The sequence below is a fragment of the Hyperoodon ampullatus genome (assembly GCF_949752795.1).
Source record: "Hyperoodon ampullatus genome assembly, chromosome: 5".
NCBI lineage: Eukaryota > Metazoa > Chordata > Mammalia > Artiodactyla > Ziphiidae > Hyperoodon > Hyperoodon ampullatus.
In genome coordinates, this window is record NC_136918.1 from 144,393,970 (window position 1) to 144,464,281 (window position 70,312).

Genomic DNA, 70,312 nt, shown 5'->3' on the forward strand with positions numbered 1-70,312 from the left:
GTTCTTTCTTGGATTAAAAGAGATGCATAACATCTATTATTAGCATGCTTTGATTTGTTTCTATGGCATCCCTGTAATTTCTGCTTTATGAAAAGTAAAGCTGCACTATTTGGTACATAGATATTAAACTTATATCTTCCTTGAGAATTTCAGTTTCTAGAATTATAAATAGTCCTGTGTTGTCTCACTAATTTCACGTGCCTGATATTTTATTCTCTGATATCAAGATTTTGAACCCTATTTTTTGGGCATTTCCCAGTATATATTTATTCATTATTTTCGACCCTGATGAATTGTTTTGGTTGAGGTATTCTCTTACACCTAGCAGAGCTGAATTTTTTTTCACAAGCCAGTATGAAAATATATCCCTTTTTGTAGCTGACCTTAGCCCATTTGTATTGACTGATATGATCCATGTGTTTGGATTAGTGCTGTCCCTATTTTGTGTATTTCAAGGGTAAATACAGATAGAATGGTGCCCATACATAAACACACTCACCGATTCTGTATGTGGTGTCTGTTCGTAGCCTTTCTGGTGTTTTGTTTTGTGTTTGGTGGTGCTGACCCGATAGATGGGAAAATGTGTTTGGCCTTAGTGGTCACCTAACACGAGTAGCTTTATGTCAGATCCTGGGTCCCCTCCTTCTGGATAATGTCTATTGTTTCTCTACTAGGAGTGACAGTAAGATGCCCTGAGACCTCCCCTCCCCGCGGCGTTCCCCTGCCTGGCACCTGCTCCCGACGCCCCTGCACGCGGGCTCCCCGTCGGTGTACCTGCTTCTGCCCGCCTGCCCTGCTTGGTTGCCATCCTGTCGGGTCAGCCGTCTCCACCTGGTCTTCTCTCTCCCCTGGAACACGCCAGAGCTCCTTCCGGTGGCCAGGCGGTGTCCTCCAGCCGTGTGGTGGGCACCGGTTCAGAACCACTTGTCCCCGTGTGCCAGCCCCCTTCATGGCTTAGGGCCTCCCTGCTTCAAGTCTGCTTCTCCATCTTACTGTGCCACGCCAGCGTTCTTCCCATGGGTGTTTGTCTGCGTGTCTTTCCTTTGCCTTCAGTGTCTGTCTTTCTGTGACATCGCATCTTAGCTTGTCTCCTGTACGTCTAGCAGACAGCTGGAATTTTAGACTGCTCTTTTTTTTTTTTTTTTTTTTTGCGGTACGCGGCCCTCTCACTGTTGTGGCCTCTCCCACTGCGGAGCACAGGCTCCGGACGCGCAGGCTCAGCGGCCATGGCTCACGGGCCCAGCCACTCCGAGGCATGTGGGATCTTCCCGGACCGGGGCACGAACCCATGTCCCCTGCATCGGCAGGCGGACTCTCAACCACTGCGCCACCAGGGAAGCCCACGGCCTGCCTTTTTATCCTGTTCTTTCTCTATCCCAGACGCCCATACAGTTCTGATTGCAGCAGCCCAGCGGGTGCTGAAGTCCACAACCAGCTGTGACCACCACATTCACCCTCGCCTGCACCCCCAAGCGTGGGGACCCTTCCCAGGGCAGCTTCCCCCACCGGCTCATTCTTCTGTGGGCGTGTGTGTGTCCCCCTGTGGGAGGGTGGGGCTCAGGGCTGCCCGTCCCATCCTGGCTCTGTGATGCCAGGAACTTGGCTTTATCAGGGCTTTATCACGGACTTCAGAGCAGCTCCGCTGTTTGGCGGCCACCGACAGCTTGTTTTCAGTTGATGGTTGTGCTTCTGTTAATCAGTAACCAGCCCCTGGCTCTTGGTTCTCTGAGGAGTCTCCAGGGGTCATGCTTGTGACCCCTGATCTCTGGAGTCTGGGGATGGACCGGTGGGTGTCTGGGGAGGTGGGCGTGTGGTGGAGAACATTCCAGGAGCGCAGGGGGACGTCGCGGGAGACCAGCAGTAGGTCCGAGTGTCAGGATAGTCCTTTATGATTTCTCTGTATCTTGATGCTGTTTTTGTGAAGGTTTAACAAACACTTGATAGATTGTTGAGAGGATGCAGGCTTCTTTATTTGGGGTAAATGCTGTCTAGTGAAAACGATTTCCTCTTTAGTAAAAGAAAATCCTCACACCCCGGATCTGGGTGTGGGGAGCGAAAACTTGAGGAAGGAGGGAGTTTTGGTGGCTGGTGCCAGCAGAATGTGGGGGACATGGGACATCCATTTGGGTGTTTTTTCTCTGCTCTAGGTACCTCGTGTTGGACGTGCTAGAAAAATATCTCAACCAGCGAGCAACACGTGTTGTCTTTCTCAGAAGCCATGCTGCTCACAAAGGACCTGCCGTTTAATGCTTTGCAGTAAAGACAGACTCTGATCTGGGGTTTCCGGGGCGGCTGGGAGGGTCTGTTGCTCTTTGGGTTTGGCGGCCTTGGTGTCCACTGTGGTTTGTCAGTGAGGATAGGACCCGGTCACCATGACTGTGCACCTGCCCAGGCCCCTAGGCGGGCCGCCCCTGCAGGAGGTCAGGTGCCCAGGTGGGGGAGGGAGGCGCAGCGCCAAGCCTGCGGCGCGTCCGTCACAGATCGCGTCCAGCGATCGCTAACCGTAGTGGAGGCCACGTGCCACGTGCCGCTTGCCGCTTGGGGTCGGGGTGGGCGAACGCCTGCAGGCCTCGCTGCCTGTGGAGGCCCCGGGCCCCGGGGAGGCAGCACGGATCGACATGAGATGCGCGCGAAGCCCCACCTTCGGGCCATCCGTTCTTCGTCGATTTATAGGGCCCTTCTCGGTTCCCAGAGCGACGTTCCAGTGGGCGGTGGCGCCGAGGTGGTGCAGACAGACAGACAGACACCAAAATGCTGGGTGACAGGTGCTGCAAGGAACCTAGCTGGGGGTGTGTCAGAGTGACGGTGGGGTGGACGCTGCGGGGGAACAGACAGCCCCTCCTGGGGGGAGGGGCAGGAGGTAAAGGGCCCCAGCAGGAGCGCGCTGGAGCGGGGACAGACGGGCTGAGGGACGGCAGGACGGACACAGCACAGCGGGTGGGGAGCAGTGGAGTACGGACAGCGGGCCCAGCAGCCAGGCTGGGGGGTTGCTCTCGGTTCAGTGGGGCCCCCGGCAGAGGCCCGGCACCGTCATGGTCTCACCGGACAGCGGGGGCCCCGGCTCGCTGCAGACGGCGAGGGGCACGCGTGAAGGTCGGGAGAGGGGCCGGAGGGCAGCCCGGCTTGCGGGGTGGGGTGCGTGCGTGGTGCACACCTGGGCGGGAGGGGTGTCTTGGCCGAGGGCGGGGCGGGGAGCAGGTGTGTGGAGCGTCGGCCCCCACCCCACGTGCGGTGTGGCCACGCCTGGGCGGAGCCAAGTGCCGCCGCGAGACGCTGCTTCTGCCGGTGCTCCGCGCTGGGCCCGCCTGGCAGGACGTCTGTCCAGTGTCTTCCGCCACTTCGCAGGGTAGCCGTTTTCCAGGAGCTGTGAGTATCCTTGACCTTTGGCCTGAATTTGGTGGAAAGCGGTTGGCCTTTCCCCGTTTCTCTGTGCCCCCTTCTCACTGCTGTCCATGCCTTGGCGGCTCTAGGCTGCTGACCTGTACTTGTTCTTTCAGTGTGGGGGGCTGGTCAGGCCCCAGCTTTCAGTCTCCGAAAAGAAGAAGGAGGAGACGACAGCCACGGTCTCTTCCCGGATGGCCCCCCGCCTCCTCGGGGGCGGGTCCAGCTGGCCGTGGGCAGCAGCTCCCTCTGTCCTGGGCCCTGCAGCGGCTGCCCCAGGCCGCGCTCCTGGCCGCTCCTACCTTCCTGGCTCGTAGGGCACAGAGTTTGGGTCACTGGTGAAAAGCGCCCCTCCCTGGACCCAGGCAGGAAGCAGGATCCTCCCTCCCAGCCTCCTTGCAGCTCCTTCCTGGCCAACTGGGCGGGGCTGAGGGCAGGATAAAAGCCACCTCGTGGGACTCCGGTGCATACCCTGCTCCCGAGGCACCGAGGCACGGCCCTGCAGGCTGGCGCCCAGAGCCCACAGGTAAGGGCGGGGCTGGTGAGCTGCTCCCCAGCAGAGCCTTCCTCCTTCCCTCTGGTGGGGAGAGAGGATGGGAGCTCAGGGCCGTGCATCTCAGGCCCGCGGTCTCCAAGTCTGCACTCTCTGTGGGCTCCCCTCTTCCTAAGCTCTGGCTGCAGAAGAGTGGGGTTGGGTTAGTTGTTTATCCAGGGACCCCTCCCCACCTTGGCTGGCCTCGAAATTTGAAAATTTGCTCCTTTTCAACGCATGGAAGGTACCGCAGTTTGTCTGTCCTAAGCCTGAGCTTCAGGAGACGGGCAAGGACCGGGGACATTAGAGTTCTTGTTCTGATACGTCGTGTGCCCGACCCCAGTGCTTCACACTCGATGCTGGAATCCGTCAGGCTGTCACAGCAGATTGATTTCTGGGTCTGTAGTGTCTCCCTGGTCAGGGTGGTCAAGAGCTTTCTTCTGCCACAAATGTCATGTGAGTAACAGGAGCGACAGAGCCCGACGGTCCAATGTGGGACCCTGCGGCCCACACGCAGGTGCTGAGCCCTCGAAAGCCGAGGGGCCGTGAGAATTAAAAACATACATGGACTTCAAAGACCCAGACCAAGGGGTGATATACAACATCTCATTATTGCCTTTTTAATATTGACTGCATGTTAAAATGATGATATCTTGGCTATATTGGGTTAAATAAAAATACATCATTAAAGTGAATTTCACCTTTCACTTTTTTTTTTTTTTTTTTTTTTTTTTTTTTGCGGTACGCGGGCCTCTCACTGTTGTGGCCTCTCCCGTTGCGGAGCACAGGCTCCGGACGCGCAGGCTCAGCGGCCATGGCTCACGGGCCCAGCCGCTCCGCGGCATGTGGGATCTTCCCGGACCGGGGCACGAACCCGTGTCCCCTGCATCGGCAGGCGGATTCTCAACCACTGCGCCACCAGGGACGCCCTCACCTTTCACTTTTTAAACGTGGAACTAGAACATTTAAACTACACGTGGGGCTCACGGTGCCTCCCTTGGCCAGCCCGCTTTGCCTGCGCCGGACGCTGAGTCTGCTGAGAGAGGAGGGGGGCCGATCGGCTGGCACTCCTGCTTCCGCCGGCCGAATGGCCGTTTCTTCGGCCATTAATGCATCCACACGATGAAATACTCTGCAGCTGACTTTACGAGAATGAAATCGGTGATGCTGATGCTAACACTACTGGGCCCTGGACCGGTCCCTCATCCAGGTACTTTGCACCATTCGCTCATTTCACCTTGTCTTCCCCACTGTACAGATGAGGAAATGGAGGCTCAGAGAGGTGCGTAACTTCCTCAGGGTCACACAGCTCGTTGGTGGCGAGGCCAGGGTTCGAACCCAGGCAGTGCTCTCCGTGGTCTCCACTACTTTGGCAGAAGAGGAGAGGTTTGTACTGACCCGAAAGACTCCTGCTATAGTGCTTAGTCCACTCAGGCCGCTATCACAGACTCCCATAGACTGGGGGCTGATGAGAACAGACCTTTACTTCTCACAGTTCTAGATGCTGGAAGGTCAAGGTCAAGGTGCTGGGACTTCCCTGGTGGCGCAGTGGTTAAGAATCCACCTGCTCGTGCAGGGGGACACAGTTTCGATCCCTGGTCCGGAAAGATCCCACATGCCACAGCTACTGAGCGTGCGCTCTAGAGCCCGTAAGCCACAACCACCGAGCTCACGAGCCACAACTACTGAAGCCCGCGCGCCTAGAGCCCATGCTTCGCAACAAGAGAAACCACTGCAGTGAGAAGCCCGCACCCCGCAACGAAGAGTAGCCTCCGCTCGCCGCAACTAGAGAAAGCCAGCGTGCAGCAATGAAGACCCAATGCAGCCATAAATAAATAAATAAATAAAAGACATAATTAAAAAAAAAAAGATCAAGGTGCTGGCAGATTCAGTGTCTGGTGAGAACCCACTTCCTAGTTCACAGCCAGCCATCTTGGCACTGGGTCCTCCCATGGTAGAAGGGGCAGGGAGCTCTCTGGGGTCCCTTTTATAAGGGGCTCCACCCTCATGACCTAATCACCTCCCAAAGACCCCACCTCAAATGCCGCCCACTGGATATGACTGGGATTTCAACGATGAATCTGGGGGGAGACGAAACCATTCAGTCCATAGCACAGAGCATGGAGGGAAAAAGGCAAGTTACAGAGTCTACAGTATCACAAAGTGTGATCATCTGAAATCACCACATTTGAAAACTACAAGCGTCAGAAGAAGAGACACGAGACTCCACAGCTGTCGGCCTGGGGGTGGGACGGGGCCGCGGCAGACACTTCCCTTCTTACTGTGCACTTCTGCATGGTTTCACATTTTTACAGCCCCAAATTTATTACTCCCTGCTCATTTACAGAATCTTGTTAATTTGCAAAATCTTTTAAAAAACGGAGTTCAGAAGTTGGGGTGTTGTCTACTGGAAACATTTCGCTGGAGCTGGAGAGCTGGGCGGGCCGTTCTCCCCCAGGCTGAGAGGTGCAGCCTTGCGTGTCCCGCTGAGTGGAGGGTCCAAGGAGTTCCCCCCGCCCCTCAGTGAAACAAAGCTACTTCTCTAATCTTCCACCCCGCCGTCTTCTCTGCTCCCCGCAGAGACTAGCAGGTTTCTTTGCAGCTGTGAGGCTCAAATGTTCTCAGATCCAGGGGAAATCTGCCTTTCAGTGGATGTGGGGAAAATAGGCATTTCCCGAACGTTTTGGTTGGTTTTTGCTCCTTGCTGTTTAAGACGCGATTCCCACTTCTGGTTTTGCAGTTAGCTGGCCTGGCTCCGACTCCTGACTCTGCTGCGTGTTCGCTGTGTGACTCTGGGCAAGTTGCCTAACCTTTCTGAACCTCAGTTCCCTCATCTGTAAATGAAGCTCCTAGGAGTGCCCGCCTCCCGAGAGAGCTGTGAAGCGTGAGGCTGCAGACTCACAGAGCCGCCAGGACACCCAGGGACGGTGACCTGCGTGCAGGGCGCTACTTACAGACAGCGGTCACCATCACCAGGCAGGACCGTGAACTCCAGCTGGTGTTAGGGGTGTGGCCTGAAATTCTACAACTCAGGTTCTCTCTCCAGTGAGCTGGGAGGGTGGAGGGGCCCACGCTGGCCTGCTGCTTGCGGCAGGGGCGGGCGGGTCTGCCAGTGTATCCAGCTGCCGTCCACTGGCTGGGCCGCTGAGCCACCTGTGGATGCAGCGGGCTCACGTGATAGCCACCCAGCCAGTGGGGGCAGCTGCCCCCGAGGGAGGAATGAAGCCTGTCTGCAGGTGAGGGGGCGCTTCGTGGTTCCATCCTTTCAACTCAGCAGCCTCGAAGGTCCTTCTCTTTGCCACTTCCTGGAGCTCAGAGCAAGTTGGTGGCTGTGCGTCCCATTTCTGGGAGCAGTGCGGGGACGGGGACGGGCACAGGGGAGGGGAGTCCCTCCCCACTGTTGGGGATGTGGGAGGTTGGGGTCCAGCCCAGCTCCCTCCTCCTCTTCCTGCGAGAGGCTGCCCAGCCCCCCACCCAGGGCGGGCATTCTGCCACTAAGAGCAGTACACTGTGCGGTGCTGTCGTGTGCTCGCTCTTATTCTCCCTGAATACATCCAGGGTTGGACAAACCCTCCCCAGGCTGCTTCAGGGCTTCTGTCTACACGTCATTTGAATGGATGCAAAGTATTAAGTCACTTGGGCACATCCTTGTTATAGACACCTGGCTCGTTTCTGTACCCTGACATCTGTAAGCATTGCGGGAAGAGCCTTGATGCTTGCAGCATTATGACATTGACGGCTTCCCGTGTTTGTTTTCTTGCACCGGGATAGCTTTCACCAGGAGGTTGTAAGGACCAGAGTGAGGGTTATGTACACTCCTGCCTGGGAACGGGGACCCACAGGCTGCAGTGGCCGTATGCCAGTCACTTAGCTGGAGGTTAGATAGAAATGTTAATAGTGATTTTTAGTTGCAATGGTTAGGAACAAAGCAAGCTGATTCATATGAATTTTAAGAATCATGATAATTGTTCAAAGAGATTTCATGACTGAAACTACGTTTTGTTTAAAAATTGCTTTCCCTGTAGGAGTTTTCTTTCTGGGATGAGTTTCAAACGGGTGATACTAGTTCCTGGAAACTGTGAGTTTCACTAAGAAGGGTGTACACGTGTGTGTAAACTCCATGCAGAATGCTGGGCTGTTCAACGTTATCTCACAATGAACTGAAATTGTCCGCATGCCAGTTCGCTTGCTTACTGTGCTGTCATTTTGCTTCTTTAAGGGCCACCAGGTAGTTCCTGCAGGTGCGTCCATGCTCCGTGCACGTCTTCCTCACCATCACCTACCACTGAACTGTAAGTGCCTTTGGAAGGCCTACCAACCAGTCCTGACAAAAATAAGTGTGTCCCCATTATCTGAACGCCCGAGGTGGCCGAGGGCCAGGGAGCCTGGTCCTTAGAAGGCTTTGCAGGCGGACCCCCTGACTCAGGGGGAATTGCTCATCTAGCCCCGCTCCCCACGGAGCAGAGTTTTCCCAGGACACCTACTGTGGTTGCCCCCTCTGCCTTAGTTCACCCGACCGGCCCGCACAGATGCTGCAGGGTCGCTGCCGCTGCGCGGACGGCGCTGGGGGAGTTCTGAGCTGCTCCGCCGCACTGGAGACCTGGCCTGGCTTTCCTGGGCTCACACCTCAGGCTGTTTACTCGTGTTTGGTTTGCATAGTAACCTGTGTTCTCCAGGGTCCCAGTTTGGTTTGGAAGGGTGTTGTATCAATGGGTCCCTGAGAGCCCCGGCGGCCTCCTTCCTGGGGCCTCTGCCACCACCGGCTTGTTTACCCCAGAGCTTTTCACGCGTGGGGTTTATCTTTGTTATTTACGTATTTATTCATGTATTTAAAGCTGTGGGAGGGCAGATGGGGTTAAGTGAAATATAAAACCTCCAGGTGAGAGGGCAGGTGCCACCGTGTGTGTGTGTGTGTGTGTGTGTGTGTGTGTGTGTGTGTGTGTGTGTGTGTGTGTGTGTGTCCCAGGCCGGGTCCCGGGTCCCAGCAGAATGCATGGACGGGCCCTCCTCTAGGACGTGTGGACGGGCGTGGGTCGGAGCATCTTCTCTGGGAAGTGCTTGGGTTGCAGACGCCGCAGCTGCCTGCTTCCTCCGGGACCAGTGGAGAAAAACCGAGAAACTCACGCCCTTTCCAGTTTCGAGCTGCCTGCAGACACCAGGAGCTCAGTGTCCAAGTGGTCAGCGGGAGGGATACCCTGGGCATGGGAACGAGGTGCGGGGGGGCGCTGGAGGGGCCGGGGGGAGGGTGGTGTCCTTGGTGGGAGGGAGCCCAGGGAGGCTGTCGGGGGCCCGGAAGTCATGAGTGAGTGCTTCTGGCAACGTGTCCCCTGGTTGATCGTGAGGGTTCTCCCCCAGCTCTGGTGCCCAGCTAACTGGATAAACAAGCGCTGAGCCGGCCCTCCCAGCCGGCTGGTGGCATCTCGGCAGGAGACTCCGGGAGCGAGAGGCCCGCCGCCTGGGACAGAGCAGAGGAGAATCCGAGCCCTTTCCTCCCCAAACCCAAGCCTTGTCGCTGCCCGTCTGCGTGTGCGCGGCCCCATCGTCCTGAGCCAGGTGCCGGGACTGACACGGTGTCTTTAGGGAAACTGGGCCAGAGGGTGACTGACTGCCGTTTAACAAGCGTCTGAGGCGTGGAGACGTGGGGACCAACTCCAGGACACCCCGGCCCCTGGGGACTGCAGGAGACAGGATAAGCCCAGCTCGCTCGTTCCTGGGGCGTCTTGGGTTGGACCGGCCGGCAGGGGGCAGCGATGTGCTCACAGGCCACCTTGACCGAACTGGTTTCAAATCCTGGTGACCTTGGGCAGAATTCTATGTATGGGCAGCAGGACGTTGATCGTTCAGTGAGTAATCCTTGTACAGTACCCGTCAGTGAGCGTGACCTTGGCGTGGCCCCCGTGGCCTCCCACCCACGTGTCTCGGCATATGGTCTACTTTCCGCTTAACTCCTGGCTCCTTGTTTCTGGGTCAGGAGCTCGTGGCCTGCAGATACCAGGGAAGGGGTTTGCCTCTCGTTAGGGCTCCACCTCGCCTCCTGCCTTGCGGGCCCTGCCGGCCGGCCTGTGGTCCTTGGTGTCCGCCACTGTGGGCAGGCAGTGTGGGGTACCCTGCTGGATGAGGGGGGTCAGCGGGGATGACAGAGAAGACTGCTGTTTGAAGCTACACAATAATAACTGCATATTCTTCATGTGTGCCCGTGTGTGATGGGCGTAATGATTACTAATAGTTACGCAGGAATAATTAGTTACACCTTGAGTTCTGCTGAGCTGCGTAAGAAAGGGAACGTGGAAATGTCATGAGAAGAGTCACCTAGTCAAAAGAAAGGTTTCACCAAGTTTTTAAAGCATTCCTTTTGTGTTGCTGCTGTGCAGAAACCGCCAGGAAATTCTAGCAACATTCTCCCTGGTCTTTTAATACTTTGTATAAATCAATAATTTTCAGGTCCAGGGAAATAGAGCCATTATATTCCTGTGTCATTTTCTTGTGTAGTATTTGTTCTCCTTAACTTGAAAGAAGAGACGTGGAGAACAAACCCGAGTAGTTATAGCGAGTGACGCTGGCCTGTGGGCCGCTCTCAGCAGAGGATGGAGAGGACCCTTCCCTCCGTGGGTCCCAGCCACGCACAGCCATGCAAGCACAGACGGGTCCCCCACGGGGAGCCTCCGTTCAGCAGAAACACTGCTTATAGGAGGAGGGTTTTGGCAAAATTCCTATGCCAACCTTTAATTCAAAATAAATAAAACCAAGTTACGGAACGTTCTAGGTTTGGCGTGTTTTACACAAATCACGTAAAGGGCATCATAAAAACCTGCTGCGGTCCCCATGTCCCACGTGGTCAGTACAGCCAAAACCAGGGTTGAGGTTTTGCTTCCCCCCTGCTTCTAGCCTGGAGAGACACCTCGGGTATTTCTTTAATCTCTGCTGATCTGTTGCCTCCAAAGGAAACGATTTGGGGACAATGGGGATGTCGTCATAAGAGCTAACCGCTTTTGGCATTTGCCGTGTCAGGCCTTTCTCCGTGGGGACCTTGAGATAGTAGAGTGGCCACTCCCACGTTACAGTGGAGGAGACTGAGGCTCAGCCGGGAAGCGGGGGCGGGGTGCAGGGATCGGAGCCCAGTGACAGCACGTGTGTGCTGTGCACCTCTCCCTGGGGGCTCTTTCTAGGACGCGCTGAAGACCCCAAAGGTCCACAGCCCAAAGGAGAGCAAGGGCCAGCGCCGCATCTGCCAGTGAGCCGCCTTCCCCAAGCCGGGACTTGTCAGGCATGGGACCAGTGGGCTCAGCCTGACTGTTCTGTTCTGTCCCCGACACGTGGCCAAAGAGTCTGGGCCCAAGGGACCATCTAAGGCCCGGGGCCAAGGGCAGGCCCGTCACTGCTCCCCAGGGTCCAGAGTCCAGCACAGAACAGAGGAGAAGCAGACACAGCACAGCCCCCGGAGGAGCCGCCGGGGGTGCGGTCTGAGGACAAGGGCTCAGAGGAGTCTGCGTGGGGTGTGCAGGGACCCCACCCCACCCCGGTCACCCACACCGCCTGCCCTCCGAGCTTGGCTCCAGCCCTGAGAATGCAGCAGGAGGCTGGGGACAGGACAGGACTTGGGAGCGTCCCCAAGGCCTGGAATCGAAGGTGACCGTTGGGATGCTGGCAGTGGCAGCAGGGTGGGCCGTGGCCTGATTTCGCTTCAGACGAGCAGTTAGTTCTGGCTGCGCGTGGAGAAGGCCTGGAGAGCCTTTCAAGAGCAGGGCAGAGCCAAGCGGGGCTCAGGAAGTCCTCACAAACAGCTTTTTCTTTTTCTAAATTTATTTATTTATTTTTGGCTGTGTTGGGTCTTCGTTGCAGTGTGTGGGCTTCTCGTTGCGGTGGCTTCTCATGTTGCAGACCACGAGCTATAGGCGCATGGGCTTCAGTAGTTGTGGCACACAGGCTCTGTAGTTGTGGCTCACGGGCTCTAGAGCGCAGGCTCAGTAGTTGTGGCTCGCGGGCTCTAGAGCACAGCCTCAGTAGTTGTGGTGCATGGGCTTAGTTGCTCTGTGGCATGTGGGATCTTCCTGGACCAGGGCTCGAACCCGTGACCCCTGCATTGGCAGACGGATTCTTAACCACTGCACCACCAGGGAAGCCCCACAAATAGCTTTTCAAATGGTAACTGGCCTCAGGGGAAAGGTTGAATCCAGGTGCTGCCAGTCAAGGATCAAGTCAAGGGCGCCTGCCGCCTTCCCAGGAGACCCGAGAGGGACCTCCGCTCAGTGACAGGTCACAACCTCACGGGCAACATCCTTGCCGCCCCACGAGCAGACGCACCCAAGGCCCCAGGGTCTCAAGGCTGCGTCTGCCCAACTTTGGGGGCTTGTTCTGCGGACGTAGATCACTGGGCAGCTCTGGGGGAGGAGGGCTGTGTCATTACTCATTGGGAAGGCAGAGGCATGTCCTCTCCTGGGGCTCCGCGCGTCTTCCGAGAAGCTGGCCTCCCAGCTCAGCAGCTCCTCCACGGCTGTAGGGATTAAGGACTGGAAAGCCTTAGCCAGTGGGACCACGCTGGGTAGTGCTTGGAGCCCCGCCCGTGGGCTCAGTGGACGAGTGATGACTGCCTCCTCCCCTGGTAGCTTCTTGGGCCGGGAGCCAGAGGCTGGAATGGCAGAACTACGCGTCTAGAAGGAGCCTTACAGAGCCTGTCCAGAGGCCCCAGGTCAGCTGCCTCAGGTCACTCGGGGATGTTCACACCCCGCAGACTCACCGTGGATCTCGGGGCCCGAGCAGGCTTCTCCAGCTGTGGGTGCCCCCACCGTGCAGGGCGCAGGGCTGCGAGGGGGCCAGGCAGGCAGCAGCCGGGGCAGCTGCCAGTTAGGAGGACGGTGTTTTGTGCCGAGTGCCGCAAAGGTGGACAGCGTAACGACTGCCGTTCCATCCCCGTGCAGCGTGAAGAACCCTCAGAAAGCGTTCCGCCAACCCCCGCGCGTCTGTGCCCTGGGAATGGGTTTCGCGGGGGCCACCTCTGCCCCTGGGTCACCTCGTGTCACCTTGGCCCCTCGTTGCAGGTTCAGACACTGCAGGCTGGGGAGGCATCAGAGGACAGCAGCCCCCAGTTGGCTTGTTCCCTCATCCACCGTGCACCCAGCGCGCAGACTTGGAACTGGGCGGCGCGTGTGGCCTGGCGTCCGGGTAGGGGGCTGGGGAGCCTGTGAGCCTGAACCTAGCTCCGCATAGAGGACCTCTGCCTGTCACCTTTCCAGCCCGGGGGCTGAGCCAGGCCCACCCGTGTAGCTCACCGCGTGACCTGCCCCAGGCCGGGCGGGGTTGGGGGCGTCACACTGTCGGGGTTCCTTGTGTGTGCCCTCCATCTGCAGTCGGGTCGGGAGGTAGGGGGGCCCGCTGACCTGTCTCCTGGCCGAGCCCCGTGACGCCACCTGCTTACGACAGCTCCAGGCTGCAAGCCGCTTACTGGATTAGCGTGTGCCCGCAGAGCCCCCGCCGTGGCCGAGGAGAGGCCCGCATTTTCTGTGTGGCTCCAGAAGTTCCGTTTGCATCTGCACTGGCCGCTGAGACCCGCAGGTCGCTGCTGGGAAGGCGGGACTCAGAAGTGGTGTCCCCTCTCTGCAGGGCAGGTGGTCTGGGTGGCTGAGGCCCGACAGACCCAGGCAGTGTGGGCCTGGCCGTAACCCCTCTTCTCATCCTCGGCTGGAGGCTGACCTGCCCCCGCTGCCAGTCTCCTTTCACCGACTTTCAGAAGGATTCGAAGATGCTGGCCAGCTACTCGGCCTGCCTGTTCTCGGGGGTCTGCACCGCCCTGCTGGCCGTGGCTCTGGCCTATTATTTCTACTGGTGAGCGTGGCCGGCGCCCGGGCCGGGCTGTCCCGGGGGCAGGGGGCGGGCAGGGGAGAACATGCTTGCTTCTGTTTTTGCTGCGGCTCCGCGCCCTCTGCTCTCCGCACTGAGAAACAGTCCCTTCCGTGGGTGGGGGCCTGGCAGCAAACAAGGGAAGCAGGTCACCAGAGCCAGCTGCGTCTCCGCGAGGTGAGGCTGCCGCGGCTGCTAATGTACATAGTGGTCTGTAAATTAAGTGGAAAACAGGTAGTTTCCATTAAAGGGGTGCCACTCGTTGTAGCCGTAAATGACGAGCTGGCTTATGGCGAATCACCCGGGCCCTGTGCGCAGCCGTGATGGGAGTGCCCACCAGTTCTTGCCGTGAATGCAGGGAGGTGGCGAGTCGGAGACCTCACCCGCCCGGGCTCCCGACGCCCCTTTCCAGCCTGGCCCCTCGCGAGGCTGGGATCGTAAACGGGGCCTGTGAGCTCCGGGACCCCAGTTTCCGTCTGGAGAGCAAGACACCGATGTCCTGTCTCTGCAGGTGACAACCTCGTGCAGGGGGCTGATGGTGATGCCGCTGAGTTCAGGGAGCGGCCCACACAGGGCGGCGCCCACCCGATAGTGGCAGCTAGCAGGGCGGCCGTGCGGAAACCCAGACCCCAGGTGCGGGGCTGACTTTATTAGCTAGAGCTTCCTGTGAGGAGACATCTGCTCTTTTGAAGGTTCTGTCCCGGGATTATTTTTGTTTCCTCCCTTTTTGTACTTGTCTGATTGGGAATTCAGTTCTCTGATCTGGAAGCTTTCTGTCCCGTAGATCCGATTACTGCTGGTTCTGTTTCTGATGACGAGGAGGGGCCAGGCCGGCAGGCGGGGGGCGGGGGGCAGGGGGGCCCCCCCGGGCAGGCTTGTCCTTGGCCCCAGGCTCTGCAGCACCACCCCCAGGGTTAATACAATTTACAAACGAGGATTACACAGAACCAAAAGATAAACACATGAGCGTGGGGCGGAGTTAGCCCTAATTCCTAATTAGACTTGTGTCCCTTGTTAAATGGGTTTCTGGCCTCTTTTGAGGGTGAGTAGCAGCCGTTGTTGGCCAGGAGTGGCCCGCATAGGAGGAGTGACCAGTAACTTTACCACAGACTCCGGGACACTCCTGAGGGTGAAGGGCCACGGCACAGGTGTGCAGCACCACTGCCCACAGGTAGCCTCCGCGGGGGGCCGGCCTCGGGCCCGTGGTGTGGGCGGCGGGTGTGTCTGTCACCCCGGCGTCATGTGGATGGCGAGTCAAGGCAGGGAGGGGGCGGTCTGTGCGCTCCTGCTGGGCGTGGGGCAGGGGAGGGGCGGCTGGTTTCTAGTCTGGTTGGTCCTCCCACGTCCCCTCCGCCGACGCTCGTCCCAGCCACTCAGGGGTCGCTTGATCCACAAACGGGTAGAGACCCAGTTCAAGGAACATTCTTGAAGCAGCCATGATCCAACCAGAGAGTCTGGCGGCCCCTGTCGGGTCCCCGAGGCTGAGAACTGAGAGGGGGTGTCGAGGTTGTCATTCTCTGGGTCTGCAGAGCTGTCCTCCCAGCCAGGGCTGGACCCCAGCGCCGCCTGTTCCGTGGCTGTTGTCCCCAGTGACCCCGCGCCCTGCTCCGGGCGGGCGCTGGCTCAGTGCTGGCGGAAGGCCCCCTGCGGAGGGGCGACTGGGGGCTCGCAGCTCACTGGACAGACGCAGCCCAGCTCCTGGTCGGAGAGTGCGGGGAGGAGCTTCCTGCTCCGCGAGAGGCCGGCGCACGTTCGTGGACGTGTGCACACTTCAAGGACAGGGTGGCGGCCTCCGTGCCGCAGATCATGTAAATCTCAGCTCCCCCTACTGGGAGCAGCGCGGGAAGTCCAGCGGGAGGGACCTTCCCCTGGCGGGCACCGGGGTGGCTACCGTCACAGCTGCCCGGGACGTCCCGGCACCCAGGACAGAGGCCCACCTCCTCTGGTTCTCTCCGTGGGCAGGGACTCTGGCCAGAGCGGCTCTGTCTGCTGCTGGGTGTGAGCCCGTTGCTCACAAGGGCTCTGGACGCGGCCAGCACGGTCTGGGGGAGGAGGCGCCCTGCCCCGTGAGGGGGGCCCCTTTTGAGGCTTTATGTGGGGGAGTCTGGTCTGGCAGCCCTGCGGGGTCACGGAAGGTGCCACGCGGACCCTCTGACCGGGGGGTGAGGTGGGGGAGAGTCGCCTCGTCTGGGCAGCGGGGCCGGGATGGAGCCCTGCTCGTCTCAGGAAGCCTTGCTAAGTTTGATAAGTTTCCCTCCCTGTTGAAGTGTGTTTATCGCTCTGGGGTTTTAGGGTGTTTTGGGGGGAGAGAAAAAAAACCTAGTGCTGAAAACCTTGTTTGAAATTATAACGGTAGCTGTTTTTCCATGGTAGTTATTTATAACCACGTCCAATAATCAGATTCCAACCACGCCCTTCGAAATGAAATGTGTAGAGAATAATTAAAACCTCGTTAATGTAGAGTGAGGAGGGAAAGTGAGTCTGAATTAGTGAAACTGGCAAACGAGAGACACTAAGAGCTTCACGAGCTCACAGTTTGGGAAGTAACTGCTCAGCCCGTCTCTTCCCTGCCAAGCGTCTCAGAGTGTGTATCCGTTATCTTCAGCATGGAGTGGGGCACCCAGGATTTCCCAAACTAATGTGGCAACAAGACCCTCTTGTATAAGCCGTTTCTTGGGGTTAGCAGCTGAATTATGCAGTTTTACAGACGCTCAAAATGATTCAGATATCCATAATTTGTAGGGAAAATAGCACCTTTGTTTGCTGACCTGGGAACTTGAATGCCCTTTAAAACTTGGCTTACAAAGGCTGTTTCAGACCTCAGCTGTTTATAAAGGAAGGACGGAGGGAGGCTTATTAACCCTTAGAGCCAGCCTGTGCTACTGCATGTAAAGGCTGCCTCACCCCCATCTTCAAACAGATACAGAAATTCAAAAGGATCATGTCACCTGCCGAGGCCACAGACACGGGACAAGAATGCAGTCCTAAGCCCCAGTGCCAACACACTCCCCCTTTTTGGTGGAGAAAACCGTGGCGGGCGGGCGGGACCCTGGGCACTGAGGGTGGACACTGACACGTTGACAGAATTCATCTTCAGAGTCACCACTGAGAATGAGTGCTCGGGCTCGTTCCACAGAGTTTGCATGTGCCTCTCTCTCTTGACTTAAACTTTATCCAGTTCCCCGACAGATTTTTACTGAGTGTCCACCGTGTCCAAGGCACTGTTCTAGATTTTTGGTTGTCAGTGTGTAGGATGGACCAAACCCCCATCCTCATCAGAGGTACCTGTCCACTCCTCACGCTGAGTCATGAGGGATTTAGTCAACTTACAGGCCTCCCACCTTCTCTCCAATGCTGCCACTAACTTTTGTTACTTATACTATTGTTTTTAGTTATTTTACTGTTCCCTTAAAACTTTAATGTACTCAAATTTCCACTTTTTGTTGGATCAACTTAGACAAAAATCTCTAGACCCCCATTATGTAAAATAATTTGGGTTTATGATGTTCATATTCTGTTGTGTAATTATAATTAAATTCTCCATGCTTCTTTCGTAGGTTGATTGTAAATATTAAAAGTCCAGAAACAGCATTCACAACAAAATTTTTAAAAATTTGTTGCTGCAGACGCTGCAAAGGAAGAACTAGAAATCTAAGCCCTTAAGTCTTTGCTGCTTGAAGGAGGAAGTTTAAAGCACCTTATTAAACCCCCCTGTTAATTTGATTTACATTTGGGTCACAATTTCCTTGCATAGCATTTTTATTACTTGAAAAATCTTATTTGTTTTGTTTTTTATTTTTGAGAAAAGACACATATTCCTTCTTCAATACCAAAAACTTCCAGCTCCTTAGTTATATTCTTTGTTGAACAAATTCTATTTTCTTCTTGAAAGATTTCCTGTTTTAATTTGGACGAGTTTCTTTCCAGGCCATCTATAAAGTTGTTATCCTGGCATTTCTTTTCATTGCAGAACTGCCTACTTCTTCTTCTTCTTAAATTCCATGTCTTCCTCTTCATTAGATTCCTTCTTGTTTTGCTGGACTACATCCTCAAATAGTCTTTTCACAAAGGATGAGTGGAAGTTAAATTTTCTGAAACCTTGCCTATCATGAGGTTGCCATAATTTTTGTCTTCTTCTTTGTGTGAGTCAGCGTCCTGACAGAAGACAAATATGTGAAGGGAGGATTAGTAAAGGGGCTCTTTACAAAGGTGTAGGCAGAGATTAAGAAAGCAAGAAGAAGGTCAAAAAGAACTTGAGTTAACAAGTTCTTGCAGATAGTGTGACTTATTTCAGCACATTTTTTTGTGGGGAAGGAGAGTCCAGGGGAAAGTAGGAGGAGAATCATGGAATTAAATTTTACTGTTCTTGGTCCCAGGGTCCAAATTCTGGGAAATTTGTAAAGTGGCCACATTTTGGATTGTGCTCAAGCATCAAATCCTTGAGGAAAAACCTTCTGTGTTCCACTGCTATTGACCTAAATAAAAGTTTCAACCTGAAAGCACTTAGGAAGCAGATGCTGCTGGTAGTGAGATAACCATTTCAATACATTTAATATGAAAATAAAGCGTTTGTAGTACGAATGTATTATTATTTCTTGGTTCAGTCAATAGACCCGTCACTGCTATGTATGTTACAAGTTAGAAAAATCCATAGAATGGGATTGAGTGAGCTGTGCAGGAGAGAAGAAAGGGCAGCTCAGAGAGGGCGATCATTCCCGGTGCTTTTTCCAAAGGGTACTGGACAGAGTGCGTGGCCATTCACGCAGGGGCAGGGGGCGGGGCGGCGAGCGCGCCAGCCGTGTTGGGACCTTCCGTCAGCAGCGCCAAATGTAGAGGACTTGGAGTTTCTATGCTGACTGGAAGGGATTAAAACTTCATAAGCAATTTAACATTTTAAATGTTGCAAAATCATTGCCACCATAACGGGGTATCATTTGGTAGATGAAATTAATCCTAGCGAATCTTTGCCATTTCATGAATTTAATTCTCTTTTCTTCCGCTCAGTGCATTATTCTATCTTGATACTTGGTCTTTCTGTCAAGTAGAGCGTCGCGTCCTGAACTTAGGTGGTGGTCTGTGCCATTATCTCTTAGGACGCAAAAACAGTGGCTGCCCGCAGCAGGTGCTTCGTAAGTATTTATTGATAAAGGAGAAAAGTCCAGTGCTAGAAAGAGCTAGAAAGGTGGTCATCTGTCTTCTTGCTCAGGCTTCAGTATTAACTCTCTGTCACAGCTGGACAAGTCTGTAAAGGTCACCAGATTTCCCTGGTAACTCTTTCCATGGCTCTATTAACATTAAACTCAGAAAATGTTTTATCTATTGTGCCTTTTAAATATTAACAAATTTTGTTATAACTCGTATCTTTGGAAGTAGATGTGTTACCTTACATAACGGGGCTATCAGTGGGAGATGTGTGGCTGGTACGTTCACCTACAGGATTCGTCGTCGATTCCTGTGCTGTTTCTGTTGAGTGCTGGTCGCTGGGTGAGATCGGGGCAGAACGGCAGCCAGCCTGCTTGCTGCAGGTTTGCCCCGACGTTTAGGGAAGGACACTGTGGGGCTAGGTCTGCCCTGGAGGCAGCCGTCCTCCCGCAGCTGCTGACCTGTCCTCCCCGAGCAGGATCATCTGAAAGTGATCACAGCAAGAGGTTGGTTCCCCCCAAAAGAGCAAAAGCAAGGCCCGCTCCTCAGATACAGCCATGCTCTTTCTAGGGCGCCCTGCAGGCCTCTGATTGCGTCACGTCCAGTGGTCTCAGGTCTCCTCCCCGACCCCACCCCCGGATGCGCCCACGTTGCCCGCGACCCAGGCTTTATTTATGTATTTATTCTGCGGTACGCGGGCCTCTCACCACTGTGGCCTCTCCCGTTGCGGAGCACAGGCTCTGGACGCACAGGCTCAGCGGCCATGGCTCACGGGCCCAGCCGCTCCGCGGCATGTGGGATCTTCCCAGACTGGGGCACGAACCTGTGTCCCCTGCATCGGCAGGCGGACTCTCAACCACTGTGCCACCAGGGAAGCCCTGTTTATTTTTTATACAGCAGGTTCTTATTAGTTATCTATTTTATACATATTAGTGTATATATGTCAATCCCAACATCCCAATCCTGCCTTTCTAAAACTCTTTATCTTCTTAAGTGTGTGAAACATGATGCCTCTTTAATGGCAAATGTGACAACATTTTTTATCTTTGTAAGTGGCCTTGTTCATCCTTTGAGATTTGTGTTCTGCTTTCTCAAAAAGCACTGTCAATTACCTCTAGATTCTAGGGTTTGTGTAGGAGAAGCTTTTCCCAGACTCTCTCGGGCATGCTGGTTGGGAGTCATGGAGAAAAAGCTTGCGGGAGGGGAGACTCCCTCCGCACTGGCAGCTCTGGGACCTCACACCCTCCCCAGCTGCGTGGCCTCCTGTGACCAGCTCCTCCTGGGTCTGTCCCCGGGAACCCAGGGCTCAGTCCCGCCCCCTGCAGGCGCCCACCTCACTCCACATTTTTTGTTAATTGCTTGTCCTGTGACCTCACATCTCTGATGGGGTCAAGAAAAGTCATGAACTTGCAGTTTGTCTGGCTTTATCTTGTTGCAGGCTGGGAGTGACAAGTTCTGTGCATTCCTAAGGGAACACCAGGACCCGATGTAACTTTTTAAATTGTGAAATATATCATACATGTAGAAAAGTGCATTAACAACCAATTTACTGAATAATTATAAAGCAAACTCCCATCTGTTTCTCTAAGAGTAAAACGTCTTTATTATAAAGGGCAGGTGATTGTCACAAAGTTACATCCAAGGCAACTTAGCTGTGCCTGTTTTATGTGTGCACTTGCACACGTGTGAGTGCGCGTGTGCGTACAGGCCAGGCAAGCCACCTTGGTGTGAGGGGTGCCCGCTGTGTCCTCAGGCCTAGAGGCTTGTCACAGGCCTACTGTGCAGTCATCAGGTCTGGGAGCTCTTCACGTTCCTCCCACCCTGCACCGCAAACCTCACCACTGCTCGGGCCAGTAAAACCTTCAGAACAACCTCAGAAAGACAGAGGATTCTGGAGCTCTGGTAGGTGGGGTAGGGGGGGCCCGGAGGTCCCTCTCATGCCTTCTCACCGTGGCCCGTGGCCGTCTGTCCCTGGGCTTCTGCTCCAGCCCCCCTCCTGGCCCAGCCACCCCTCCCTTCTTGCGTGGGGCACCGTTTCCACAGTGGAAAGCCCCCTGGGGACATGACAGCACTTCCCCACCCTTGTCCTCAGTCTGTAGTTCCCAGGCCCTTCTCCTAGCCTGGCGGGGAGCTTCGGCCTCCTTTAGAGGGGGCCTGGGGGCCTGGGGACCCTTTGATCCATCAGGCTCCTCCAGCAGCCCGCGGTCAGGGCCGTGCTGGCTGCGCGTGGCCCCTGCCCTTCAGCCTGGGCAGCCAGCTATCTGTCCGGCCTTCGCTCGCTGCGGCAATGCCCCAGGTGTCTCCCATGGGACCCGGAAATATGGGCGGTTTCCTTTGTCCTGAGTCCGGAGCCCTCCCCCTCCAGCCTGCACGGCCCCTCTGCAGCCAATGTCACTGGCCCGTCCGGAGTTGGACAGGGTTTCCAGAGTCTCAGATGAGACCGTCAGGTAACGTGCTACATCGGTTCTGCCGTAATGTTGGTCTTTCAGGAAACTTGTCGTTGAGGCAGCTCGTGATGACACGTGAAAGGCACGAGCTTCCGGAGTCACGCTGCTGGTGTCGCACGTGAACACGGTAAACACGAGGCGTCCCTTTAGCCAGCTTTGCCGGAGCGTCGTGTGTTATGTGTGAGACCTGTGTGCGTGACGGTGCCAGCAGCAGTGAGGATGCGCGGGCGGGGGTCTGGGCCGCAGGTAACAGAAGTGGTGGTTGAAATACCCGAGACCTGTGTCCCCTCTGCCTCTTGGCTGTGGCAGCTGCCGGCTGCTCGCCGATGCCGCCGCCCACAGCATGGGTCCTTTCTCCCCTTGCTTGTCCCTTCGTGCTCCTGACGTGGCTGCTGTGGACGCCCCTTACTCACTCAAGGAGAGCCAAGAACAGAGGGGCAGCATGGTGTCGGGGGCAGGTGCTGTCTCTGGTCTAGGAAAGCAGACGCCTTCCTGGGAGCCCCTGAAGGCCCCACTGCCTGGAACTGGGCCATCCCTGGAGCAGCCGCTCCAACTGGGGACAGGGTTACCTTTATGGCTTAGATCTGGGGCTGGGGGTCCCCTCCCAGGGCCCAAGGAGGAGCGCTGCTGCCATGGCCGAGCTCTCTCATGAGGGGCGGTTGTCACGGAGGCCTGGAGGGGCCGTTTGGTACATCCTTTCATGATACCTTCCTTACCCCTTGGTTGAGAGATACGGAATGCCAAAAGAGTTTCATGAGCCCAGTGACGGTTTTAAGTGAATTGTATCCTATTTATTTTTTTTTTTTAAGATTTTTTTTTTGATGTGGACCATTTTTAATGTCTATATTGAATTTGTTACAATATTGCTTCTGTTTTATGTTTTGTTTTGTTTTGCATTTTTTTTGGCCGTGCGGCATGTGGGATCTTAGCTCGACCGAACCCGCACCCCCTGCGTCGGAAGGGAAGTCTTAACCGCTGGACTGCCAGGGAAGTGCCAACTGTATCCTACTTATTGTACATACAGTAGAAATACGAGTCTGCCTAAAGGCAAGTGCAAAGGAAAGCCAGTCATGTGAGACGTGTCCTGTGCCATCGGCTCAGCCTGCAGCAACACCCAGGCCACACGGCTTCCGGGTCTCCCACCAGCGGCTGCAGGCTTACTGCTCTAGGTGCCCAGGGACTCCAGGAGGCCAGGTCCACACTCTTAATAGCAGAGGCTTCGTTGTACATGATCGTATCTTGCAGGCTGTTCCCTGGTTCTTTTTCATGATTTCTTGGTTTTCTTTCCTGTTTGTTTCTCCATGTGGACCGCAGAATCAGCATTTCTAGCTCCAGGGCTGAGGGATGGGGGACCTGTTGGTATTTTAATTAGAGTTCAATTACATTTATAAATTAACTTAGAAAGAATGCCTTGTGTATTATTTATGTATTGCTATCTAAAAAACCACCTCAAAAGGTTGTGATTGAAAACAACCACTGTTTTCTTAGCTCACAGCTGTGGGTCATCACTTTGGGCTGGGCTCAAGCAGGGCGGCTTTCTGCTCATCTCACCTGGGGTCATTTGCAAGGCTTCAGTCAGTCGGCAGCCTGCCTGGGGCCGTGGGTCCATTTCTGCTCCATGTGGGCCCACCTTGCAGCTGGCTGGCCCGAGCTTCCTCCTCTGGTGCCCGGAGGGTGCCCTGGAAGCTGCAAGGGCTCTGAAGGCCCAGGCTCGGGAGTCAGTCGTATGATGCAAGGCCCACCCCAGTCTATTTAGGGGTGAGCCCTGTGGCCAGCCTGCGTTCCGGGACCGGGAAGCCGACCCCACATCTTGATGGGGAGAACAGTGCTGCTTTACCAGGGCGTGAGCGCAGGGGGCAGTGTTGCCCCTGCTGCACAGTGTTTTCCCATTCGTTTAGTTCTGCTTTTGTCTCTTTCTGGATATTCTAAGGTTTATCCATATAAACCTGTTTATTTCTTCTGAAGTTTGTGATTAGGTATTTTGTCTTTTTTATTGCAAATGTACACAGGGTCTTCTCCACTGTGTCTTCTGTTTTTGTGTGTTCACGTGGAGGTGTGCCCACTGGGCCACACTGTCTGGTGGCCTGGACATACAGCAGGGCTCTGTGTCCTCATCGTTCTGGTCACCAAGGGCTTGGATTGTGAGTTTGCACCCCTCTTGCTTTAGAGGAAATCCCTAGTCCTGGACTTGCCATTTTACCCCTTTGTACCTGCTAGAGAGGAACACTGGAGCAACCCAGGAAGCCACGCATTGAAGATGGCAGGGCTCCTGGCAGCCTGGGCCCCAGGTGACCACGGTGGGCGGAGCTGCCGGGCTGCATCTTCAGTGCATGGCTTCCTAGGTTGCTCCATTGTCCCAAATAACCATCTGGGGCCAGCGACCTGGATCTGTTACGTCAGAAAGAAATAAACTTCTCTATTGTCTTCGTGCCTCCTGATTACTTCAGGTAGAACTAGTTGTTGAACATTATTAGAATGTTGACTTCTGACATTGTATTAATTTCGTCCCTTTCAACATGAAGCCTTTACTGTTTGTAGTGGCACTTTGGTTACAGTGGACTCTTTTGGGTCTATACAGTACAAACCCACCAGCTGTAAGCAGGGATGATTTTACTCCTCCTTTTCAGTTTTTAGGCTTATGAGGTTGGACCAGCAACACATGATTATTAGCAAAGAAATGTCATATTTTGCAGCCCTATTGAAAGACAAGGTGGTCCCTGTAAGTGAATTTACCCAAGAACTGAAGCCAACCCCTTTAAACCTCAAAAACAGGATTGTGTTGGTCTAATCTAAGATCTTCGTTAGACTCATGAAAATCCTTCTCTGCCCCTGGGCACCATCAGTGCCGCGGTGAGTGGCTCAGCCCCCCTGGCGGGGCGCGGTCAGGGCGGACAACAGTTGCTGCATTATATTCTCATTTGTGATGTCATCATGGGGCCGCTGGGTCTGCGAGCTGCCCCAGCCCCGGATGCCCTCCAGGTGGTGCTGTGTCCGGTCGCGGGCTTGCCTCTGCCCTCGTGCTGCCGTCAGCAGGATGCCTGCCTCCAGCACCTGCCGCCCCCTCTTTTCTCATCTGGCACTTCGGCTTGGCTGTGGGCCAGGAGACCACCCAGTCCCACACGTCCCAGCTGTGTTGACAGCAGGAGTGAGGAGGAGCCCACCTAGGAGCTGAGGAGTCCCCGTGGGTGACGTGTCTGCGTCCCTGATACCCAGACTGGCTGCTCAGAAAGCGATGGGGGTTTATTCCCATTCTTGGCTATGTTCTGAACAGTAGACGTTGCCACCTAGATTATCTTAAGATACTTTAAAAATATTAGAGATAAGGTTCTCTCTCTACTGTCCTTTGTTTCCAATAGTCAGTCTTGTTCATAGACCTTTTCTCCGGTGTTTTCTGACTCGGAAACAACAGAACTATTCACACGCAAAACAAAAACCTAGAGCTTGCCCCCCATGCAGCCAGCCAGCGTGGCCTTTCTGTTCTGCTGCCTCATAGCAGACCACGTCTGCTCTGCTTACTGCACATATAGGCACTCAGATATGGGACAGATGGATGGGTGGGTGGGTGGATGGATGGGTGGATGGATGGGTGGGTGGGTGGATGGATGGGTGGATGGATGAGTAGATGGGTGGATGGATGGGTAGATGGATGGATAATGGTTGGATGGGTGGATGGATGGAAGGACAGATGAGTGGATGGATGGATGGATGGGTGGGTGGATGGATGGATGGATGGGTGTGTGGATGGATGGATGGATGGATGGATGGATGGATGGATGGATGGATGGATGGGTAGATGGGTAGATGGGTGGAGGGATGGGTGGATGGATGGATGGATGGATGGATGAGTAGATGGGTGGATGGATGGGTAGATGGGTGGATGGATGGGTAGATGGGTGGATGGATGGGTGGGTGGGTGGGTGGATGGGACAAAGGAAGGAAGAAGGGAAGGTAACAGCCTTGGTTCTCCTTCATTATAGACTTTGAATTCGGATCACATATAACTAAACCGTTCTTTTAATCCTATAATCCAGACTTCCTATCTAGAACATCAAAAACGAGGCACTTTTGGGCTTCCCTGGTGGCGCAGTGGTTGAGAGTCCGCCTGCCGATGCAGGGGACACGGGTTCGTGCCCCGGTCCAGGAAGATCCCACGTGCCGCAGAGCGGCTGGGCCCGTGAGCCATGGCCGCTGAGCCTGCGCGTCCGGAGCCTGTGCTCTGCAGCGGGAGAGGCCACAGCAGTGAGAGGCCCGCGTACCACAAAAAAAAAATCAACGAGGCACTTTTGGCATGTTTAATGTCTTCTCCCTTCACCAGCCATTGTGCTCAAGGAGAGGCTGCCCCCACAGGGCAGGGTGAGGCTGCCAGGCTTTGACCTCAGCTCCAAGCGGTAGCTGGCCCAGAGTGGTTGTCAGCGGCGGTGCCTTCTCCCTGGATCTCAGGAGCAGGGCAGCAGGGCAGCTGAAGTGGCGTCCCCCAGAGCCGGCCAGCTTCTGCCCCAGTGGAGAGCCAGAGCCCTGGGTGTTTCAGGCTGGGGGTGCAGTTTCCGATCGGGCGCTGCTCCCCCAGCTGTAAGATTAGACCGTGTTGGCAGAGGCTGGAGGGACGGACGTGGGCCCCGTGTGTAAATGGAATAGCGGTCTTCCTCGTGCAGAGCCGTTCACCTTCCCTGCGTGGAGCGAGGAAGCACCCTGATGGGCCCTCGACTACAACTTTGGTTTCTGTGGAAAGGCTTCGTTGGAAAGATGGGGGTGTGCCTGGTAAGGAGATCTGAAGACCACACCATCTGACGGGCTAGTTCTTGAGGAAGAGGGACAAAGGGACCAGCACCGGTCCTATGGGCATCTGGGGGTGGGCCCTGAGGCAGGTGCAGGGGACGTGAGCAGGGTGAGGCTGGGCCAGGGTCCCCGGCAGACCCCGGGCCTCCTGGGCAGCAGGACGTGGGAAGGGGCCTGTGCACGCATAGAATTACAGGATCTGGGAACAAGGCCTGTGTACTTCTAGGAGCTGTGTTCCTCTGCTCCGCGGCCCTGACACACACCGCAGGCTGCGGGCTTAAACAACAGACACCGATTCTCCCCGTCCTGGAGGCTGGAAGGCTGAGGCCAGGGTGTCGGAGGCTGTGAAGGAAGCAGCTGTGTATAGAGACCGCCTCCACCCGTGTCCTCGCGTGGCCATCACTGTGCACGTCTGTGTCCTAATCTCTTCTTATAAGGCTGCCAGTCCGATTGGATTAGGGCGCACCCTAGTGCCCCCGTTTCACTTGATTTCCTTTGTTGAGACCGTATTTCCAAACACAGCCACACGCTGGGGTGCTGGTGGTAGGACCCCAACATACCCTTGTGAGGGGACACAATTCACTCGTAGCAAGAGGTGCCGAGGTCGGGGCTGGCAGTGGCAGCAGCTGAGCCCAGCAGCGGCGGGATAGTGGGGAGGTGGTCCAGGCGCTCGTGGCTCCCAGGTCTCCCCTTCACCACCCTGAGCCCCGAGCAACGCGGCCACGGGAACTGGCTCGGAACTAACTAGCAGCAAAAGCCCTGGAGGGGACAGTGTCAGATCCACGAGGGTCCTGCTTCTGGGGCAGGGGGAGGGGGCGGTGCTGGAGCTGGGAGGAGGGTCTGGTCTGGCTCCCGGCCCTTCCTGCCCCAACGGAGCTCTGGCAGCTCCCGAGAGGCCCCGGTCGGTGTCTCTCAGGGGACGCGTGTCGTGTTGCAGCTCTGGGAGCCTCACTCACCTGCCCCGGAACTGTGGGCAGCGCGGCTCTGCCGAGTGCCCGGCCCCTCCCCTTCCCCCGGCCGGCCTCTGTTCTGTGCCCCTTGTCCCCAAGTGGCAGTGCCACCCTCTGTCTCCCCTTTGGGGAGGGTGAGTGCACCTCATCCCCTGCCCCGAGAAGGTGGGGTCCCGGCAGCTTGTACGGGGCCACAATACCCTTAGGACCGGGCCGTGCAGGTGCCAGGCTTCTGGAACAACCTAAACTCTTACCTAACGATGGGACTTGGGCTCAGGTTTCCTGGCCAGTTCAGCAACAGCATCTGAGTATTAATGAAAAGGGCCAGTGTCTTTTATTTTAAAACGAAACTTTATGGGAAAATGGCGGTTACCTTGGGGGTGTCGGGGGATGGATGGATACCAATTATGCCTCATAATTTCTACCTTAGATGGGTTCTTTTATTCTAGGACGTATCACATGTCTTCTAAAAGCTTACACCAACGTCAGTGGAAGAGCTGCGTGTTGCTGCAGTTTTGAAGCATCTCATCTGTGTCGTGAGGTTAAGTGCCTCACACAGGCAGCGGTGGTCCCTACAGCACCCATTACAGGGTGGTGGTTACGGGTCAGAACAAGCTCTGCCCACTTAGTGCTCAGGATGTGAGAGTTAGGCGGGAGGGGGCCTTGACGGAAACTGGGGCCAGAGGCGGTTGGGGGTGGATATCAACTCAAACGTCTCCCATCAGATGGGGGTGGTGAGCCCAGCAGGCTGAACTTTTGCCTTCAGACACCTAGGGGCGCTGCCTTCACCAAGCTGTGGCAGGAAAGGGACAAGGGGCAGTGCCCCTGGTGGGTGCAGCCGGGAGCCTCCAGCGTCATCCTGAGCGTGAATTAGTCTCAAGGACGCAGAGCCAGACTGCGGGGTATCTACAGGACAGCTGTCCCGGGCTCTTCCAGTGGGTGGGAGCATGAGTGTGTTATAGGTCAGAGGAGAACAGGGGCGTGCGATCGAACGCCACACTGGCCCTCGACCGGGGCCTGGATGGAAAGAAGTGACACAGGCCATTTTGGGGACCACAGATGGGATATTCAGTAATATGCTCACGTCAGTGTTAAATTTCTCAGATGTGATCATGGCGTTGGGTCAACCAAATGCCCGGATTCTGAGGTGATATAGGCTGAACTGCTTAGGAGTGGATTTTCATCAAATATTCCAGAAGAAGTTTTTAAACTTAAATTTAGCCTATGCACAAGAAATGTAAACATTAAATTTAAATATTCATACATATTTTTGTTACATAATGTTAGGTTAAGATGATTGGTAAAAGACTCTCCATCATAATAAATTGTATTACAATGAGATCCTGTAGAGGACGTACAATGGAAATACAAATTCAAAGAGAAAAGGGAATGAATTTCCTGACTTTTAAAGAAAAGCTTGCTTTCATGTATTTTGAAAATGGATGGTGATGTGGCTGTCAAATCACTGTGGCATTTAGAGCCCATTTTCTACATTTAACAGTATAAAGTCCTTGACTTATGATGATTCAAATTATGGTTTTTTGACTTTATGATACACATTCAGTGAAAACCATACTTCGAATTGTGAATTTTTTTTTTTTTTTTTTTTGCGGTACGCGGGCCTCTCACTGCTGTGGGCTCTCCCGTTGCGGAGCACAGGCTCCGGACACGCAGGCTCAGCGGCCATGGCTCACGGGCCCAGCCGCTCCGCGGCATGTGGGATCTTCCCGGACCGGGGCACGAACCCGCGTCCCCTGCATCGGCAGGCGGACTCTCAACCACTGCGCCACCAGGGAAGCCCTCGAATTGTGCATTTTAACCTTCTCCCAGGCCGGCAACACGCAGTCCGATGCTCCCTCCGATGCTGGGCAGAGGTGGCTGCAGCCCCACCAGCCCCACCGTCACGAGGGTGAGCAACTGGTACACTGACGACCATGCGGGACGCAGAGAGCCATTCTGGTTTTCACTTTCAGTACAGCATTCCATCAGTTATGGAGATATTCACTTTACTATAAAATAGGCTTTGTGTCAGATGATTTTGCCCAACTGTAGGATAATGTGCACGTACACCGAGCACATTTAAGGTGGGCAAGGCTCAGCTTTGATGTTTGGGGAGTTAGGTGTATTAAATATATTTCAACTTAACAAGATATTTTCAACTTATGATGGGTTTATTGGGATGTAATCCCACTGTAAGTAAAGGAAGATCTGTATGTTTAAAAGTAAAAGTTCACAGTATGACAGAATTTATGCCCCTTGCATATTTAAACTTGGGTTTAAAAATGTGGAAATCAACTTAGAATTGTCTGATGATATGTATATATATATATATAAAATTTATGTATATATATATATTTTTAATGTTTTCAGGGGCTACACAAGCCAGTGCCCTTGGGGGCTGCCAAGTCGATGCTTTCCTGCTTGCCAGTGTGCAGGCCTTGGGGGAGAGCCGGGGAGGGTGTGGGCTGAGTGGGGAGCAGGGTGTCTTCTGCGGGGTCAGCCCCCCGCACCGTCATTGAAGGTCCTCCAAGTTAGCACGTGTGACTGACGTGTTATCTAGACTGTCAGGCCCAGCTGGGTCAGAGGTGGTAGGCCGAGAGGCAGCCCTGTCCAAGCAGATGGTGGGCACTGGGTGCTCTCGTGGCGGGGGCAGGGGGGAGGGGCCGGAACTGCCGCTGCTGACGTGCCTTAGGACGGGCTCTGGCCCACAGGGAGCGAGGACACCAGACCCGCACCTGGGCATTGGGGACAGACTGACCACCAGGGAGGACAGCCGACTGCAGCCGGGAGCCCCGGCTGGGCTCACCTCCAGGCGGGCTGGGGGGCCGTTCCAGATGGGGGTGCAGCTCTCTGGGGCTTCTGGGGGTGGACTTCCTCGACCAGAGGTTCAGGAGATGGACCAGGGACTGGCGCTTGTTAAACAGATTCCCAAGTGAAGGCCTGTGTCCGCACAGAGGCTCGCTGGGGAAAGTGCGGGGCCAGAGGCTGCACACCTGCTGCCGTCGGCAGGTGAAAGGTGAGTGGACAGACTGGAGACCGCCCTGTCACCTGAGGCTGGACCGCAGCCAGGCAGGGCCCGTGGGCAGATCCCATGAGGTCCTCTTTATGTGAACCTCTAGCAAAGGAAGATTGATCCAGTGTCAGAAAGCCCAGAGGGGCTGCCAGGGGCTGGGGGGGCGTGGACTGGGGGGGTGATGGAGCTGCTTTGTCTTGATCGGGCAGCAGTCTGACAGGTGCCCTCACACTGCGCATGTGTGAGTGATACCTCTGTGAAACTGATTCTCCAGCAGGTCTGGCACGGACCTGGGGAACCTGCTTTTAACAGCATCACAGCTGATGGGCCAATCTTTGAGCTGGCTTTTGGGGACCCTGGTTATTGTGGCCCACATGGTTATTGTGCCTGACCCAGGGTGGCAGGGTGGGGAACAGCCTGGTCTCCTGGGGCCAGGGGTGCAGGGAGCCTGCCGGGTGGCAGGTGCGGGTCCAGATGCTGAGTGGCAGCGTCAGGTCTGGTCAAAGCCGTTATCTCTGGTCCCAGAAGGCAGCTGGCCTCAGGCCTGGCCTCGCTGATGTGTGAGTCTCTGCGTTACAGAGGGGTCCCCGCCCACGGGGGCACAGACGCGGGTCTGCCTGCTGGGACTGGAGTCCGGCCCTCCTGCTTTGCGCTGCGTGGCCCTGAACAAGTCACAAAGCCTCTGCGCTTCCTTTGCTCTCCCATCACGTCGGGGCAGTGATGGCGTCCCCCGGGGTTCATGCGAGTTTAGGAGGCAGTGGCAGGAAGTGTGTGCAGCGCCGCACGTGCGTCCTCTCGGGGCCTCTCGGGATCAAAGCTTTGGACACGAAGGCGGGGGGCTGGGGCCTCTCGGGGGCTGCAGGCATCAGAAGGCCTGCCCGGGCCTGGGGGGCCGGCTCCCCTGGGGACTTCCACACCTGGCGCCAGGCCTCGGCTCCTTCCCTGTCCTCCCGAGCATCCTCCCCACGTGGCTGCTGGCAGCCACTCGGGGGCCAAGGGCGGACGGAGGGCATCCTCTGGAGTCACGTGGCCTCATGTCTGGCACAGCAGCCAGGCCCTTGTGCCCCAGTGTGCCCAGCGGGTCCACCCTGGAGGCCTCTGGAGCCCACTCCACCCGCATCCCAGAGAGCGCGGGGCATGTCTCTGGAGGACCCAGCCGCGGTCGAGGCAGGCAGCCACCAGGCTGTGACGTGGCCGGCTCTGAAAGTGCCAGGGCTCCGTCACAGCCGTCTGCTTGTTTCTGTCCACACGAGATTCCGGGGCAGCTCGCGGAGCACTACAGCCATGAAATGCGAGCCTCTGGCTTCATCTTTGAAACCAAGAAACCAGTGTTGAAGGGAAGCGGGAGAAGCTGGCTGAGTCCCGGGGGGTCACCGCTTCTGCGTTAGAGACCAAAACAAAAGCCTTTCAGCTAAAAAAGGGTACAGCAGCTTGGGAGTTAAAAGACAGTAGTTGAAATGTTTTTATAGAGATTGAGTGTGCAGTTTTGATCTTTTAAGTAAGATGCTAAAAAAAGAAAAGAAAAATTACCCATCATGCCTTTACCTAGAGATACTCACTATTAATATTTGTGTGCATTTCTTCTAGTCTTGTCTTTCTTCCTTTCTTTTATGCATGTGTGTATACGTTGTGTGGTGTGTATGTAATGTGTGTGTGTGTGTGTGTGTGTGTATGTTGTGGGTGATGCCTGTGTGCATGATGTATCAGCTCCCCCGTCCACCCCGTACGTACGTAGCTCTCGGGAGGCAAGGTCCTGAGGACGCCGTGGTGGGTAGCTGCAGATCTGCGTTCTGGCGTGAGCACCGTGGACCCCTCCTCCGCCCGCAGCCCCTCACCCCTGGGGTCCCTGGTGCCCCACGTGACTGCCTGCCCCGTCTTTGCAGGACGGCCGTTCTCAGTGAAGGGCCCTGCACTCGCTACTGAGCTGTGGCCATGGGCCTGCTTGCCTTCCTGAAGACCCAGTTCGTCGTGCACCTCCTCATCGGCTTCGTCTTCGTGGTGAGCGGGCTGATCATCAACTCCATCCAGCTCTGCACACTAGTCCTCTGGCCCGTGAACAAGCAGCTGTACCGCCGGCTGAACTGCCGCCTTGCATACTCGCTCTGGAGCCGTGAGTAACACCCGCATGTGCACGGCGGGGATCGGGGGGCCACGGGCAGTCGGGACAGCGACCTTTCTGCTGGATGATCCCAGACAAACCAGTGCAGGGCCCCTGGGGGTGAACGCCTGTGGTGGTGAGACAGGACGCAGTGGGCTGGCTCTTGCTCCCCCGGTAGGAACTGGGGGCTGCTCCTGGCCAGTGGATGTGGGGGGGGGCGGGGTTTGGCCCGAGCTCTTCACTGGGCTGAACCACGTGACGTCCCAACCCCTGAGCCTCTGGACCCACAGAGGTGGCAGTTCCACGTGGTCTCACACGGTACTCTGGATATTTGAAAACGAGCAATGATAAAGCCAATTCACCATGACCAAGCCCTAACAGCTGCCGCCGATACGTGGCCAGTCTTGGGTCACCAGACCCCCAGTCACCCTAGCACCAGAGTACAGTGACGCTACCCTCGGGGGGGCCTGTCATCATGTGTAAATGTTGCGGTATCTCTCTGCGAAAGGCAAGGACTCTCACCCGTCTCTTAATTAAATGTATGTGTTTAGGCACGTACAGGTGTTACCGATCACACCCTTGTGATGTGTGTGCATTTGTACGAACAGAATCTGTCTTCACCCATCAGCTGGACAGAGACTTAGAAGCTGCTGACAGGGAGCGTCGGGGGCCGCTTGCCCTGCAGGTTGGGGTCATGGGGCACGTCTTTGGATGGCAGTTTGCCGGTAGCGATGGACAACTTAAACGGTTCTATGTTTTGACCTAAATAGTCCACCAAGTAAGAATGTAACCTAGGGCTTCCCTGGTGGCGCAGTGGTTGAGAGTCCGCCTGCCGATGCAGGGGACACGGGTTCGTGCCCCGGTCCGGGAAGATCCCGCATGCCGCGGAGCGGCTGGGCCCGTGAGCCATGGCCGCCGAGCCTGCGCGTCCGGAGCCTGTGCTCTGCAGTGGGAGAGGCCGCAGCAGTGAGAGGCCCGCGTACTGCAAAAAAAAAAAAAAAAAAAAGAATGTAACCTAGAAAGGTATCTGCAACAGTACATCTGTGTGCAGATATCCTCATGTTACCACTTTTACAGTAACACAAGACTAATATAAAAATGAGCAGCCTAAATGCCCATTAATGGAAGCTAACTGTGGCGTGTCCACTGGATGGAACCCCACACGGCCACTGAGAACAATAGGGAGAATCTCTCTGTCCTGATAGAGAACCAAGATCAAGAAACATTCTAAAGTGAAAACGGAAGCTATAAAACAAAGCACAGAGGGTGCTTTGCATTTATTTACTTTTAAAAGACACGTGTGTGACGTGTCTGCACTTGTGTGTGGCCACCCCTGCTTAGAGAAAGCTGAAGGGTGAACAGAAAACGCAACTACCCCCGGAGTGAAGGAAGGCGGGGACTCTTATGTTTATTTCATACTGTGTGCTGTTTACACTTCTTAGCATGAGAACACGTTTCTTTTACAATGAAGAGAAAATAATACACGTTACTTCCTATGGGAAGTGATGAGTCTGTGTGCCTGTCCCTGTGACCCCTCTCAGTGCAGGAGCAGGAAGATGGCAGCGCTGCCGTGAGAGTGTCCACCCCCAGGTGTGTGCACCCCCCCCCGCAAGGCGCAGCAGCCCCGCCTGTGCTTCCAGCCATAAATAGTCTAAATTGCAATAAATAAATAGCATAAACTGCAACAGTTTCAGTTCCCAGGTGGTTTTTTCCTAAATAAAAGGCCACCTTTGTGTGTGTGTGAGAAGGAGAATTAGAAATCCTATCATATAGGACATACAGGTGAGTTATTTACGAGTATCGCCGTGGGAGATGAGTACATACCTAAAGGGCAAATGCCAACTAGATGAAAATCATAGACTCCACCTCCGGCAGTATTCTGAAGTTAAAACAGTACAAAACAGCCAAACTCTGGATCAAGCCAGCTTTTTAATGCACTGCTGTGTTCACAGTAAGTAAAGGAAATCCCTCAGCCTCGCCCCCGCCCCTTCACAGAAGAGGGCACTAAGATGGGGTGTCAGCACTGCTTCCCAGGGGCCCTCGCCTTAGCAGCTGCAGGAGAGGGGCTGAGTCTAAACCAGGATCCTGAGGATTCGCTGAAGTGAGCAGGTTAGCAGTGCCCATGGGGTCAGCAGAGGCAAATGGAAGTGTGCTCTCAGGGGAGTGTCTCTGATTCAGGCCTGAAGAATCACACAGATTGAGACAAATCATACATGAGCTCAGAGTCAAAGAACACCAAACACAAAACAACAGATTGAGACAAAAGACTACCCAAAGTCACCAGATTGGAAAAAAAAAATAAACAGAACTTCTGTGAATAAAAATTGTAATTATAATATTTTTTTAAAGTAAAAGCTTAGTGAATGAATGTTACATCAGATTAGATACAGCTAATGAGAGAGTGAGCGAACTGGACGTTACTATGAAGAAATCATCCTGATTGCAGTAGAAAGACAAGATGAAAAATATAAAATAGGAGTTAAAAGATGTAAGGGGAGAGTGAAAGTCTATGAAACAGGTCTTGGGCTCCTGCACCCAAGGAAAGAAGAAGCAGAAACACCACTGGAGGAGATGGTGGCTGAGAATTTTCCCGAACGGATGAAAAACAAGATTCTGTAGCTCTAGGAAGCAAATGTATACGAAGCAGGCTATATAAGCAGAAGTTCACACTTAGACCCATCACAGAGAACTCACAAGCCACCAGAGACAAAAAGAAGATCTTAAAAACGCCCAGAAGGGGCTTCCCTGGTGGCGCAGTGGTTGAGAGTCCGCCTGCTGATGCAGGAGAAGATCCCACATGACGCGGAGCGGCTGGGCCCGTGAGCCATGGCCACTGAGCCCGCGCGTCCAGAGCCTGTGCTCCGCAACGGGAGAGGCCACAGCGGTGAGAGGCCCACGTACCACAAAAAAAAAAAAAAAAAAAAAACGCCCAGAAAAGAAATCTAGAACACCTACAAAGATTGACAGACTCCCAGCTGACTCGGCAGAACGTATGTAATCAGAGCCAGAGGCGGTGGGCTGTCTCCAGCCTCGGCCTAGAACTCTACCTCCAGCAAAGTGACCTTTGAGGAATGAGAATGAGATAAAACAGCCTGAGGGGAACAAAAAGTGAGTATATCGTCACCTGAAATTTTTTTAAAGAATATTCTTCAGTAAGAACAAAAGCCATCAAAAAAAGTAGGGTCTGAGTTACCAGAAAGACGGGTGGACTGAGAAATTGGTAAGCAGGTAGATCTAAACAGTCCTATAAAATAATAACGATGCCCCAACCCGCGTGGCTGAGAGCAGACAGGACCAGCGGCAGGCAGTCTGTCAGTCAGGAGTGGGAACCAAAGTTAGGGCTCCATCATTCCTGTATTTGTCAGGAAGGCAGCAGAGATCTTTCCTTAAGACTTTGTTAACTAAGTATAGGGTGGAAAACAGAAATCAAACATAACCTCTAAACTATTTGAAAAAGATGGATTAAAAAAGCAAAGACAAATTCATTTTTTAAGGCAAGAAAGTATAAAAAAGCATAAAAATAAGAAAACTTGAGGGAGAACTTAAGATTTATGTAAAATCCCCCAATATTTGGAAGGAACACAGGTGCCCACTGAACCCACACGCTGTGAGAGTTTCCCCCAGGACCCGGTAAATTTGGGGAGCTTCTCCACTTGTTTGTTTCTTAAATACACGAGCAGGAGTCCTTCCCGGATTTGAGCTGGTGAAACCTTTCCCCGATTCCGTGGGCATGTGGGGTGAGCGAGAGTCACACAAATGTGTAGACCAGCGGTCCCCAACCTTTTGGGCACCAGAGACCGGTTTCGTGGACGACAGTTTTTCCGCGGACGGAGGGCGGTAATGCAAGCGATGGGGTTCGCTAGCGGGCCAGCCGCTCACCTCCTGCTGTGTGGCCTGGGTCCTAACAGGCCGAGGACCGGTACCGGTTTGCAGCCCAGGGGTTGGGGACCCCTGGTGTAGACGACCCTGAACCACTGCCTTATTTTCAACTCTGTGAGCATCCCTATGTTCATTCTGTGATGCCAGGTGTCTTTTGCTGTCCCCCCGAGCCCAGGGTGACTCTGTCATCCTCAGGCCCGAAGAGCCTTCGTGCTGTGTGAAGGACACAGATGTGGAGCCAGACAGCCTGGCTAGGGCCCTGGCTCCCTGCTGACCTCAGCCAAGGCTCTGACCCTTCTCGGCTGTGAAATAGAGACGGTGCCTCTCAGCTGGACCATCAAGATTAAATTGGCGCATAGAGTGTGCGTACAACACTGCTCAGTAGACAATCACCGTTAGTAGGCAGGTTTGAATTTGTCAAACAATCATTCGTCGGAATGTGCGGAGCACGGCTTGCTCGTGTGTGTGAGGGCACGCACATGTGTGAATGAAGGAAATCACAAAACGAGTCCTCATTCACAGTATTCTCCAAATCGACCGTGAGCACAGTCACGGCGTCAGCCCTGGCTGCGTGTGTAGCGATCTACGATCTACGATCTATGATCTACGAGAGACCGATGTGACTGGAAATGGGCTGAGCAGCCCACCAGGCCGTGCTGGCAGCTGGTGGAACAGAGCTGCCTTGACACGCCGCTTTCCTGCAGGCAACCCTCTGCTGAGCCCACTCTCCGGACGGGGGGTGAGATGCCTGCAGGGGCTGCCTGTGTTGTCTTCAGTTCATTCCTGCTCACCAGCCCCGCCTGGGCCAGACCTCGCGCGCTGGACCAGAAATGCCCAGGTCCCAAGTGCTGCCAGGGGAGGGTGTGCAGCCAGGGGAAGGCACCCCGTGCGCACTTCCTCCTCTGCATCCTGGCTGCTGGCCGGAGCTCCCGCCCACAGAAGCCCGCCGTGTAGCGAGGAGGCCGTGTACCCGTGCAGGCCGCCCAGGGATGAGCGCACAGTCCCATGCAGTGGTCCTCGCGTGCCTAGACGGTGCCACAGGGTCGCAGCTCTGAGCCGGCGCTGTGGTGTCCAGCAGCGTGATTCGCAGCTCATCCTGGGAGGCGGTCTTGGAAACAAGGGGCCTTTAGATGCGGCGTCAGTGCCCACGTGAGTGAGGCATGTGTTGTCAGGCCTAAGTGAGGAAATGACTTTGAAAGGTAGCTTTTTTAGAAAATTCCGTGTCTGGGGGGGGGGGAGTCTTAGGCTCGCACCCCTAATCGCTTCGTCCAGGGCTTCCTCCGTCACACACGGGGACGGCCGGGAGAGCCGGGTTCTCTGGGGTCCTGAGAACCCCCTGTGGGCTCTGCATTCTCCCCAGAGGGCGGCTGAGGTCCCTGCTCCTTGGACGAGGGGCCCGCGGGTTGGAGCAGCTCATCCAGGCCGCCACCCTCCCTGCCGGGTGATTTTTACGTCAGTGGGTTGAGGCTGTATTGATTCCTCTCAGACTTGTGGTGAGAAAGCATCGCAGGATTTCCCCATCAAAGAGTCGGCCACACCGCAGTGTTCACTGCAGCATCGTTCACAATAGCCAAGATGTGGAAACAACGTCAGTGTCCATCAGCGGACGAACGGATGGGCAAAATGTGGTCCATACGTACAAGAGAATATTACTCAGCCTTTAGAAAGGAAATCCTGCTGTATGTGACAACATGGGTGAACTCGGAGGACAAGACGTGGAGGAGCCAGTCACAGAAGGACAGACTGCACTTGTCCTTCCTGTATGAGGGGCCTGACGTAATCGAGCTCAAGGAAGCAGAGGAGAGAACGGGGGCTGCCGGGGGCTGGGGGAGGGGAAGGGGTGAGCGCTGTCAGATGGGTGTGCAGCGTCAGTTACGCACAGTGAGTAAGTCCTAGAGCCCCACAGTTACCAGTACTGTACTGTCCACTCAGAATCTGTGAGGAGGGTAGGCCTCGAGTTAAATGTCCTCACTACAGGCTTCCCTCGTGGTGCAGTGGTTAGCAATCTGCCTGCCAACGCAGGGGACATGGGTTCGAACCCTGGTCCGGGAAGATCCCACATGCCTCGGGGCAACTAAGCCCATGCGTCACAACTACTGGGCCTGCGCTCTAGAGCCCGCGAGCCACAACTACTGAGCCCGTGAGCCACAACTACTGAAGCCCGTGCGCCTAGAGCCCGTGCTCCGCAACAAGAGAAGCCACAGCTCGCCTCAACTAGAGAAAGCCCGCACACAGCAACGAAGACCCAATGCAGCCAAAAATAAATAAATAAAATAAATGTCCTCACTACAATAATGAATAAACCCTTCCTTGTTCCCAAGCAAATTGCTTCAGAAGCAACGGTCTCAGCCACAGGCTCTTACTTGACCAGCTGACACATGGAGGTTTGCCCAGGCCTCCGTCATCGAGAAAGGAGCAGGAACAGGCCATCGCCAAGCTGCACGTGGGTCTGTCTCAACCCTGGTCCCCGCCGCCTGGGTGGGGTGTTCGGCAAGCCCCCAGCAGCTGCCTGTGCTTCCAGATGGACAGGTCAGCCTAACCTTGGGCCTCTTTATTTCTCTTTTCTTTTAATATTTATTTATCGGCCTTGGGCCTCTTTATTTCTTTTTTCTTTTAATATTTATTTATCGGGCTGTGCCGGGTCTTAGGTGCGGCATGTGGGATCTAGTTCCCCGACCAGGGATCGAAGCTGGGCCCCCTGCATTGGGAGCGTGGAGTCTTAACCGCTGGAGCACCCGGAAAGTCCCTGTTTCCTTCTGCTTTGTGATTCTTAAACAGCTATCAGGGGGTGAAATTCACCCATTTAAAGCATGCAGTCCGGCGGTTTTAGTGTATTCATAGAGTCACGTGCCCATCAGCACAGTCTAATGGTAGAACATTTTCACCCTGTAAAGAAGTGGTCACCCCCCCCCCCCATTCTGACCCCTCCGCAGCCCCTGGCAGTCAGTATTCTACCTCCTGTCTCGGTGGCTTTGCCTCTTATGCACGTTTCATGCAAATGGAGCCATGCAGTGTGTGGTCGTGTCTGACTCCTTTCACTCAGAGCTCAGTGTTTCCAAGGTTCGTCCACACCGTAGTGCGTGTGAGGCCCACGTTCCCGCGTCACTGAAAGACGTCACCCTGTATGGATATGCACTGTTCATGCATCAGTTGACGCACATTTGGGTTGTTTCCCCTTTGTGGCTTTGTGAATAATGCTGCCATGAACATCCGGGTTCAAGTTTTGGCACAGACATCCGTCCTCATTTCTCTTGGGCATCTACCTAATGGTGGAATCACTGGGTCCTCTGGTTACTCTGTCTGGAACATAGTTTTCCAATGCGGCTGCACCTTTTACATCCCCACCAGCGGCGTCAGGGGTCCTAGGCACCCTGTCCTCACCAGCACTTGCTATTTATTGTCTGTCTGTTGGATGACAGCGTCCTGCTGGGTGTGCCGTGGTTGCCTCGCCGTGGCTTTGGCCTGCGCTTTCCCGAGCACCTACTCGTGTACTTGCTGGCCGTCTGTAAACCATCTTTGGAGAATGTCTGTTCAGGGCCTCTTGTCTTTCCATTCCTTGGGTCTTTATTCGTGCCTTGAATGCTGGCTGGAAGTCGCCAGGCTAACAGGTTCATCCCAGGGGGGGAGTTTGCCTCTGTTGACCTGGCCTGGGTCCCCTGAGAGCCCTCTCTGGTCCCTTGATGAAGCTTATGGCGAGCATGTCCTGGAGCTGACCTCTTATGACCCCTCCTCTGACTGCCCCGGGGGTACGAGGGACCGCGGTTTGTGGTTCGAGAGCGTTCAGGTGTTACCTTGAGAGTCAGCCTTCCGTCCAGTCCCCACCTTGTGTAGAAAAGGAAGTTGAGACGCCAGCACGTGGGGTGGAGCCGTGTGTCCCCCCACTTCCACCTGGGCTGGTGGGGAAGGAGAAACTTAAGTGGAAGGAGAAACCAGGCCCCATGCCGAGTCCCATCCAGTCCCCCACAGCCCTGTGAGGAAGCCACTACTGTCTCCTGTCAACAGGGAAACCGAGGCCCAGGCAGTCAGGCTCACAGCCCACTGTCTAAGCACTGGGCTGTCCTGCCCCATCAGCCTTCCCTGGCCTCCCTCCCCAAGGGCCGGTCTCCGGAAAACCGATGGCTTGGTGTCCAGCAAACACAGGACAGGCTGTCTGGTGGGCGTCCTGAGCCTGGGAGCCACGCTTCCTGGTCTGAGGCCAGCGTCCTCGGGCGCCTGGCCGTGGTGGGTGTGGTGCTGGCTGGCTGTGGGTCCGCAGCCTCCCCTTCCTGCTCTTCTGGGGACGGAATGTGTGCCGTCCCGTCAGTCCACAGCACGTGTGAGAACTGCAGTCGGACGTGACGCTAAAGGCATCCACCTGAGCTCTGTAAAGAGTAACGTGGGTAAAAGTAGCCGTGCTTCACGTACATAAACTGAGGACCCCTGTGTAGCCCCATGAGGACCCTAGTTTATTTGTCTGTTTCTGTGTTTTTAAGCTTCCTCTGAAACTTTCCACAGAGCCCCGGGCTCAGTGTGTTGGGCTGAGATTGGAACTCCACCACTTTTTATCTGTGCTTTGGGAATAACAACAGCACTAACTCAAGTCGCACGTAGATGACATAACGTATGTAATTTACATAGCAGAGCACGTGGTATACTGTCGGTATTCAATAACTTGTAGTTGTTGATAATAATAGTAATATAATGCTGATGGTGTATTCTCTTAATAAGCGAATGCTTTGCTCACCATGCCATCCTACGGGATATTTGATTTTTAAGAAAAGCGAAGATCTGATTTTTAAGAAAAAATATTTTAAATTAAGTCCTTTAGATATGTTGGTCAGAAACACATCCACCTAAAATGGGTTCCCTCCTCCATCTCTTCTGCTTTCATTTGACTTCTCCCGACTTCTGCTTAGAGAAGCGTCATTACAATTTTAGAAAACTTAATTTTAAACATAAACCATCAAAACTCATTTCTAGCCGAAAATCCCAGTCGGGCTGATACTGTACAAGCCCTGCCCACGTCAGGGAGCAGGGAGGGAGGGCCCGGCCCGGAGTGCGGTGGTCTGCACCTCGCCGACGTCCCTGCCTGTGTGTCCTCAGAGCTGGTCATGCTTCTGGAGTGGTGGTCGTGCACGGAGTGCACCCTGTTCACCGACCAGGCCACAGTGGACCACTTCGGGAAGGAGCATGTGGTCATCATCCTCAACCACAACTTCGAAATCGACTTCCTCTGTGGGTGGACCATGTGTGAGCGCTTTGGCGTGCTGGGGGTGAGCGATGCGGGGATCCCGGGAGGGAGCGGGGTGCGAGACGCGGGGGTCGCAGGAGGGTGGGGCAAGTGACATGGGGTCCCAGGGAGGTGCTGGCATGGCTCCCTGGGGTCTGGCCTTCCCTCTGGTTTAGCCCCTGGTCCCTCCAAGCTAGGAGTCCAAGCATGGCTGAGCGCAGGGCACCTGGGACTGCAGGCTGCCCCCAGCTGCCCCTGGGCTTGCTCATGAGACCAGGTGTTACTGCGTTTCCTCTCAAATCCTTCCTCCCCCGGTTGGCTCAGCTGCCTCATGAGACAGGATGAGGGGTCCCCTGCGGTGGAAGCGCAGTGCGTGGCAGCCCTGGCATCTTCCTCAGAGAGCCCCGGGCCTGGCGGCCAGCACAACCTCTATGTCCTTGGCTCCCGTCCTGCCCGCCTGCCCGCAGTTTCCCCGTCTGGTGGCGCCTGCACTCTGGGTCTATGCTTATCTAGAGCGTCACACTCAGAGGCAGGGTCTCCCGAGGACAGCCAGTCCTGGGGGCGGCCTGCGGGGGCGTGCCCTCGGAGACCTTGCGGTCCTGATGCGCCAGCTGCTCTGCCCCCCCCCCCCCAGAGTTCCAAAGTCCTGGCTAAAAGGGAGCTGCTTTACGTGCCCCTCATCGGCTGGACGTGGTACTTCCTGGAGATCGTGTTCTGCAAACGGAAATGGGAGGAAGACCGGGATGCCGTCATCAAAGGGCTGAGGCGCCTGGCTGGCTACCCCGAATACGTGTGGGTGAGTGAGGGGTGGAGCCGCACGGACTGTGCAGTCTTGAGTCTCAGGGGCGCAGCCTGAGTTCTTAGCGGTGAGCCGGCAAGAGCCTCCGAGCACCAGGGAAGCTGTCTGAGGAGGGCCGGGGCCCCGCCCCTCTGAGCCTGCAGGCTCGGGAACCCCTTCTGGACCACCTGCTTCCACCTGCCCCAGGTGGGCCCCGCCACGCCAGGGGCACCGCCGCCCCTCACGCCCGGCCCCACTCAGAGGAGAGCCTGCTCGGCTGAGCCGGGGCTCCCTGGAGACGTTAGCAGGCCGTCTGCCCAGCGCCCAGGCTGTTCTGCCGAGTCAGGGCTCAGGACAAGCCCTCGTGAGCTATAGTTCTGTGGGTCGACGTGGACTTCAGTTGCTGGAAGGTTTGTGCTGCACTTAAAACAGCCACCCTTCAAGGGCAGGGCAGGGCCCTGGGGTGGGGCTGTGGTGGTCCTTTCTGAGCCCCTGGATGGAGTTTGATGGACAGCCATCTGAAACGATCGGTACGAATCGGTTTGCATATCAGTTCCGGTCTCTGATGGCAGTTCTTTGAGAACTGGCTACTTACTTATCTGGTGTTTGTAACTCATCAAGGCAAAGGGATAGAAGACTTTGTTTTCCACTCGCCATCGAGAGGCTGCTGCCTAGGGATACCTTGTCTCACTCTCTCCGGGAAGTGTCTTTTCATTCCCTGAGAATAGGTGCAGGGCTGTCACTGTCTGTGAAGGAGTTGTGTGCGGAGTGTGATTGCGGCATCTCTGGTCATGCCCCGCTCTGATTGCTGGGGGGCGTCATTTCCACAAGACTTTGCCGCCAGGCGGGGGCACGTACACGGGCGATGAGGAGCCTGTCGGGCTCCAGTCCCGGTCGCCAGCACCGCACTGACCTCCGTCCCCTGTCTGTGTCTTAGTTTCTCCTGTACTGTGAGGGCACGCGCTTCACCGAAAAGAAGCACCGGGTCAGCATGGAGGTGGCCGCCTCCAAGGGGCTGCCCGTCCTCAAGTACCACCTGCTGCCTCGGACCAAGGGCTTCACCACTGCGGTCCAGTGCCTCCGTGGGACAGGTAAGAGCCACCCTGGGACTAAGAGCTGGGACTGTCTCCAGCCTGGGCTCCGCGCAAAGCAAGACGTGAAATCAGTGATTTGCCAAAAACCAGATCAGTGAGTTCCGTGTAAAATACAGGATGCCAGTGGCGTTAAAGGGAGAACTGAGTACTCGGATTTACACGTTGTAAGATTCCCGTATCATTTTTTGAGGTGATATAATACTAGTTAATGGAAAACAACTAAAATGATAATAAAAAAGGTATATAACTGAAAACCTTATAAAGGAAAATATATATATCCAGTTAATCCAAAAGGAAGGCAAGATGAAAGGGACAAAGAACAGGATGGATAGGAAAAGGTAGCTTTAAACACAAACGTGCCGGTAAGTACAGTAGATGTGAATCAACTAAAAGGAGCCATCCAGGTCAGGAGCCGCGGCGCGCCCTGCTGCAGGGTGTCAGCTGGCACCTGGCACCCTCTGCCCCTCTCCCTGCAGTCGCAGCTGTCTACGACGTCACACTGAACTTCCGAGGAAACAAGAACCCGTCTCTGCTGGGGATCCTCTACGGGAAGAAGTACGAGGCGGACATGTGTGTGAGGTGAGCAGACAGGGGCCCACAGGGGCGGGGCCGGCAGGTGGGTGGGACTGGGGCCGGCTCCTCCCACCTCCTGGCTGCCTCCCGGCGGCCCCCACGTGGAGGTGGCCGGCATCCCACCCTCCAGGGCGGGCACACGGTGGGGACAGTACAGAGCAAAGGAGTGGGTGCGACTTACAGGAGGAATGTTCCAGAAGCTCCAAGGGAGGCGTGACCCCTCCCACTGGGGGGAGCGAGGCTTTTTGGAGGAGGCTTCTGAGCTAAACCTTGGACAGCAAGTAGGACTTGCATAGACAGGAGAAGGACAAGCTGTCCCCGTCTGAATGGGACGCACACGTGTCCCCCTTTTCATGGTGGACAGCCACGCAGACCACCTGGGAGAGGAGGTGGGGTCAGGGCCGCGTGCTGGGCTTCGAGCTCCTGGCTGCCTGGTCTGAGCTGGGAGGTTCCACCCAGCCAGCCTCCACCCCACTGGCTCAGAGGCAGCCCCGCCCGAACTGGTGAACGCAGGGCAGCTCTGGATGGCCGCCTTGGGACCCCCGAGGATCCCCCAGAAGCGAAACTCAGCCCGGGGAGGGGCCCCATATGGCCCTTAAAATGTCCCCAGGTTATCAGAAACTATTCCCGTTGGTCTGTGCAGTGAGCATTTATTGCGTGTCTGCTGTATGCACAGGTAGAGGGTAGAGGGATCAGAGAGAAGGGAGCTTCTGAAAGGACTCCCTGCTGCAGTGGCAGAAACGTGCTCGGCGGGCGGGGCTCCAGGCGCCACTCTGGGAGCAGAGGAAGGGAAATGACAAAGTGACCGTCTTTTTCTCCAGTTTGTTGGGCCATAATGGGAGAGGCCACCTGCACCCTGTCCTCCCACCTCTGCAGAAGCCCTTGCGGCTGGCTCCGCTCCCTCCCCGCCCCCCCACCCATGGTGCTGACCTTTCACCCCGGATAGAAACCGGCCTCTCTCTGAGCTGATCAGTGCAGGGTCTCCCTCCCACGGAACCTTACGGCCTGACGCTGCACTGCTTATGCAGTGACTTTTTGCTGGCACTGGTGGCTTTTGGCCTAGAGGGGCAGGGATCTCAGGGTCAGAGGGGAACAGAATGCCTTTTGGGTTCCATCCCGAGTGACTCGTGGTCTTGGTGAAATGTCCAGACGTCCAGGGCCACTGGCAGAGCCTGAGGCTCCACTGGGAGAGCGGGCTCCATGTCTGTAACACAAGATCAAGGTCAGGGACTAGGGCTGTGACCGGAGGTCGCTGTGTCTCTCCGCCACGCCACGCTCTGATGCTCCATGTTTTTCTGCCTCGTGAAGAGAACAGAATCCACCCAAAAGTCTTTTTACCTGAAAGCACAGCCTGGGGGCTGCTCTATTCATTAAGTGGTGTTCTGACCTGATTCCGGCTCCAGGCCTAATTCCAGGCAGACCTTCCAGGTCCATGTGTTGTCTGGATCATCCTGTTTGAACTCACCAGTCTCGTGTTTCACTCACATGTGCCCAGAAAGGCAGGACGTTCCTGTGTGTATAAACCACTTAGCCCCGTCTCTGTGTCAGCCCCATGTCGGCCACTGACCACCACTGACTTGGTGTCCATCCTGGTCAGTCTGACCCAAGGAGGCTCTGACCGGCCCTCTTCTTGAGAGCTTGAGCCAGGACAAGTTAAAAAAAAATACCACTCAGTTCTCCTGCCCCAGTGTAGGAAGTTTCCAGGAATAATTTAGTGAAGATAAACAGGAAGCTGGGTGGCTTTTTCCCTCTGACATTCACAGAGGACTAGCTCAAAGTCGCTGTAAGGTCTCTTATTCCATCCCGGGATCAAGGGAGAGCCCAGGACCCTTGCCCTTAGCTCTCTAGAACCCCTGGCCGGGGGCTGACCACTGGTGGCCAACAGGGGCCCTGGATGGCCCCGGTCATCTTCACGGGAGCCCTCAGAGGCAGATGGTGCTCTTGTCCCTGAGTAGGAGGGCTCTGGCAGCCTTAGCCGCCCGAGATCAGAGCTGGTAGGTGGCAGAGCTGGGGGAGCCCACCTGGTCCAGCTGCAGGCCGATGCTCACACCACCCTCCAGGCTATACCGCCCCTCCACGTGGGCGCTCAGCTCCAGCTGGAGAGGAGTGGTGCTTTAATCTGCTCCTTTTCCCCTTTGTTGCAGAAAACGTGAGGCTATATTTCACCCAATCATATCTTAATAAATATATTCTTAGAATTTCTAAACGTTTTAACTTACTGTTTTGTATTACCAAACGGGTGTCTTGAGTAAAAGCAATATCCCAGTGGGTCCAAAACATGCCTGTAATCAAAGAAGACAAGGTTCCCGTGACCCAGTGGAGTTGTGCCTCATTTCCCCGGGGGCCTGAGACTGGGCATGGCCAGGGCCTTGGGGATGGTGGTTTGAGGCTCTCCTGTGTCCATGCTGGCAGTTGGGGCCAGCGTCCTCAAAGTGGAGTCAACTCCGGAGTTGTATTTATGTTTTATCTCATCATTTAAAATTCTTATTTTATATATTTTGTCCTGCATATAACAGACATACAACAGAACCTGAATGTGGTAATGTGAAATCAGGGGAGAACAGTCACGTGAGTTTGACACTTTTGGCCGTCATCCCTCTGGGGACAGACCCCTTCCAACTTCCTTTCCTTCCTGAGACGGCACCTGTGGCAAACCCTTCAAGCGCTACTTCTCACCGTGTACTCCTGGAGGTCCCCAGCACCTTTCGGGTCCACAGAGTTAAACCGTTTTGTTTAGTAGGAGGTTCTAAGTCTTCTTCTCTCCTCTGAGCGTACAGCGGAGTCTCCCAGAGGCTGCATGACATGTGGCCCAGCATCGCTCGGATGTCTGGTTGCGTGTGTGCTTGTAAAACTGGGAAGTTTTACAAGATGGATGGTAAAGATGGATCCGTATAACCCACAAAGACCAAAGTTCTCAACTTTTAGAGACAAGAAGGTAGGGCTTTGGGCTTTTTCGTGGCGCAGTGGTTAAGAATCCGCCCACCAATGCAGGGGACATGGGTTCGAGCCCTGGTCCGGGAAGATCCCACATGCAGCAGAGCAACTAAGCCCGTGCTCCACAACTACTGAGCCTGCGCTCTAGAGCCTGCGTGCCGCAACTACTGAGCCTGCGCTCTAGAGCCCGCGTGCCACAACTACTGAGCCCATGCGCCACAACTACTGAGCCTGCGCTCTAGAGCCCGCGTGCCACAACTACTGAGCCCGTGCGCCACAACTACTGAGCCTGCGCTCTAGAGCCTGCGGGCCACAATTACTGAGTCCGTGCGCCACAACTACTGAGCCTGCATTCTAGAGCCTGCGTGCCACAACTACTGAGCCTGTGTGCCACAACTACTGAAGCCCACGCACCTAGAGCCCGTGCTCCACAACAAAAGAAGCCACCATAATGAGAAGCCTGTGCACCACAACTACGGAGCCTGCGTTCTAGAGCCCGCGAGCCACAACCACTGAGCCCGTGCACCACAACTACTGAGCCCGTGTGCCACAACTACTGAGCCTGCTCTCTAGAGCCCGCGTGCCACAACTACTGAACCCGTGCACCACAACTACTGAGCCCGCGCTCTAGAGCCCACGTGCCACAACTACTGAGCCCGTGCACCACAACTACTGAGCCTGCACTCTAGAGACCGCATGCCACAACTACTGAGTCCATGCAACACAACTACTGAGCCTGCACTCTAGAGCCTGCGTGCCACAACTACTGAAGCCCGCGTGCCTAGAGCCCGTGCTCCGCAACAAGAGAAGCCACCGCAATGAAAAGCACCACACCGAAGAGTAGCCCCCGCTCGCCGCAACTAGAGAAAACCCGTGCGCAGCAACGAAGACCCAACGCAGCCAAAAATAAATAAATAAAAATAAATTTATTTTAAAAACCAAAAAGGTTGAGATCCCTAAAAACATGGAGATTTGCCTCTGGCCGTGGACTTTTCTCCTGGCTCTGCTGTCACCCTGGGCCCTCTGAGGTGGGCAGCCAGCCCCCGGAATGATCACGGTCCCTTGTTAAATTACTGTTGCTCACACGTGCGCTCAGCGGCCCCTCCTGGCGATCCAGCGGTACTACAGTTGCCGTAGAAAGCGGTCCTTGCCCTGCTTGTGTTACCGGGTAGACACCTCCCCTGGTGGGGCTGGTAATTCAGCTGGTGATAGGGCTTGTACAGAAGTCAGTGTCATCGTTGAAGCCAGCCGTCTGTTAATTGAGATTAAAGTTTCGAAATCTCTACTGCTTTTCATATTTGAAGCAAATGGATTTCATTTGTGAAACACAAACTCTTCTTTGCCTCATAAAAGACACTCTCAGCCATGGTCACTCCCAAAGAACAAACTATTGAGAAAGACCAAAACTGCTTAATGAAGGGTCAGTTTTCCCAACGGAGCTGGGGGCGCTGTCTGCTCAGCTGACTGCTCCTGGGTGTCCCCGGGCAAGGCTTCCGCGCTCCCGGGCACATGAAGCACCTCCCGGCCCCTCCGTGGTTCCCTGCAGTCCCACCGGGCAGTGCCCGAGAAGTTACTTTGATGTGTGTGTGTGTGTTTAGAAATTGAAAGTCAGATTTGAATAGAAAAGGCAGGGCTGACAAGTAACCCTGATGCATAATGATTTATTTTTCCCCTTTTCAGTTTGATGTCATCTGGTAATTCACTTTGCTTTCAATCTTCTTAATAAAACAGGAGATTTCCTCTGGAAGAGATCCCGCTGGATGAAAAGGAAGCGGCTCAGTGGCTTCATAAGCTGTACCAGGAGAAGGTAAAGGCGCTCGGCTCTCCCCACACCCCCTCGTTCTCGGGGTCTCACGAAGAGGTTTCAGAGGGGCAGCTAACAGGGCAGGTGGTAGCACATTGGCTTCCTCTGGGGACAGGAGTGCTGTCCACTCTCCAATTCTTCTTTCCAATCCTCTTCTTCGTCTTTCATTTTTCCTAACTTTTGAGGAATTAACAAACTAGAGAAAAGTGTAATGGATATCATAATGCTTGTATAGCCATTGGCAATAACATTTTATCACATTTGTTTCAATTTTTCATGTAAAAGAAATTTGACCTATAACAAGCATTATGTATGTGTATGTGTATATGTGATGTAATAGATAAGGCACAATATAGATGATGGGACGGGCTTCTTATGATGACCCCACCTGGTCCCTCCTCCATCCCCCAACATGCCTCACCCCCGCCTTTATACTGTGCGTATAAAGTTTTGGGGTTTTTTTGTGTGTGTGGTACGCGGCCTTATCACTGCTGTGGCCTCTCCCGTTGCAGAGCACAGGCTCCGGACGCGCAGGCTCAGCGGCCATGGCTCATGGGCCAAGCCGCTCCGCGGCATGTGGGATCTTCCCGGACCGGGGCACGAACCCGTGTCCGCTGCATCGGCAGGCGGACTCTCAACCACTGCGCCACCAGGGAAGCCCCTATAAAGTTTATTTTATACACACAAACAAACAGGACACTGGGTTATCATCTTCAGCGATAGGGGAGGCTTGGATAATCAGAAAATCCTTCTAGTATAAAACACATATCGTTTTAGATGCATTGACAAGTGCTGAAGAAAGTAAGGGAAATCTCTAGAGAGCAAAAGAGGAGGTGGGACTGAAATCCAGGTGGGAACGCTGTGAGCTGAAGCTCGAGAAGTTTGCTGGTCCACCCAACCTGAAGTCTTGAGTTTTAATGCCTACATGGAAGCAGGGAACAAAGATTTGACCTCACTCGGGGCTGGAAGTTGGAACTGAAGACCCTAATGAAGCTGGGACCCTCTGGGCGTTTTGCCCTCAAGTGGTTTAACTGGAAAATGTAACTGCCAGCATAGGAAGTGACTTTGAAGTTGCCCTTCCCCCTTGGTCTCTAAACGTCTCCCCGGTAATTCATAATCACAACGCTGTCCTCAAACAGGTGTGGGGATTGAAGTTATGCTAACAGCATAGCTCAAGAAGAACTGAGCCAAAATATCAGCATAAAACGTGGTTCTAGGTGAATCTCTGTAGAGTCCCTGAGAAAAGCACATGTACAACTAGAAGAACACGACTCCAAACCTAAGCTGCCCGAGATTTCTTCAGAAAAGTTCTGCTGGAGATGCACTCGTCACCAACATCCATGGTGGGCAAGTGCAACAGGCAAACAGAAACATTAAATCCTCCCGAGACTCCAGCTAATGGAACCACCAGGCAGACTTGCATCAGTATGTTTGAAATGACTAAGCAAAAAAGAAGGGACTGAAAACAAAAGAACAAGACCTATTAAAAAATAAGACAGATTTGAGAAAAACCAAGTAAAATGTATAGGCATGAGAAATCTACTAACTGACAGCAAAATCTTAGTTAACAGATTAGATACAGCTGAAGAGATCATTAGTAAGCTGGCAGGTTTTGAGGACATTACTCAGAATGCAGCACAGAGGAAGTGAAAATGTAGAAAGGAAGTTTAAAAGATCCAGAGGATAAACAGAGGTCCAGAATGTAACAATTAGGAAGTCCAGAAGAGAAGGTGGGAAGAATGGTGAAGAGCAGTTGTCAGAGATAAACCAGAAAACTTCTAGAACCAATGAACATGGGTTTCGCCAGCTTCAAGAAACCCAAGTCTGGGATAGGATAGATAAAAAGAATGTATATAATGTACATATATGTGTGTACACATATGCACACATATACATTATACAAACATACACAAGATAGAGTAAACCCAGAGAGAGAACAAAGAAAATAAAAATAGCATCAATTATTTAAGCACAAAGCAAAGCTACAAAAGAGTGAAGCTACTGCACCAAAAGCTTTTCTTTAAAAATATTAATAAAATAGAAAGCCTTGGGCGAGACTGACCAATTAAAAAAGAGTGCCGGCATTAATGGGAATAAAAACGGTGACACAACCAAAGAGCAAGGAGTGGAAATAGTATGAGAGAATATGACAGCTTTATGCTCCTACATTTGAAAACTTGGATGAAATGTGTGATTTCCAAGAACAATAAAACTCTCCAGAAGAAAAAGAAACCTAAGTAAAAAGGAATAGAGTGTGTGTGCATCACATGGTGGATGGGCAGACAGACGCTGTATGCATGAGGCTGCACAAGAGAATGCACCTCTGGGTCAGGGTCGAGTTTTAAAAGTTTGAAGGGACTTCCCTGGTGGTCCAGTGGTTAAGACTCCACCTTCCAATTCAGGGGACGTGGGTTCGATCCCTGGTCGGGGAACTAAGATCCCACATACTGCAGGGCAACTAAGCCCGTGTGCTGCAACCACTGAGCCCACGGCGCTCCGGAGCACACGTGCCACAACTAGAGAGAAGCCTGCGCGTCGCAATGAAAGATCCCGCGTGTCACAGCTAAGACCCGACACAGCCAAATAAATAAATAAATAAATATTTTTTTAAAAAGTTTGAAACTCTTACAAAGAGTGACATTTGCAAGCAACAGTATTTGTTTAGCAGGAAATGAGAACCCAGAAGTGCATTATTAGGAAATAGATACATTATGTATGTGTATTCATTTAACTGTGATTCAGTTAAAATGAATGAACTGCACATTATCTAAATGAATCTTGAGAAAGCAGGTGTAAAAAAAAGCAGATTGCAATAGGCGTATAGTGTGGTGCTATTCACAGAAAATCACCAAGCGCAGGCGCAGTACCGTGCGTTATCGTAGAGGTACCCGAGCACAGGAGTGCAGGTGTAAGCCCTTCCTGGGGATGGAGACCGCCAGCTGAAGTGTGATGACTCCTGGCGGGGATGGGACCACAGGCCTTGTCTTCATCTCTAAGGGTTACTTTCTAAAACAACCTGATGCAACTACAGCAAGTGACAGGTTTTGACATAACTGATTTATTTGGGTATTTTCTATTATTTGCTATGTTTTTCCATAATATTGAAACATATACATTTTTTATCGCTTTTCATGTCACTTATATTGTAATTTGCATCAGGGACCACACTGTGTGTCACGTTCTCCCATTTATTCTGTTTTTAGTGACCATTGTTTGTTACATCTGTCAGTGTTGACATAGATTTAATTCAGATGCTGTGCTCCAGCGTGTGTGTTTCCCATGTGATGACGCCCCGTTTTGGCTGGTCGTCTTCCTACCTGTGAACATTTATGAACTATTTATGAACTTTCTGCTGTTCCCCGTGTGGCAGGGCATGTGTGGGAGCGTTTCTGCCAGATGTTAACGCCGTGACTGGTGGTAGGAGGCTCTGGTCCCTTGTGAAATGTCTCTAAGTTGTGCTTCAGAGAGCCTGCCCGTTATGTCCCCAGCCGAGCACGAGAAGCCCTTTCTCCCCATCTTGTGAGTAGGGGGTCTGCCCTGCCTTCGGCCCCATTGCCCCCTGCCAGGGAATACGCAGACCCTGAAGCAGCCAAACTGGGTGCTTTGGTCCTGCTGTAACACACGTGTTTCCGGAGACACCGACGCCTCTGGTCATTTACCAGTGAGCTCCGTTCGTAACATGGAAACAGACCTCGGTGTCACCAAAGGGCCTTGAAGGGCATTCCAGACAGTTTCCCCATTTTGCAGATGTGGAAACTAAGGTCCTGAGAAGGAGGTGACTATCCTGTGGGTGGAACTGTCCCCAGGTCTCCCAGCCTCTGCCCCCCCCCCGCCATGCTTGCTGTGCTGACCAGGCGGGGTCGGTGAAGGAAAGGGGCCTGTAATGACGGACGGCCTGGAGCCCCCGAGGGATGGGGCGAGGGAGGCTGGAGACGCTGATGGTTTAGGTGGGGTCAGTTTCTCTAAAGTTCCACAATAAGCACATTCAACAGAGGTTAGAAAGGGGAAAGACGAGATGGGTCAAGCAAGGCGTCAGGGTTGGGAGAAAGGACGTGATGTCCGAGCGACACGAGCAGCAGTGCGTGGGGCAGGTCCCTCCCCAGGAGAGTGGGTGACCTTCCCGTGGTCTAACCCCACCTGCACCTGCGAGCAGGACACGGACAAGGGGACTGTGCTCCTGGAGTTGAGTGCCTGGCTGGAGGTAGCCGGGTTGGCCTCTGGACCCTGCTCTGTGCCCTCCCAGAATGACGGGGCCCGGCAAGAGGGGGTCAGGGGCATCTGGAGAAACGTCGGGAAGCAGGAGCAGGCCCGTCGGGGGCGCGGGGTGCTGTCTGCTGGTGGGAGGGGCGGCGACGGGGGAAGCCTTTGGGTGTGTGTGGGATTACTGACAGGTCAGGACGGGACAGAGGCTACCACCACTGCCTGGCGGCACACCCCACGGGGAGGACCGCCAGGCGTGGGTGCCGATGGCAGGCAGTGGGTGAGATTGTACATGAGCATCTGCGTTAGGGTCACGTGTGTGTGTGTGTGTTTTATTCAGGTGATCAAAAGGCCTGTCACAAACTTGGTGCAAATCTGTAAGCACAGTGGACTCTCCTGCGGGGCTAGGTCCTGCCTTCTTGTCTCTGGGTGGCCTCCGGGCCCGGTTGACCTGACCCGTGAGCTCGCCGAGAGCCCCAGGGCGCCCCTGCTTCCCCCCCGACAGGTCCTCCGGGAGCAGAAGGAGGGCATGGCCCGTCTGCGTGGGGCAGGTGGTCAGAGCGGAGCTGGCCGAGCGAGCGGGCTTGAAGACGTTCTAGGGCTGCACAGGGGAGGGCCTTCTGGTGGGGGGCTCGTGTGGTCACCCGGAGGTGTACACATGGGCATAAGGGTCGCAGTGGCTCCTGACCGCACAGGACCTGTGGTGCCTGCCCCGTGCCCCGTCGACCAGCAGGGGCAGTTGGTACCTGACCACAAGCTGGAAGAGGCTGCGAGGCTGGGTGTTTGTTAATCCCCCTGCCCTGTTTTTATGTAATATACAACACAGCTGTAGAAAGCTAAATGCAGAAAATAAAATAGAAAAACAATGAGGACAGGTGAGATTTACTCCCCCGGGTAATTAAGATCGAGTGGGTGTACATCTTTCCAGACTCTGTCCTAGACAAATATATAGGCGTACATATTTTTACTTAAGTGGAATTATGTGGCACTTAACTTCTTTCAGAAAACAAACTATCGTGAGTGTATCTCCTTGTTAGCATGTGACGTGTCGTGGCTGCAGAGAAATCTATGTCAGCATCGCAGGTTCTCAGGCAGCTGGTGCTCGGTGTTTAGCGTGTGTCCCGTTTCCCTGTTGAGGATGCTCTCATGTCCTCACCCGGGCCTCTGTCGTCCCATCATTAGCCACCAGGACACGGAGGAAGGAGAGGTTAAATAGCTTTCTGTGGGTGACATAGCCAGCGGGGGGTGACGCCAGGCCGCTGGACTCCCAGCAGGTGGTGGCCGCCACCCTCGCCCTGGAGATGTCCCAGGAGACAGCGAGGGGCCGGCCGACACCGCAGTCCTGGGTGTTGAAGGTGCGTGTCGCACACCAGGCACCGGCTGATAATTTTCCTAGGAAAGTTGCCCTGTCGAAGGGTTTGTATTTTTCAAGCTTTTGGTACAGGCCACTGAGGTTCTCCACGAAGGTCATGCCAGCTTCATCTCCCACCCGCAGCCTGCATGATCCGTCCACTTTATTTATAGGTTGAGTCATTTTTCACTGTGGGGTTGTAACAACAGCACACTAAGAGGCCCCTTTTCTGGTTGACTGTTTCAGGATGCGCTGCAGGAGATGTATAACCAGAAGGGCGTGTTTCCGGGGGAGCAGTTCAAACCCGCCCGGCGGCCGTGGACACTCCTGAACTTCCTCTTCTGGGCCACACTTCTCCTGTCTCCTCTCTTCAGCTTTGTCTTAGGCGTCTTTGCCAGTGGATCTCCTCTCCTGATCCTGACGTTCCTGGGGTTTGTCGGGGCAGGTAATGAACGGGCATGATGGCGCGGCTTGAGGTTGGGAGTCTTCCGTGGGCCGGCCGCGGCGCCCAGGCCTGGAGATGGTCACCTGGGAGCCGGGATGCAACCTGAGCCTTGCCGGCCTCAGAGAGCTGCTCTGGCCACTGAGCCACAGGGCCGTGAAGACCATAGCCAGATTGCAGGGCCATCTGTCCAGAAAGCTGGCCGGCCATCCGCCCGCCTGGCATCTCGTTCTGAGAGCTGTGTGGGGAGGGCCTGGGCCACCGGTTTGCACTCGGGCGGTTAGGGGCGTGGGCTGGTGTGATGGGCTGAGGTTCCCAGGACGCTTTCGAGGCCCTGCAGCCCTGAGTGCACTGCTGGGCACCCGGTCTGTCGGGCACCTGGCTGGGCACTACGGCCCTCAGCCCTGGCTGAGAACTGCACCTCGCGGCGGGCACACACTCCCCCGGGCTGGTGGGGGAGCAGATCCGGCCGCCGCCCGGGACTGGCTGAGCGGGCGGGGCAGGGAGGGGCGGAGGAGGGGAGGAGGCCGGCCTGCCCCGCCCGGGGAAGTCTGAGGCCGAAGGTCCGCCCGCCCCCGTGACGATTTTCCCAGCTTGCCAGCAATCGGTCTAACCTCACCTGTTTCCTATTTTAAAGCTTCCTTTGGAGTCCGCCGACTGATAGGAGTGACTGAAATAGAGAAAGGCTCCAGCTATGGAAACCAAGAATTTAAGAAAAAGGAATAATTAACGCCTGTGATTGAACACACATACACCTGACCGTGGTATCCAATTAACTCAATTAAAAACAGAACAACACACACAGAGCGGGGGGTGGGGAAAAAAGACACCTAGAAACTATTTTTCTTATTAACTGGTGACTAATATTGACCAATAAAACTTGAGCCAAGAGCAAAGCAGTCGGAAGGCCCGCAGATGGAGACAGACGCCAGCCTCGCACCTGCGCGTCCGCAGCCGGCGGAGGGGCCCGGGGGACCCGCTCCCGGGACAACGGGTCTCACCCCTGCCGTCTCTCTAGAGCTCTGCCTGACAGAGGGAGCCTTTGGATGCTGTCTCTTCTCACACTTAGATCCAGTTTTTGGTTTTTATCCGTTATCTCGGGAGTTTCCTCCTGCCCCTCGCCTCCTCCCCTGTTCTCCCTGCAAACTCTCTTCCCCCGTCCCCCCGGGGCACGGTGTGCGTGGGTCCCGGGGTCCCCAGAGCACCCGCTGGTCCCGACCTGCTGGCACCTCGATTCCAGGCGATGGGGGCGGGGCCTGGGGGCGTCCCCTCGGCGATAAGCACACTGGGCGGGGCTGGCGGCGGGACACGCCCCCTGGTCGTTTCCGGAGCGTCCCCGCGCTGCCCACCTAAGCCTGCCTGACACACCTTAAATCGGTTTTAAAGCGAGCGGAGCTCGAGAACGCGGTGAGATGTCGAGTCCTTCCCGTGCCTGGAGCTCAGCTCCTCTGTGCCACCCGGTCGCCCCGCCGGGTGCAGGGGTGCAGGGCGGCCCCCTCCCCAGCCGGCCGGAGCCGGAGGCGCTGTGTGCCGGGGAGACCTCCGCCCGCAGCCCGCAGGACTGTTGGATTTTTGAAAAGGCAGTGTCACCATCACCCTGTCTTCTAAAGGAGACTGTTAACACGCAGCTTTTAGAGGTTTCATTTGCACAGTTGATCTGTTGATGGCTCTCAACTTCCTGATGGAAACTAGAGGGGGCGAGCCTTCCCCTCCGCCGCCGCCCCCCTTCCGAGCAGATGCACTTGTCCTGGGGGAGGGCGACCGGAGTGCCCTGACCTCGTCCCCTCCAGCCTGCTGCCCTGGTGGGAGCCGTTTCTTCCTCAGAGGGAGGTATTTCGTGCGCGCTTGGCCGCTGGCCTGGCCGGGCTGGAAGTTGCGGGCTGCTGGGCAGAGTCGGGGGACTGGGACGGGAGCCCCGCACTCCGCCAGGCCATTCCACCGTCACCCTGCCTGCATCGGACTTTCGTCTTAAACGTTCAACTTGGTTTTTTTAAGTCACATTCCCCTCATCTTTTTTAGCAAGGGAAAGAAAAATAATGGGTGTTATCTCTGGTAATACTGTAACCAGCGTTTAGAATAGAGGCAGGTTGAATATTCTAGGGGAAAAAATGGAAGAGAGGCAAGGAAAACATTCTAAACTAAACTGGAAAAATGCATTGGCCCTAAGTATGCATTCTGGGGAGACCTATGGAAACAGCATATACCCTTCATAATGACACTACTGAATTGTGCATGGTAACCTTGGTGAAGGGACCAAGGTCACAGGGAAGCGAATCACAGTTCTGGGCTTGCTCATGAGCGGTAGTGAATGCACACAAGTCCTCATGAGGTTGAAAGACAGCTTTGAAGCGCTTTCTCAGAAGAGAGCTTCCCTCTGCCACAGAGCTCGTCTCCCCTCTTCCCTTGGAGCCTAACCGAGCAGGGGCGCTGCTTCCACTGCGGTGAGCGGCTACCTTAGATCTTCTTTTTCTTCACACAGTAGGCCGCTCACCTGTCTCTGTGCGTTTATGTCATTTGCTAATTCACTAATCCCTAAAAATCTTAAAGGAAAAAGTTGAAGGGTACTACTGTGAAGATATATTACCTGGAAAATGCAAATTTAGATCTTTTACCATTTAATTAATAGTTCTTGCTTCTCAGCTAAGTTCCCTCCCCTTGAAATTAATACACAATGTGTAAATTCTATATTGAGTCAGTGATAAGCTGTGAAGACTCCTAGATGAATGGAGATTGAGACTACGTGTAGGTTTTAAATCTCAGTGACTTCCTTCTGATTTAACAAAGATTAGCTTGTGCATTTGAATACCAAGCCGTCTGAGAGCAATAAAAACTACACCATGAATGTTTGGGTTTTTTTTTTTTTTTTTTTTGGAGGGGTGGATTTTGCTTTTCATGCACTTCAGAAGGGAAGGGGGAGGCCCCTTTCATTTTTTAAATTAATAAATCTCAGAACAGTGTTTTTCTTATTTCTTTTCCTTTACCCCCTTTGTTTCTGATGTTACCATTGTCCAAATTCAGGCTGAATGTTGGGACAGTCGTGCTTGTCATAGTCGGGGAGGGTGTTCTCTAGACTGAAGTCATTGGCAGCCTACACGCTAGGCCCCGGGTTGGGCGGGGCAAGGAATTTCTGTGGTGTCTGCTGACCTCTCTGCAGGGGAGGGGTCTGCTGACCTCTCTGTAGGGGCAGCTTTGTGGCCTGTGGCAGCCTCCAGGGCCAGCCCCCCTCCCACTGGAGATATACAAAGGGCGGGGTGCCAGGCCTTGGGCCCCTCCCACAAATGCCCAACAGGCTGAGTTCTGAGCCCGGGGGCTGCTGGCCGGAGTGTTTCTCAGCTCAGGTCCTGGTGCCGTGTCTTTTGTCACCTGCACACATATCCTGGTGCAGCCTGGCGAGTAGAGTTTGGCTTCTGGGCCCTCCCCGTGTGTCCAGCAGTCCCCTCTGGGAAGTTCCAGGGGGCTTCTAGGGTGCCTGTGGCATTTCATGGTGACCTTGTGACAGCTACCAGCACCTGGGGACTTTCTGGCCCCTCTCGGGGTCTTTGTGACAGCACTGAGCAGAGATGGCCTCGCTCCTGCAGGTGAGCAGACGCTGGGGAAAGGCTTACCTGTTCGGGGAGACCACTGACAAGAGTTTTAACCCCAAAGAAAGAAGTGATGTCGGTCATCCGGTCTTTGGTGACGGCGTACGGGATGCATGGCCCTGTCTGTCCACAGCCCCTGCCTGAGAAACACAGAGTCAGGCTGAAGAGTGGTCTCTATACAAACCACTCAGTAATGACACAAATCAGCAACGTGAACAGAACTTTCTTGCAAAGGCAATGCAGGCGTGATCGCCGGTCAGTCTGGAATCTCCACCCCGTTTGCCCCGTCGCCCCCGTGTGCACGTGGCACGCACTCTTTGTCACACTAGTTACTGAGCACCGAAATCGATCTGGGGAGAAAGCGGTGCGTGCAGTCACGTGCAGGTCAAGAGCTGTCTCCAAGCTGTCCACACCCATGGGACCCCCCCCATTTGTGTCAGATTTGGGGTGAAGAATAAGTATTTCTCTGCATGTTGCTTTGTCTCTGCCCAAGACACCTATAGACAAGCCAAATAGAATCTTCTCAGCCCAACTGATTTTCAGCTGAATTGTCCGACCCTGTGTGTGAACTCGTGCTGCAAATTTCTCACCCACAGCTGCATGCAGCCCCGGCATGCAACACAGCGGGCAGTGGTGCCACGTGGCCTTCAACCCTCTGCAGTGTAACCGGGCTTAGGGTTAAAACCATGGGCCTGACGTGCCTACCTGCCTTCCGTCTGGAGACAGCATGTCCCCGGCCCACGTGTCTGCCCCTCTCCCTAGCAAGTTAGCTCCCAAAGCAAAGGCAAGCCTCTCCCCAGCACCTGGGCGTGGCCCGTGGCGCCGGCCACACCCCGGCCACAGCCCTGACTTGGTCCCAGGAGGTGAGTGGTGCTGCGGGGTGTGTGCAGATGTTCATGCGGGTTCTGCATCCTTGCATATCAGGGCCAGGACACAAGAATGCAGGGACGTTTTTTTGGGTAGGAGATGTCACACTGCACTCTGCTTGAGGGAAGGGGTGGACACACGTGAATTAAATTCACTGCAAGCATCAGCCACTAGCTAACTCAGTGGCAATGGTGGAGTTTCCCACAAAACGCTCTGGAAATAAGAGCACTTCAGGGAGCCCAGGGAATCACAGGGTGGCTGACGCCAGTCAGCCTGGCAGCGGCCGCATATTCTTTTCAAAGACAATTGAATCGCTTTAAAGTTTTAAGCTTTGTGATGAACAAGTTCACTTGGAGTTTTCTTTTCCCATAAACTTTTCAGTTTCTTAACTTTTTGTTGCAAAAGTATTTTGGACAGAAGTTGAACTGTGAATGAGATGCTGAAATGCACTAAATTGTATTAAACTGGAGTTACTTGATACCATGAAGAAATGCATCTGATCTACTTGTATTTATTGTCTCAGAGTTGTACGTGGTGACAATCAAATAATACTTGCCTAAATGCCAGGAAATTCAACTGGCTTCTTAATCATAAGGGTCGTCAGCAAGTACTGTAGCTGTAAATGAAAATATCTCTCTTTGGAAAATCACACAAACCATCGACTCGAATGTGTGGGACAGTCGTCGGGGTTCTTTTTCTATTGTCGATCCTCCGCCGTACCTGACCGTTGGCCAGCTTCAAAGGGTGATACATTGTATACAGGGTGCAAATGTATTATATGGATGCTTCCTTTTGTACACTTCATTTTTACAATTTTGCTACAGCTTTGTGTAGTTGAGGAGAGTGGTATTTTTGGTCTGTGGGAGCTTGTGGGGGGAGGGAGTGGGGGGAGCTATAACTTCAACTCTAAAAGCCTGTATCCCGAAAAAACTGGCTGCATTTGCCGTGCGCTTGCAAAGGTCACTTTGTACACAGGCGTGCTTGAGCCTGCCTGAGTGGCAGTATTTTCTAGATTAAATGCTGTGGGCATCATACTTGTTTATTAAAATTGCTGCTGTGACAGAGAGGGATAAACTATCCCCGCTACAAGAAAAAGTGACTGCCTGCCTCCTTCCATCCCTTTGCTTCTGGTCTGCGGAGGGTTTTCCCAGGGAAGGAAAGGCCCTCCAGGCACATCCTGGCCCGCGGGGTCCTCGCCTGAACAGACCCTCCCGAGGCTGGAACTGTTTCTCCGAGGCTGTCTTGTGAGGACACTTTCTGAGCCTTTCCATTTCATGTAAGTTGCTTTCGGAAAGGAAATCCAGAAGGAAGGGAAATCGAGAAGGAGAGCAATCGTCAGGCAAAAACAAGGGAGAAAAATCAGTTGGTGCATAAAGCATGCTAAGTGACCCTCTGCCTAAAAACGGGTCTTAAAAGCCATCCAGGACTAAAGGTTTCCAAAGTAGGCATGTACATATCAAAAACTATTTTTTTGTAAAAACAAATGCATTCTGTGGAGAAAACCCAGGAACGCTTTTTCTTCTTTATAAAGAAAAGAACTCTTGTCAGAACCAAGAGCTATTCCAGGGTCTGATTTGTCTGTCTTGTGAAAATAAATCGAGCTAAAAGAACCACGGTGTCACTTCTGCTCTGGGAACGGCCCCTGAGTATGTGCTTTTCTGCTCTGGGGCCGGTGCCGGCAGTGGGGATGGGCCCACGTCCGCCCTGAGACCTGGGAAAGCTGGGCGGGGACCAGCGCTCCTGACACGCACACGTCTACCCACGATTTAGCTTTAAAAATATATCCTGAAATCAGAGCATTCGAGTACCAGCACATGCCTACAGGCGCCCCACACACACACACACGTGTATTGGCACACACACAGGGACACACACCCAGACAGCAAGGGGAGAGCTTGGGGTGGTCATACAGGAAGAGCCCCATTAGGAAGTGGGGTGACACCCCAGGCCTGCACTTGGGGATCCCCCTCCCGTGTCTTCTCCCAGCGTGGAGACTGAGAGCACAGCCTGGTCCAAGTGGCCGCACAGCAGTGGGTCTGAAAGTGCTCCCCAAAGGCTGAAACCTCAGTGGGGAGATGGAATTGTCCTGTGACAGCTCAGAGGAGGGGGGCGATGTTGTGTGCTCTGGGCTCCAGATCCACCAGCTGGTGAGGATGGTCCACCTACAGGAGCCCTGACGTCCCGCCAGGGGTCAGAGACGTGGAGGGAGTCCAGGTACTGTGCGGCTGGGAGCCGCAGGGCAAGGGTGCGCCGTCTGGGAAGGCGCTGCTCACCTGCCCCAGGGGTCCTCCGGCCCCCCCACCCCAAGCCCCTCAGTCACGGCTCAGGACCAGAAGACCTCTGGGACACAGTTCCCCTGCAGGCTGTGTTAAAACATCACCACTTACTGGTAAAGGATTCCACTGACGTCTGATTAAACGGTCGGTCCCACCTGCCCAGGACTTTGTAAGAAAGCTGACCCACTGGGCCAGCCCAAGGCCGTGGATATGCCCTCCACCCTAGGAAAGGCAGGGCGGTGGCTGCCACCCTGCGACTGTGCCATCCGGACACAACACGGAGCTGTGCTCCTGGTCTCAGGATGGACCTTCAGTGCCCGAAGTCAGCCGGGCAGGTAGGCACTGTCGGCCACCCCTCCTGCTCAACCCCGTTTTCTGTGGCTCCAAACAGAAAATAGGGTTTGGGGCCAGCCTGCATCGGTTCCTTCTCCAGGGAAGGATTTGGTGCAGAAGGAGGTGGGCGCTATGGGTCCTGGGGAGGCTCAGGGTTCGGGGGGGTGCGTCCGGCATGGGGCTGCCCCCGGGGTCACGCAGGACTCCGGGTTTGGAGAGGCACCCGCCCTTGGGCGTGGGAGATACGTAGTCCAGACGCCCCTCCTCAGCCCCACTGTTCCCCTGGGACAGCCCCGCACATCGCCCGTGTCCTCGGCACCCCCATGGCGCTGAGTCAGGACAGGCGTGAGGAGAAGCATTTCTTCGTGGCAGCTCAGTTTGCTGCACACTCTACGGGACCCAATGACCCGCAGAGCTGCTGGGGGTGGAGGTGAAAGCACACACGTGCCGTCCCTGCCAGCCTGCACGGCAGGCGCGCCGCAGAGTCTAGCCCTGCGCAGGGCCATCCGGAGTTGGTCTGACCCTTCTGTTGTTCCCACGCCCTGTCCCCAAGGAGGGAAACTCATTTTACTGTCCTGAACGCTGTTCCCACTTAGACTTTTTATTTTGGCTGCACCGCGTGGGATCTTAGTTCCCCGACCAGGGACTGAACCCACGCCCTCGGCGGCGGGAGCACAGAGTCCTAACCACTGGACCACCAGGGAAGTGCCCCCACTTAGACCTTTTGCAGTGCCTTTTCCAGTGTCCTTAGCGTGAGTGAATTCCGCCCTCTGTCACAACCACGCGTTAACAGATCAGCGCATGGCATCTCACGGGAGACCTCCAGAAGGCTCCTCACGCTTGTAGGATGTAAGTGACCCGCGCGGCATCGTTGGACATTCTTCCTGCTCGTCCCAGAAAGGGCTGCTACGCCACCCCAGGCGGGCGCTGGACTACAGTCTGGAGGTCCAAGGCCGCCCTCCCCCAGGACACGGCAGCAGCCAGCAGAGCGGACGCCTCTCGGCCGGGACATCAAGGTCTCCAGGGCTTGGGGAAGCAGGGGGCCGGGAGACGGACCTTGGGTCTCAGCCAACACATGGCTCCCGGGTCCCTCAGGCCTGCAGCACCCAGAGAAGCAGGAGAGCTGGCCTCGTGCAGGGCCTGCCTGGCGAGACCCGTGCTATCGGCTCCGTCCCAGCAGGAGACAGACAGAGACCCGCCCGCCCAGTCAGGAGGGGTTAATAGGGGGGCCGCTCCCGGGACACGGTGGGAGCCGGTCATCAGTCAAAGGCGGGCACGGCAGGTCTTCTTCCGCGACAGCTGCTGCGGGAGGGGGAGAGCCAGGGAGCCCTGAGCCCCGCTCCCCACGCCAAGGCAGGAGGCTCCAGAAGGCTGGGCGCCCCAAAGGCAGGGCGCAGGGAAGGGCTGGGGCTGTGAGGCCAGGCCACCTGGGCGAGCTAACTGGACGTGCCCGAGGCACCCTGCGGACCGGAGGCCATGGTGCACCTGGAGCGAGGGGCCCGGAGGGTAGGCCCTGACCTCCCCCAGGACGGGACGGGACGGGACGGGACGGGGAGAGCCTGGGGCGCGCTGAGCGTTTGCTCCCTGGTCCTCAGGGCAACGGCGCAAGGCGGGGAGGTTTACGTCTGAAGGTGAAGGGCGGAGGAGGATTTGTTTTTTTTTTTTTTTTTTTTATTTATGGCTGTGTTGGGTCTTCGTTTCTGTGCAAGGGCTTTCTCCAGTTGTGGCAAGTGGGGGCCACTCCTCATCGCGGTGCGCGGGCCTCTCACTATCGCGGCCTCCCTTGTTGCGGAGCACAGGCTCCAGATGCACAGGCTCAGTAACTCATGGGGCCGGCTGCTCCCTGGCATGTGGGATCTTCCCAGACCAGGGCTTGAACCCGTGTGTCCTGCATTGGCAGGCGGACTCTCAACCACTGCGCCACCAGGGAAGCCCGCGGAGGAGGATTTGTACACAAGCCGCTGGAGAAACCGCCCCGAGAGGGGCTCGGGGGGCCCCCGCCTATCGCCAGGTGGGGCTGGAACAGGCAGGGGCTAGCAGAGCCGGGTCAGTCTCAGTGTGGGGTTTGGACAGAGCCCTTGGTCCCAGAGTCTTTGCAGTTCTCACCACCCTGCAGAAGTTGCTGGGGGACAAGGGCCGTCCTGCTAGCTGCCCCCTGGCGTGGCCCATAAGGGCACGGAGCCCCTGAAGCGGGGTCACCAGGGCTGGAGAGCAAAGGGAAGCCAACCTGCACAGAAGCTGCCAGAGGGAGCTTGGGAAGGTCACGGCAGAGTGGGAAGGCGGGGAATTTCCAAGGGGAATCGCTGCACTACAGGGCAGGTCCCCCGCAGCATGCGTGGCCCGCGCTCTCACTCTCCCAGGGCTGTGCTGTGTCGCCCTAAAGGCCTGGAGCTGGGGAGGGGTGGGGTGTGGTTTGGAAAGGAAGCCCCAAGATGAACTTTGGGAAGGAAAAAGAGCTGAAGTGAAAACGAAGCCCCCCAGCAAAGCAACCGTGCAATCAAGCGTTTGAAACAGACAAGAAGGTGGAAAGAATAGTGAAAAGAATGTCCCCGTGCCCGTCCCTAAACCATGCAGCCTCGGGCGTCCTGCGCAGCCTAGCCGGAGGCCCATCCGTGGAGATGTCCGTGGGCCAGGCCGTGTTCTGGGCGCTTCGCATGTGGTAACTCAAATGTCACATCAAACCAGGAGGAAACACTGCCGCAGTAGGTGGCAGAGCTATTTGGGCCGGGCCTTGGTGTCCCGGACCTGCAGCCCCTGCCTTCCACAGGATGGCTCTCATGACGTCACCCAGGTGAGCGGGATGGGGTCGCACGGAGGGGTCACCCTGCATTTTGCTGTCCTCATCCAGCGTTGCTGGGGAGACTCACGCAGGAGCTGTGGTCCAGCTTTGCAGCCGTATCATGCTTCTTTGTGTGAACATGTCAGAGTCTATTTTCCTGTTGGACTCGCAGGTGCACCATTTTTGGCTGCAGTGAATCTTCCGTCCACGTTTCTCTGCGCTCTGGTTCTGGTGCAACAGCCTCGGGCGTATGTTTGGGGCTGGACCGGCTACATCGAGGAGGAAGGAGGCCCTGCTTTCCCAGATCTTCCCTTTGTTCCCAACCCCCAACCATGGGTGTGCAGTCACAGGTCCATGGCGAGTGCAGGTGCTGCCCCTCCAGGGGTGCAAGGGGTCCCGTGTGGTTCAGCCTACGCCTCCCTGACCACTGGGGGGGGGTGTCCAGCCCCAGCACATGCGTGTTAGCTGTGGGAGCTTCCTCTGCAGAAGTGTTGTAACTTCCCTCCCTTTTCGAATTTGTTGCTGGCCTTTTGTTTATTGATTCCTGGACTTTCTTTACATAAGTTGGAGGCACTCATTTTTTTGGCGGCGTTATTCATTACGAAAGTCTTCTCATTTCTGCTTTGTTCTTTCCCTTTATTTTTGTGTCTTTTGATGCACAGAATTTTTTTCATTGAATGGAACTGAATGTATTCATCGTTTCCTTTGTGGTTTGGGACGCTGTGTGTCTTGCTAAGAAATCCGTTCCCTTCCTGAAGTCATAACTGATTCTCTCACACTCTATTTTGAAAATCATAATGTTTAGCTTTCATTTGGAACCGAAATCCACCTGGAACTGAATTTGGGGGATGGCACATAGAAGTAAGTATCCTATTTTATTTTATGTTTTCTGCCTGGGGAACAGGTCACCCCAGGACCATTTGAAGATCCTGCCCTTCCCCACTGATCAGCAGGGCCCCCAGGGTCACCTCAGGCCTCCTGACGTGACGTGCAGGGTCTGCTTCTGGGCCCTTATTTCATGCGGTTGGCCCACTGGCCCCACGTTTCTGATGGCTGTGGCTTCACAAGAAGTCCAGGCATCTGGTAAGGCAAGCCCTTCTTTTTCATTCTTCAAATTTTTCTTGGTTATTCAACAACCTTTATTCTTCCACACAGATTTCAAAATCAGCTCCTAAGTTCTATTTAAAAACCAACAAAACCTGTTGGAACTTGCACTGGCGTTGTGAGGCTGGATTAACTCGGGAGGACGGCCACTTCCAACATTGATCCTTCCTGTGTGTGGACATCCTATTCCTCCTCTCATATAATCCTCTTTCATGTCTTACAATAAAGTTTTATGATTTTTCCGTACAGATTATGCACACCTCTGGTTCATAAGTACTGGCCACCCATTCTGGACTGTAGAGTCTTATTTGTGTCCCTTAAATCAAGCTCGCTACTTTTATTTTTGCAATTTTCTATAGCCTTGCTCATTTCTACCTGCTAATCTATCACGAAGAGAAAGATATTAAAATTCCGCACGAAGTTGGCATTGTCCATTTCTCCTTGAAGTTCTATCAATTTTTGTTTTCTATTGCTTGGTGCCTGTGAATTTACAATCGTTCCATTTTCTTGGTGAGCTGCTTTTTGCTCTAAATCTAATCTAATGTTAATATAGCTACATATTACTTTTCTTGCCTAGTGTATAATTTTTCCTTCCTTTTAACTTATCTGTGTCTTTATATATATATATATATATATATTTTTTTTTTTTTTTCTCTGTACGCGGGCCTCTCACTGTTGTGGCCTCTCCCGTTGCGGAGCACAGGCTCCGGACGCGCAGGCTCAGCGGCCATGGCTCACGGGCCCAGCCGCTCCGCGGCATGTGGGATCTTCCCGGACCGGGGCACGAAGCCGTGTCCCCTGCATCGGCAGGCGGACTCTCAACCACTGCGCCACCAGGGAAGCCCTCTTTCTCATTTTTACCCCCAAAGTCACTGTTGCTCTTTCAGAGAGTTCCCGCTTGCCCGGATATCCCCGCACCTGCAGCTTCTGGGGTCCTCAGCCCTCTTTCATCTTAGGACCCCACCCTGGGCTCATTCTCCTCGAAACAAACCTTTGGGAACTTCCCTGAGTGGGTCCAGTGGTCCTAAACATCTCAATTTTAGCTTTTCTGTAAATGTCTTTATCTCATCCTGGTTTTGAAATGGGAGTTGAGCTGTGCGATAATTACAAGGCATCATTGCTTTCTCTCAGTATTTTAAGACATTTTCCACTTTTCTTGCCGGGAGGTCGGCAGACGGGGTCTTATCGTCCCCCCACCCCCCTCACCGGTTGCTAATCCGTCCTTTCTCTCTGTCTGATCTAAAATTCTCCCCGCTCTTTGTCTTCGCTGTCTGTAGCGGCACTAGAATATGTCTGAGCATGAATTTATTTTTATCTGGCTTGAAATTTGACTTGCCCCTTGCATCTGAGAATATAGTCTTCTATCAGTTCTAGAAATTTCTCAGCCATCATCGTGCTTCACATATTGCCTCTGTCCCGTTCCCTCTCGCTTTCTCTCTGCAGCTCCAGCCAGGTGTGCTATACCTGCCTTTCCATCCCCAGGTCTCAGACCCTCTTTCCCGTGCTCCACCTCTGTGTCTCTCTGCACTGCATTAGGGGCATTTCTGTCCATCTGTTGATTTGCACATTCTCTCAGCAGCCGCATCTAATCTGCTCTGTAAACTGTCCACCGAGTCTTAAAATTTACATTTTCATCACTATGTTTTTTTAAAAGAGAAAAAACACTTCTCTTTTTCATATAGTATCATGTTTCCGCCTTGTGCTTTTGCTGTTCTTTCAACACTTGAAACATTTTGTACCCACGAAACCACGAGTGGCTAAAAGCCCCAGAGTCCCTGAGTTCTGGAAATACCCGTCCTCACCCAGCACACGCAGGGCCAGGCCACCCTCTGGGGAGGTACCGCCTTTCTTTGATTATGAGGCCACTGGCATGAGGAGCGCTAAGTGACCGGAGGTGGCCATAGCTTTGTTTCTGTGCAATACTTAGTGTATCCCCCACGGAGCATCCGCCACGTTTCCCCCAAACCAGAACCTCTAATCCAACAGGATCTAAGGTCGCAGGGATGAGAAGCACACATTTTGCAAGTGGGTTTCTGGGATCGATGGTGAGAGGACCCAACCCTACCCCCCACCATGGGTCCCCGATGGCGTATTACTGGGGAGTCTGGTTATGGGGAGACATTACTGAACATTCCGCTATTGGCTAAATACATAGACCGTGTCCTGGAGCTTAACGCCGTAGCCCCGCAGTCGCTGAGCTTTGGCTCTGCATGGCTGTTTTCTGAGGCTGGCTGCCCTGGGGGATGGGGAACCAGTGACAGAGCAGTGGTCTCTGTGGCCACAGCTCTTCTGCTGTGAAGTGAGTTCCCGGTCTGAGGCTGTGACGCGTGAGGTCTCCTGACTGTGAGCTCGGCACTTCAGGAACCCCTGGATAGTGGTGCGGGCCCAGGCCCTGGGGTCGGGGTGCAAGCCCCTGGCCGGAGCTGATGTCACCTCTGGTGGCGATAACTCACTGCCCTCTCCAGTGTGGATGGAGGTCTCCTGTCACCAATCTACCACCAACTGGATGGTTGGGCTCCTTGGGAAAAAGACCACTGTCATGGGGTCAGCATCAGAGCCTTCTGCTGGCAGGTTGGACATTCGGCCACATCATCCCCGGAGAGCGGGCGCACAAGCTGTCTCGTGCAGTGGCCAGTGAGTGAGATGCTGACACCTGCCCGATGGACCGATGAGCCATCTGTCCACCTGGGTTTTCTCTGCAATGGATGTTCTCTGTGGACGTTGGCGGGACACAAAGATCCACAGGTTTTGTGCCACCCCCTTAGACCAATCCACTTTCCCTAAGGCATCCCATGGATGCCTTTCCCCCAAACCTTCTGGATCTGGTTTTCTGATTTTGCTGCTTCCAGGCAACTGAGGAGTGAGCCAAGCCATTCATCGCTGCCCAGCAGTCCTCCCATGGCATCACCTCAAGCCACCTCTCCCTCTGTCCAAAGGCACGGCACAGTGATCTCTCTAATCTCTGCCCACTGGCCTTCAGGGCTATCTGCGTGGGCTGGGGTGCAGTCGCTGTGCATATTCCTTTGGCGCCATCATACCAGGCTGAGCCACTCATGAATCAGACCTAGGATGCTCCCTCTAGTAGCGTCTTAGGACTTACGGGACACCCCCAAGGGGCAAGGTGTGGCTGAGAGGGAGGTGTCAGGGTGACAGAGGTGACACGAGGGGCGGGACCACGGTCTGTGTAACTTCTTCGTGCTCAGGCTTGATACCAAACATCCCATTTCCATCTTGGGAGAGATGCTGCTGTTGCACCTGCCCATCCTATGACCCAGTGGTTTGAGAGCACCTAGCTTGGGAAGGACGGTTTCAATCACACCTGACATCCCATGCTGAGGCCATCAGGATGTACCAGGACCCAAGACCTGCTTTGCAAACAGTGTTTAGTTCCCTGATGCAGAAGGCATGGCATCACTCCAGAATCCTAGGGTCCTGGGCTGGGACGTTCCTGTGGGGCTGTTCCCACTGCCACCAGGGAGCTGAGTTTGGTGGAAGCATCCTCGACCACCATACTGGCCATGGAGGGCGGCCACCTGAGCTTCTCCGCGATGGCAGTGCCCCCACGCTACTGCATCCCCTCTGCCTTAGTGGAGTGGGGGGGACCTCTGACCTTCCTCAGAACACTAGTCAGATGGCAGGTTCTCCAACCGCACGTGTGAATCTGCTAGAACTCTTCACCTCCTGAGCCTCCAGGTCCCTCCTCCACACTCTGCCCAGGCAGTGCTGGCATCTCCATGTGCCACAGGGGGTCACCATGGCCATGCCCCAGGGCAGGCCGTCCACAGCATGTCAGGAGCACCCCAGACACCCCACCCAGCATGCTAGTGATCCCGAGCTCTGGGGAGAGCGCCCGGCTCCGCAGCCTCTTCCCTACCCGGCCTTACGCTCTGCACCCCCGCCCCTACCGTCCAGTCCCCTAAGGACCACTCCCACGCAGGAGCCAGACGCTGCACCGAAGCGAACGCAGCCCGCGTTCCCCTGCTCAGGCTAGGCTCAGGCCTGGCCCTCGTGGCTGTTCTGGAATCAAGGACTGGTGGCAGCTGGGGGACGCCTGACTCAGGGAAGGCCTCTGCAGGTCTCCAGGGAAGGGGGGATGCTCTCCCTCATACGGGAGAGGGAGGCTGTTTTGCCGGCCCAGAGCTTGGGGCAACTTGGAGTTCACGACTTGCAGGCAGGTCTGGTAAGCTTTTCCCTCCTGAGTCTCGGGGTCCCATTCCCACCCCATGCCTTGTCCTCAGCACAGGAGACCCGTCAGAGTCGCATGGCTAGATCGCCTTGAGGCTGTGCCTCTCTCGTGATTCAGGTGACCACAACCATCCCAGTGTTCCCGAGACTGTCCCGCTTCTAGCCCTGAGAGTCCCACATCCTCAGAAACAAACGCCTCGGTCACGGGCAGTTAGTCACCTGGGCCCGATTTTCAGGACAGGCCAATTACAAGTGGGGTGACTGACTGTCCAGGGACAGAACCCGAGAACCCCGCTGAGGGCCCGGGCCACAGCGCTGCCTGAAACCAGAAATGGCTGGAACCATCGTCATTTAAATCAGGGAAACATCTCATCACTAACACTATGTTCAAATAAGGGGAACCAATAAGTGGTTTCATTGACTTTAAAAATGCCGAATTAAGAATTAACAAATGTACAGGGAGTGAGACTGGCTAGTTCAGGAAACGAGGTTAGATTCACCCGGGGGACTCGACTGTCACGGGCGCAGTGGTCCTCTCTCTCACTCGTAACCTGCTTTGCCAGCAAAGACCGAGAAGTCGTTTGGGGATACGGATGGAGCGAGGACTAACACAGTGGCCTGTTTCTGGAGGGGGAGCCACGTCCTGCAGCCACCCAGGGCCTCCCTGGCACCCAGCGGGCGCGTCCGTGGCCGCACAACCCACTTAGGGGGTGGCCCAGACTAATGGCCACTTAACAATGCATGACCTCG

The 70,312-nt window shown here is 54.7% G+C and overlaps 1 protein-coding gene across 1 annotated transcript; it reads left to right on the forward strand.

The window, feature by feature from the left end:
* Positions 1-32,007: 32,007 nt before the first annotated feature.
* On the forward strand, positions 32,008-55,446 carry AGPAT3 (1-acylglycerol-3-phosphate O-acyltransferase 3; the record flags this gene model as incomplete). Its single annotated transcript, XM_079704848.1, has 8 exons — positions 32,008-32,185; positions 41,135-41,304; positions 41,896-42,057; positions 42,977-43,130; positions 43,610-43,712; positions 48,372-48,447; positions 54,242-54,440; positions 55,075-55,446. The coding sequence occupies 8 exons, from the start codon at positions 32,008-32,010 to the stop codon at positions 55,161-55,163; spliced, it is 1,131 nt and encodes a 376-aa protein (XP_079560974.1). The 3' UTR covers positions 55,164-55,446.
* Between the last annotated feature and the right edge of the window lie 14,866 nt (positions 55,447-70,312).